Raw genomic sequence first — 65,206 nt, forward strand, 5'->3', positions numbered from 1 at the left:
GCGTCTCAGAGTTCTTTCGCAGCCTCGCGGAGGAAAGGGGAAAACCCTGTGGGAGTCCAGTGAGGTTTTGCGCCCTGACCGGTAGTGAGCCGACACCCTTCCAGCCTCTTCCCTCGGGGCGGGGGAAGGGAGGCAGGGCGGGAGGGTGTGAGCGGCGCCGCGGGGCGGGGCAGGGCGGGGCCGCCGGTGGCCCAATCCCCTTCTTTCCCCGCCCCTCCCCCGCCCCCAGGCCCCTTTCCACCAACGGAGCTCCGCGGTGGGCGGAGCCTGTCACGGCAGCCGTCCTGGGTGCGATTCCCCTCCCTCCGTTCTTCCTCCCTTTCTTTCTTTTTTTTTTTTTCCCCTTTCCTTTTTTTGTGAATGAAAAAAGGAGGTCGCGAGCGGTCCCCGGGACTGCAGCGCCAGGCGTCTTCGCGGCCGCGCCTTCGGAGCGGGTCGCGCGCGTAGCGGCGGCGGCCTCGCCCCTCTCCTCCTCAACTGCGCGTCGCCTCCAGCCTCCGCAGCCAGAGGACCCGCGGCGGCGGCGCGGCCCAGCCGCCCGAGGTCGGGCGGGCCGCGCGCAGCCCACTCCAGCGTGCCTCCATGACATTGGGCGCCCGGGGCGCGGGGAGATGCTGATCCGGAAGAGGCAATGGCTGCAGTGCCGCGCGTGCGGCCGCTCCCGGCCCGCTGTCCTGCCTGGGCTGCTCTGTCAGAGTTTCTGATCTAGCGCGACCCGGGCCCGGAGCCTGTAGCAGCAGCGGCGGCGGCGGCGGCAGCAGCGCGGCGGCGCCGGCATCGTCCTAACTTGCACGCGCGGAGTGACCCCAGACATTTCACTAAAATGAGCGTGCTTAGCAGGAAGAGATGTGTTCCTTACACTAGAAATTACCCCGTCACATGTAGTGGTGTAAGTAAATGATTAATTTCTATTACGGCCGGGTTGCAAGCTGCCTGGAAACGCGCCGCTGCGCCCTCCTGTGCCCTCCCCGGCCCTATCTGCGCCCCTTCTGAAGACTATCCCCCCCCCGGGCACCCCCTCTCCCCTTGGCTATAGCTTTGGCTGCTGGGGTCTCAGGGGGCGGGGGACTAACCTTTTCCGGGTTTTTCTAGAGAAAGGAAGATGACTTGATTGCCTTGGTGTGTCGTGGCCTTCCTCTTTCCCCATTTTTAAAAAATTTTTATTTCGTGTGTGTGTGTGCAGAGCAGCGTGTGAGGAATAAAGGTTCAGAGTGGTGGAAATGTTTCTGTTAAAAACCAGTGGAATTTGGATGTTTTGCTCGCCGTTCCGGAGACATTTCTTTCAACCCAACTCCATTGCAGTCTGTGCATCAGAGTTCTGGCAAACTATGGGAGAGATGCTTAACGTTGTTTGTTGATGTTTGAGAAGGTTTTTTTGAGTGTGTTTAGGTTTGCATTTTTTGTTATTTTTGTTATATCATTGTATATATTTTGTTAATATCATTCAAGATCCCTTTGAGCCTTGCTGTCCACTGGATCTGCAGGAGGGATTCATCTCCCCACCTTCCCCAATATTACAGTGTCAGCAACCCTGGTGAAAAGCCACCCTCTCTGGTCTTCTCTTCCCGATTCTCCCTTCCTCTCCATCCTCCTTGATTTTTACCTTCATTTTGAGAATATTCCTCCCTTTTGCATTTTGTAAGATGCAGGATGTGGGATATTGGTTGCTAGGAGACAGACCAGGCTCCCAGGGAGATTCTGTCGTTTCCTTGACAACCAGACTAGGGCAGCCACAGATGAACAAGCCTCCTATCAGCTGTGGGAGGGAAAGGGGGGCTTTTCTGGGCTCTGCAAAGAGTGTGTGTAGGGGTGTGGGGGTGGGACTGGGACCCGGTGAGGGTTGTAGCTAATCCGAGCACACCTGGCTTTTTGGCCTGGCTTGAGTACACAGAGCTGGGAGAGCAGTGGGCAGGAGGCTGATTGTGGAGAGGGGGACAGGGATCATGGGACAGGGTAGGGAAGGAGCACCTCTGTGACTCTGGGATCACTGAGGGAGAGGAATGAATTGGAGGTTGTGACACCCAGGGCAGGATGGCAAGGAAGCCATAGTCTGTGGAGGTTTGTCTAGGGGCTCAGAGGGACTGAGGATGAGGCAATTGTGCGGAAAAGTCTAGAGTCATTGAAGGAGAGAGTGCCAGAAGGGAAGGGGAAGTTGAGAAGCTCCTTGAGTGGGTTATATCATCATACATCAGCAATGATACAGTAAAGTAGCAATATTCTAAAGCAGAAATTCTATTACTGCGGGCTTTGGCACGCTATCTCCAGTACAGGATCCTCGTTTAAGACAGGCCTGATTTGACTAAAGAGTTTTGTCTGTTGGCTTAATTGGGCCAGTCTGTATCTTAAAGAGAGATAGAATTACATATATAGATATGTAATCTAGCATTATATAATACCAGATTACATAAGAAGACAAATATCTCCTTTCCACTTGGGCTCTCTTGGCACGAATTCACCAAGATTTGGGAAACTTTCTTCCAAAGCCCGCATACCCATTTTCCAGAAGGGCAGACTGATGCCCAGAGAAGCGAAGTGATTTGCCCTTTCCTAGATATGAAGTTTCCTAGATCTGAAGTCAGGCGGTTGGGACAGGGGTGAAGTGGGTGAGAATGATAAAAATAGGGGGGAAGTCCAAGGGTAAACAGGGGAAGGCTGCGGAGCGCTGGAGAGTGAATGGGAAGGGGCTGCCTAGCCAGGGAAGCACCCAGCAGGTCTGCTGTCTATACTCACGGCAGTGTTTGTTGCCTTCCTACTTGTTGGTTGGCTCACCCCTACTTAACCAGAGAGGTACATGAGGTGTGCAGGGGTATTTTAACCATAAACTCTCTGGTTTTGAATCAGCATTGCTCTACCGGTGTTCTGGCCTCCTCCTCATGGTCCAGATGCTCCTGGATTTACGAACTGATGCCCCTCCTCCATGCCTCCTCATCCCCCTTCTGCTTCCACACCCACAGGCCATTCGAATCTAAATTTGAAGAAAGAAGTTCTACTGGCGAGTGGGTTATAGTCTTTCTCCTCCAGCCATACATGTTCCTACTAGGGAGTCTGTTTTGTTCTTCAGTGTATAGAACTACAACCCAGGCGATTCCTTCCCAGTTGCCTGACTTGAGACCAGGACCCATCCAAGCGGGGTTCCCGGTCCTCAGCTCAGGAGAGAGCAGGGAGGAGGCAAGATGGTGCTTAGGACAATGGCTGGCCCACTGAGGAGGGTGAGGAGGGGTGGAGGAGGCAGGAGGAATCCTGCAGACGATTGCTCTGGAGACCGGGGAGGGGCTGCGTGGAGACCCCTTGTTTCGAGTTCAGATCCTGTAAAATTCCAAGGAGGAGGTGCTTGTCTCATTGAAAAGTCCTTGCTGCACTTTTTGCTTAGGTTGCTGAGATGTATCTACTCGCGCAAATCCCAGTTGCCATCGTTACTTGGATATTTCAGTTCTGCATTCCTGCATGCTGGCATCCAGTTACAGCCCGGCAGGAATGGAGCTGCTCGGTTGCTGCTGGTGGCCCGGCTCTCTGGCTGGATGGCTCAGCAGTGAGGGCGCCTGGACTGCCTCCAGGACACTTAGGAGCTCAGCCTTCCTTGGCCTAGGAAGGAGTCCTCAGGCTGCTCCAGCCCCCGGCTGACTTGGTGCACACAGGGAATGTGAGCAGGAGCAGGCCAGTGACCTAGGTGAAACCAAGTTCCGTAACAATGTCTGCCTTGCACCTACCCCTGCCTCCTCCCCTCAACCCTTTCGGGAGAGTAGATGCCACTGGGAGACTGCCACCGAAAGCCCCCTCACCCTCAAGCTGAGGGTCCCTTCCTGGTGACAGCTTTTTAAACACTGACATGACATTTCGACTACAGGAGGGCCTTCTTTTTGTTCATTTGAGGCCATCCCCCTCTGTGGGTGGACAAGGCACTGCCTCTCTGCTCAGCACAGAAGGAAACTGAGGCAAGCATTAGCCCAGAAATTCAGGCCCAAGTTTCTGACCCTCTGCTTCCCCCAGCAACCCCATTACCCATGCAGCCAATTGAGCAAGCAGCCTACCAGGAGTGTGCCAGGGGTCTGGGGGCTTCCAGCCTGAGAATCCTCCTCCCTGGGAAAGGAAGGCACAGAAGGGGGCATAGCTCACTCTCCCCGAGGCTGCATGTAGGATGCTTGGAGGGCATGTGTGAGTAGGGGCAGGAAGGCCCACTGGCCATGCATGGAGTGAATAGTCACAGACCCATGTTTATCTCCACTGCTGCTGAGTGAGCCCTGTAGGCAACATGACAGGCTCCGAGGAGGGGAGGGGAGGCCCATGGGCTGCTCGGGTGCCTCCAGAGGCATTGGGAGGAAGAATTCTAGCATCTCCCTGAAGGAGGCTGGGGGTTAGCCTTGAAGGGTAGCCATAGGCAAGCCAGGGCTTGAAAATCCACCACCAGGGAGAGAGGGAGGGAGGCAAAGGTGGAGGACAGGAGAGCTGCCACCCAGCTCTGACAAGTCCATTAAATTTTAAAGTGGTCCTGCCCTCTGGCCTGCTGGGAAGGGGTGGGGACCTGGCCAGTACTCTGCTTCTCTCAGCTATTTGCTTTTGTGCTGTCCAGGGGAGGAGAGCGTGGATGATGAGTGAGCTTCCCAGGAGGACCCTCCTCTTCCTGAGGGAGCGGGGACAGGCCCGGGGCAGGTTCTGCTGTGGGATCTCTCACAGGCCTCCCCCAGCCAGAAGCCCAGTGGGAGGATGATGGCAACAGGAGGCAGACGAGTGTTTCACGTGGTGCCACTGCGCCTCTGAGCCTGAACGGGCCCCCAGCTTCTCAGGCCCCGCAGAACGATTACCCAGAAAGCTACCCACTCCTTTCGCCCCCTCTCCATTCAAATGCTGGCAGAGGGGCCAGCCCCGGCTGAGGAGAGCGGCTGGCCCCGGCCGTCAGGGAGCTGGGGTGCGGAGTCATCTTGACCACTACACTCCTCTCCCTCAGGTCCCAATTAATGGATTCTGACATGGATTATGAAAGGCCAAACGTAGAGACCATCAAGTGTGTTGTGGTGGGAGACAACGCGGTGGGCAAGACCAGGCTCATCTGTGCCCGGGCCTGCAATGCCACCCTCACCCAGTACCAGCTGCTCGCCACCCATGTGCCCACGGTTTGGGCCATCGACCAGTATCGGGTGTGCCAGGAGGTAAGGCTGCAAGGCCGCTCGGCTGGGGGTCCGCCCCATGTACTTGGGCTTCTTCCCAAGCTGTAGCTCAGTGTCTCCAAATGTGGCCAGGCGTGTGCTGAGCTCACGGAGGCCCCTGGGGATGGGGCGGGAGCAGCTGAAGAGGAGGGAGCCCCAGGAGAGAGGGCTGAGGGGAGTCCACCCCAGGGGAGGGATCCCTAACCATTTGTGTTTTGCATGGCTGAGCTGGTGCCTGAGACCGAAGCTTTGCCTGGGGCATAGCATCTTTGTGCAATCACAGCCCCCAGTAATGGGGAGCACTGCGGGGAAGGGAGGGTGTTGGAAAGATGAGGAAGAAAGAAGCTGTCGGCTAAAACCAAAATCAGAGGCTTGTAATGTGCAGGTGAAGCTGGGAACAGGGCAGGCTCCCTGAGATCCCTTGCACCCCAGGACAGTCTGCCCTCTTAGAGGGTCTTCCCTTCCGGCCAGCTTAGAGCCCACTCTTGCCGTTGGCGTCTGCAGAGACGGCACCCGGAGAAAGTGCTGGGCACGGCACACAGAGGAAGCTGCCAGAACCCTAGCTAGCTCTGTCCCTTCACCCCCATGCCGTCTGGGAGCCTCAGAGGTGAGCCAGCGCCACCCTGAGCTGACGTGCAGAGGCCCCTAGAACTGTTGCCCTTGATTCCCACTCCTCTCCTCCCCACCCCCCACGCCCCACAGGTGCTGGAACGCTCCAGAGATGTGGTAGATGATGTCAGCGTCTCCCTCCGCCTCTGGGACACCTTTGGAGACCACCACAAAGATCGTCGCTTTGCTTATGGGAGGTAGGTAAGGCCTCCGGTTGCCTGCGGGGAGCCAGGTGGGTAGGTTTTCCCTGCTTTCCCAAGGAACAGCAATGCTGTGAAATTTCAGCTGGGAGGAGGGAGCAGAGAAAACAGCATGGCAGACCCTCACAGGGGAGGCAGCCCGGGGCAGTGGAAGGAGCCGGGTTTGGAGTCAGGAGGCCAGGTTGGACTCTCAGCCCTGCTACCTCTCAGCTCTGGGACTGTGCGCAATTAGGGGAACTGTTCTGAATTGACTTTCCTCAGCCATGGATTGTAAAATGGTAATTTCTAACCCATAAGATAGCCGTGAGGTCAAAATGAGGGTTTTCGGAAGCTCTAAAATGCTAAATTCGAGGCATATAAATTCAAGGTCCTATTATTATACATTCTGTGTAAGGTCATGTGAGCAGATGCCTATGACAGACATGGAATGTAGTGTTGTAGGGTGGGGTGGGTATGCATGTTCTCCCTTGTTCCAGGGGCGGGTAACCTACCACTAGCTTTCCCTGCCCATAACCTCGCTCTCCCACCCCCAGATCCGATGTGGTGGTTCTGTGCTTCTCCATTGCCAACCCTAATTCCCTCCACCATGTCAAGACCATGTGGTACCCAGAAATCAAGCACTTCTGCCCCCGAGCACCTGTCATCTTGGTGGGCTGCCAGCTGGACCTGCGCTATGCTGACCTGGAGGCTGTCAATAGGGCCAGGCGACCCTTGGCTAGGTAAGGGGTGCTGGTGCTAGGGAGGGGGAAGGAGGAAGACAGAGGGAGAGGGTGCATCTCCGTGGCTCCCTGTTCAGCCCTGAGGGAATCCACTGGGCCTCATCACACCTCACCCTCCATTTGAAGCAAGCCATGTGGGAGGCCAAAGAGTGTGCCCATTCATTCATTTGTTCATTTGTTCATTTGTTCATTTGTTCATCCATGCATCCATGCATCCATGCATCCATGCATCTCTTATACCCTGTGTGAGCAATCCTGGGCTAAGCACCATGGGAGGGAAGGAGAAAAGGAGGTAGTCTTTGCACAAATGGGGCTTATGATCACGCTGGGAGATGAACTCCATATATGGCCGTGTTAAAAACCAGCGTGGAACGTGGCATGCTAATTGCCAGAGAGGTGGTTAGTGCTGCCACTGCTTTGAGCTGGGGAGGGCGCGGGGCTGGCATAAATACGGAAGGCTTCCTGCAAGAAGAGGGAATTAGAAGTGGGCCTTGAAGGACTGGTAAAATTTGACTAGGCAGAGGAGAAAGGGCAGGAGTCGGACTGAAACAGACCCTGAGCAGTCCCCTACAGACCAGGCAGGCTCTGGAGAGCTGCCTCTCCCTGCCCCTCCCCTCTCCTCCTCTCCTGCCAACATGTTTGGTCTTCCTTCTTGAACCTACTAGGCCCATCAAGCCCAATGAGATCCTTCCCCCAGAGAAGGGCCGGGAGGTGGCCAAGGAGCTGGGCATCCCCTACTACGAGACCAGCGTGGTGGCCCAGTTTGGCATCAAGGACGTCTTTGACAACGCCATCCGCGCAGCGCTCATCTCCCGCCGCCACCTGCAGTTCTGGAAATCCCACCTCCGCAATGTGCAGCGGCCTCTGCTGCAGGCGCCCTTCTTGCCTCCCAAGCCGCCTCCCCCCATCATCGTGGTGCCCGACCCCCCCTCCAGCAGCGAGGAGTGCCCCGCCCACCTCCTGGAGGACCCGCTATGCGCGGATGTCATACTGGTGCTGCAGGAGCGGGTGCGCATCTTTGCCCACAAGATCTACCTCTCCACCTCCTCCTCCAAGTTCTACGACTTGTTCCTCATGGACCTGAGCGAGGGGGAGCTGGGGGGCCCCTCGGGGCCCGGGGGCCCCCGCCCAGAGGACCACCGGGGTCACCCTGATCACCACCACCACCATCACCACCACCACCACCATGGCCGGGACTTCCTGCTGCGGGCGGCCAGCTTTGACGTGTGTGAGAGCATGGAGGAGGGCGGGGGCTCTGGCCCTGCTGGGCTCCGTGCCTCCACTAGTGACGGGATCTTACGGGGCAATGGAACAGGGTATTTGCCCGGGAGGGGTCGAGTCCTGTCTTCCTGGAGCAGAGCTTTTGTGAGCATTCAGGAAGAAATGGCAGAAGATCCTCTGACCTACAAATCCCGGCTGATGGTGGTGGTAAAAATGGACAACTCCATCCAGCCAGGGCCCTTCCGGGCTGTTCTCAAGTACCTGTACACCGGGGAGCTGGACGAGAACGAGCGCGACCTCATGCACATCGCCCACATTGCCGAACTGCTTGAGGTCTTTGATCTGCGCATGATGGTGGCCAACATTCTCAACAATGAGGCGTTCATGAACCAAGAGATCACTAAGGCCTTCCATGTCCGCCGGACTAACCGGGTTAAGGAGTGCTTGGCAAAAGGCACCTTCTCAGGTATGGACTGTGCTTAGGAATTGACTGCCGGAGAGCAGGGGACTTCCCTCCAGTTAGCCTTCTGAAGAGTCTGCGTTGGTCCAATTAGCATTCTGAGTCATCTCAGCTGCCGATGTCCTGGAGACAGGGTGGCTCTGCTCCTGAAGCCTGGTCCCCAAGCCCAAGAGCTTGGTCAGGTAGCACTCTACATGAATGGCTTCAGGAGGAAGTGGGTTGTGTGGGCACAGTGTCGATCTTTGGGATGGGTTCTCCCACATCCTTTCACCACATCCTCATGTGATGCCTCTTCTCCTCCCGGACAGATGTGACCTTCATCCTGGATGATGGCACCATCAGCGCCCATAAGCCCCTGTTGATTTCCAGCTGTGACTGGATGGCCGCCATGTTTGGGGGGCCATTTGTGGAGAGTTCCACCAGGGAGGTAAGGCTAGGAGGGGAATAGGTGGGAAGGAGAGAGAGACCCACACCCTTCCCACCTGAGGCATCTGCCATTTACTGGTGCTTCCTTCAGTCAGTACTACCTTCTGTTACTGACTGTGTGCTTGCTCACCACTGAGTGACAGACTCGAGATAAGTTTAAGAGGTGGCTCCCATAGCCAAGGATCTTATGAAATTTCAAGACAGGGGATTATGGTGACATCTTCACTTTATGGTATAGAAAGCACTTTTGATCATTATCTCGTGTCTCACCTCACACACAGCTCCTGCACATGGCGTCGTGTTCTCACTTTACAAGGAAAGTGAGTCCCCAGGAAGTTAAGTGCCTGGTACAAAGTTAAATAAGTAGAAAGGAGAGGTTCGGACTTGAACTCAAGACTTCCGATTCCTTAGCTCTATACATTGTACCTTGCTTTCTCCCTAACACACGTGAGCCAAGGGGAAAAAATTCAGTGTGTGCTAACGCGACTCTATCACTGTTTTAAATGTAAGTCTTACTATTAGGTACGGTGAAGCCCACAGACCAGAAAATTGCCATTGGACAGAGAGACTTTTATACTCCCAGGTGTCAGTAGGAGGGGGCATGCATCATATAGGGGACCACACAGGGAAGCACCAGGGTCAGTCTTTAGGCAAAGGGAGTGAAGGGGACGCGAACAAGAGCCTTCACTGTAGTTTCTATGGGAAGGAACTGGTGAGGCAAGGGGAGCAGGCTTAGGATTGGGTTGTCTGAATAATTTCAGCAGGCTTTGGGGCTGTCCCAAGTCATCTGGCACCTGGGCTTGGGGTGACTAGGGCAGGGGATAGTGGTTGAGGGAATGAGCCTGATAAAGGAGGTGGCTGGGGTGTGGACACAGGACTGGTTGGTTTGCACGGGAAAGGCAGGCTGAGTACGTCCTTTACTGCCGCTAGCATTGGCTAGCCGTGGGAGGGGCAGCCCCGCTGGGTCAGCAAGGCCCCAGATGTCAAAGCAGCAGAGCTCAGACCAGAAAAAGAAATGCTTCATACAGTCACCTTTCCCTCTAATCAGCACTGCTCCGACTTGGCTGTTCCGTCACTGTTACGGCCACTTTCTCAGGCACCGAGACTGGAAACACAGAGTTGGACGGGACCTATCAGTGCATCCTTAGAAATAGTCTCTTCAGTCTGTTCTCTCCTTTCCCTTCGAGCAGCCGAGCAGAGTAGCTCAGGCTGGGGCCCTCAGTATTCTCTCTTTTCCGTGAACTCCTGTACCGTTAGTTGGCCACAGTCAGCCTCGCAGTTAACAAGGTACCAGTTTGTGCAACTGCTTGAGGTTCTGGGGGTCCACATGCCATTTTCTTGCCTGATCTGGGATTTCTTCCCTCCCCCCTCTCCCCAGCCCCGCTCTGCACGTCCTTTAGTAAGAGCTCACCCAACACTTGAGGGAAAAGACAGGACTGGGAACAACACAAGATAGCTTCCTGTGACGTAGAATGACAGTTTCTTAAGATTTCCGGGAAGGGAGTGCTTCCAGAAGGCTAAGTGGAGGGCTTGAACTGTGAGCTGGTCTCTGATCCTTGAAGCATGAGTGGGATTGGCTTCTGTGAGTGGAGCCCCAGGGGCTGGCCCGCCCCAGGCACTTCTCGGTGCCGCGTTAGAGCTCCAGATGACTCCCATGCAGCTTGGAGAGACTCGTGTCTGATGAGAAAGCAGTTTTTGTTGCAGCGCTGCTCGGAAGAGATCCCAGCGGCCCAAAGCAGCAGCTTCAGGCAGCCAGCAGGAAGCCAGCTGGTGTTGGCTTGGCTCCTTCGTACCCCACTTGCACTGCCCTCTGTAAGGCCAGGAAGGGCCAGGGTGTGTGGGTTCAGGTGGCAGGAAGGACTCCTTTGAGAGAGAGAGAGAGAGGGAGTGCACATTCGTGAATGTGGGGAGGAGCAGAGGGAGAGGGAGAGAGAGAGAGTCTCCGGCAGACTCTCCACTGAGCAAGCGTGGGGCTCGATCTCACGACCCTGAGATCATGACCTCAGCCAAACTCGAGAGTCTGAGTCTCAACCGATTGAGCCACCCAGGCGCCCTGAACGCAGGTCCTTTTAAAATGTCAGAGCGCTGCTCACTGGTGTGGTCAGCATGCAGGCTCAGTGCAGGGTTTTGCTCTGGGAGACAGGCCTTGGTGGGCCTTCGGAGCGGGTACAGGGGCAGCTCAGGAATGGCTGCCCATCCGGTGGAGCCAGCAAGGGGGCCAGGGCCTTTTGAGTGTCCCCGGCCTGAGCTCCTCCTTCCATAAGGCTGGGCCTCCCTGAGGCCTTCTGTCTCCCTTCCCCCGCAGGTGGCGTTCCCTTACACTAGCAAGAGCTGCATGAGGGCAGTGCTGGAGTACCTCTACACGGGCATGTTCACCTCCAGTCCCGACCTGGACGACATGAAGCTCATCATCCTGGCCAACCGCCTCTGCCTGCCGCACTTGGTTGCCCTCACAGGTACGCGGGGACCTCTCTGGGGGAGAAGCCAGGGAAACCATCCCCCCCCAGGTGCTGATTTCTCCTCTCACCTGCCTCCCCCAGGGGACAGGCTGCGAGCACCAAGGAAATGTGTTGACATAAAGTGAAATATGTCGATGCGCACTGGGGCTTGGGTGAGGCCATAGATGTAAAGAAGCACGTGTGAGAGACAGGATGGTGTCACGTGACAGGCTCTCTGCAAAGGGTTATGGGCCCCACGAAGCGGTATCCAGTAGATGACAGCGCTGGTGTTCCATCAGCTTCGCTTCGGCGGGGCACGCTTAAGTCAAGAGGAATAGAACGCCATTCCTCATTGCCCCCCTTTGGTTCCTCACCACCTGCTCTGTCTTCTTTCTTTCTTCTCATCCTTCTTCTGTTCCTCCTCCATCTTCACTTTCTGTCTCTTCCAGAAGCAGACAATAAACATTGACCTCCCATCCCCTAGATCCTTGAAAAGACCATGAGAGCTGGAGCTCAGCTTTGAGAATGGGCCTGGGGTGGAGCAGGGCCTGAGGCCACGGGGAAACTGCCCAGCAGGCGGTGGGGGGCGGTGGAGGGGCTGAGGGGCTGGAGAAGAGGAATGGTGCTATCCAGCTGAAGGGAGTGCTGCCACACGTTGGGATTGGTGTCTGCACTGTGTTGGTGTTGGTGTTGGCGCCTCTGCTGCTGTTGATATCGGGGTCCGTGTTCTTGGGTAGGTCAGGGGGCAGAGGGCAGAGCCTTAGATACAACTTGAGTTGAGATTCAGGGAAGGATCTAGCACCAGAGCTGCTGGGGCACTGGACCGATGGTCAAGACTGGGACTCACTTAGGAGGAAAACAGCAATACCGTGATGAGAAATTAGTTATAACATGGGGCTTGGTCATAGGAAGAAGGAAGAAATCGTTGATGAGAATTTGACTGTTAAGAGCTGAGCCTACAGAGAGAGTCCTAGTTGGAGACACAAAGGGCTTTAGGGTGGGGAGCAAGAGAGGCTTCTAAAGATCACAGCTGCGACAGTATGTCCACCGTAGCTGCCCGTGGAAAGTGGTGTGGTCTTCACAGAGCACAGACGACTTCCAAACTCTTGGACCTAGTAATTCACCTTTTGAAAGACTATCTCCAAAGATATGACCCAAAGCAAAATATGTATAAAGATGTTCCTGTAAGTTTGCTTCATCATGGCGGGCGATCGGAAACAAGTCAGCTGTTGCCAGTGTTACACTGTGCCGCTGTGTGGAGAGGCTTGTAGAAAATACCCATTGAATGACTTTTCTGGGAGACGGTCCATACAAATGACAAAGTATACAGATATGTGTCATGCACATGCTTGTCAAGGAGCAGTGGGAAATGCCGAGCATGGTATATTTGGTGATGCTCTAGGTTTTGGGAGATATGCTTTCTATGAAGTTATTAATTCAAGCTTAAAACTTTTTCATTGTTCAATAGAGCACAAATGCATGAAACATATGTTCGGCTTCATGAATTATTATAGAGTCAAAGGACCCGTGTCAGGAGCTAGCTCCTTGCCGGCCATAGCAGAAGCCCTCGGCCTGTCCCCGCCAGTCACAGGTCCATCCACGTCCTCAGGAGTAACACTTTGCCTATTACTCCTTTGTAGGGTATTTTTTTATTGGCCTCACTTCTTTCTCTTCATAGTTTTATCTTCCATGTGTGCATCCTTAAACACCAAAGCATGGTCTTATTTTTTAAATGCCTCTTAAATTTCTCCTAATCTAAAGGTTCCTTGTCCATTAAATTTTTTTTTCCCTTGCAGTTTATCTATTGGAAGAAACCCACTGATGTTCCAGAAAATCTAGATTTTTCACTGACTGGCCATTGGGTCTAGGGGCTAGATCGGATCCATATTCAATTTTCTTTTGCTAAAACAACTTTATAGGTTATTGCTGTTTTGTTTTGTTTTAAGATCTTATTTTTAAGTAATCTCTGTACCCAGTGTGGGGCTTGAGCTCACAACCCCGAGATCAAGGGTCACATACTCCACCAACTGAGCCAGCCAGGCGCCCCATTTCTGTTTTTCATCAAGAAGCTTTGTCTCTTTTTGTGATCTTTTTTGTGATGTTAGCAGCCACTGAGTATCATTGCCTGAATCCATTGATTCATGAGGTGTTGTGAAATGATAATATTCCAATTCAGTCATTCCTTCTTTGTCTGTTGGAATATGTTGAAAAAGAGAGCAGCTTCCCCTCACCTACTCTTTGCTTACCCAGTGGTGTGGTTCACATAGGAAGGGCAGATGAATGCTTGGTTGTATCCTTTTATTTACCGGTCTTCGAGATAAATTTGTTTCCCATCACCCTTTGTGGGTGTCTGATCAGTTCTTATTTTTAAGTGTTATTACAAACATACTCGATTGGTTTCAAATAATTACAGTTATCTTTATTGAAGCTGGAATACCACACTGCACCTTTTGCCAGCAGGCGTCTTTTCAGGTTGGCACCAGAATGAGCTTTCTGGTTGTGTGGAACGACAAGATGTTCCAGGTTCATTCTGTACATCTCCTGCTGCAGACCTCGAATCAACCATCTCTCTAAGAAGTCTGTTTCTTATAGTTGGACATGGTATTTCAAGACTATAATCTGAGCATTAGGGATGCACATGACTATACTGCATTGTCGTCTCTTGTTTCTAGGTCTTTTCTTAGATCTGGGAAATAGATTTTAAAGTTTGTTTATTTATTTGAGAAGGGGAGAGAGAGAGAGAGAGAGAGAGAGAGCGAGCATGAACAGGGGTAGGGGAGGAGCAGAGGGAGAGAGAATCTTAAGCAGGCTCCATGTCCAGTGTGGAGCCTGACACGGAGCTTGATCTCACAACCCTGAGATCACGACCTGAGCCAAAATCACAAGTCGGGTGCTTAACCAACCGAGTCACCCCGGCGCCCCCATGAAGATAAAATACCTCATGAGTTTATACTGATACAGTTAAACTTCAGGATTAAGAGTGTTTACTTCTTTAATATAAATGTTTTAACATAAAATATAAGGTCTGTTCACAATTTGTTATAAAATTTCAGTGAACACAAACAACTAGATTCAATCCATAGTTGTAATTCGTAGTTCTCAGCACAGCTGGGAGTTACCACCCTCTTTCATCCGTGTCAATGGCTGGTTCTGCTGGGGGCTTTCACCCTACATATACCAGACCACTGGGGGCAACAAATGTAGTTGGAACAGTTCTCCTGCTTGAGTCTAACTAACATCCCCTTTTACTGCCCCAGCCCCGCTCCAATGGGAAAGTCTTGCTGTAATCCCAATTTCCTCACCGGTGGAGCAGACTTCAATCACCTGTGGTCTTTCCTGGCCTGCTGGGACTTGCCAGTGGGCCCTCCTGTCTGTCTGCCCTGCAGTGGGTCCCTGCCGGGGGTAGAAGTGAGTGCATGTCCATTCATGTGGTTCTTCAGCTGATTCCTGACTGTGTGTGTCACAGAGCAGTACACAGTGACCGGGCTGATGGAAGCAACTCAGATGATGGTGGACATTGATGGGGACGTCCTCCTGTTCCTAGAACTGGCTCAGGTATGATGGCAGGGGAAGGACTCTCTCCACCGTTCTTGACTCTGGGCTCTGTCTGCCCATTGGCAGGGACTGAAGAAGGCTGGCAGGCGGTGGGTAGGAAGGGAGCCCGCTGTTAGACTTGGTTCCTGGATTGGGCAGGGCCTGCCTCATCGTCCATGCCAGAGGATTCACTCTGACATGCCGAGAGGAATGGGACTGGCGGGAAGGGACTGAGGCTTTGTACGACCATAGGGCAGGGGACAGAAGCCCAGTCTCGTACATACACGTGGTTGCAGCATGCCTGAGGTCACTGAGGACTCTTCATCTAAAATGGGCTGCCCACCTCCTTATTCCCAAGCAAACAAGCAAAGTCTCGCACACGGCCCTCCGAGTGCATCAATTCTGCCACTAGAAGCCAGCTCATGAAGTGGACGTTGCAGCTTTGAGGCATGTGGACACAGTTGGGGAAGTCGGCCCTCTAAGCCTGGTTGTGTACCCCTCCGTGCAGGCTGCTCTGGCCCCCGGTGGGCGGAGGAGGACATCTCCAGGGGGGATCTAAGGAGGACGGACATGGTAGGAAGGCACCACACGCATCTATGGATTCTGTGGGTGCTGGGGGCAGGACAGAGGTGACCTGATGTGACGGGGGTGGTGGTGGCGCCAAGGAGCAAATTAAGTGTTTCCTCACACTTCTGTGTGGGTTTGCCTCTCAAGAGGGGCTCGTTACAACTGCAGGGCTTTGCCCATCTGCACCAAAGCTTGGGCTCTGAGGACAGCTACGGGTGTCTGTGTGGACCCTCCCTGGGGCTCCAGCGTAGGTGCTCCTTTTTGTCCCCAGTTCCACTGCGCGTACCAGTTGGCCGACTGGTGTCTTCACCACATCTGCACCAACTACAACAATGTGTGCCGCAAGTTCCCCCGAGACATGAAGGCCATGTCCCCAGGTAAGCGTCTCCTGCAGGACCTGTGTGTGCTCCTCCCGCATGCCTACGGGGCCAGATCTCTGACTCGACCCCAGGGCGTCCAGAAGCTGCCAGAGACCCTTGGGTTGGACTTGAGCTGGGGCGGGGGGGGTGGCGGGTAGCTGGCAAAGGTGTATCCAGCCAAACAGAGGGGAGCCCAGGAAAAGATCAGGGCAGCTGGGGACCTCAGGCAATTCACTTTACCTCTCTGGGCTCCTATTTCTCACAAGTACAAAGAAGGCGTTGGACTTTTGGTATTTTTCAGACCTGGTATTTTTTGGGGGGGAGGTGTATTTTGGTATTTCGGACTTGGTATTTTTTTTTTTAAAAGATTTTATTTATTTATTTGACAGAGAGAGACACAGTGAGAGAGGGAGCACAAGCAGGGGGAGTGGGAGAGGGAGAAGCAGGCTTCCTGCAGAGCAGGGAGCCTGATGCGGGGCTCGATCCCAGGACCCTGAGATCATGACCTGAGCCGAAGGTAGACGCTTAACAACTGAGTATTTTTGAGACAGGGCTCCACAATAAGAACTCTATTTTGTTGTGAGCCAGTACACATATTAAAAAACTATGAATTATTTTTAATGCGGCTTATGACCCACCACACTGATTTCACAACCTAGAAATAGGCACAGCTTGGATCACCCAGGTCCAGATGTCCTCTGAGGTCCCTGCGGTTCCACCTCTGCTTAATTAATGTCTCCAGTCCTGGGGCCCAACAGGAAGTGCACGGGCTCCCGGGAGCGGTGTCGTGGCCCCCTGAGTTCCTGCCACTATGCATTCTTCAGGTCTTCACTGGGCGCCCCGCACTCTCCCTGCTGCCCGGTCCTCCCGCACCGACCCCACCCGCACGCTCTCCTTTACACCCTGCGGGCGTTTTCTTTCGCAAGCACAGCTCCAACCACATCACTGCCTTGGTCCAAACCTTCCACACCTTCCGCGCCTGCCACGCCTTCCGGAATCAGTCCGAACCCCTCGGCCTAGCCTTCCGTCCAGGCCGACCCGCCTTGTCCTCTTGCAGCCCTCCCTCCGCTTCCCTCAGAGGCCAGCTCTCGGCCGCCTGTGCTGCCACCCCAGCTGGGCCCAGCAGCTTGCTGCCCTTCTCCCTCCTCACGCTCCGTCGCAGCCTGGTGCGTTCCCAGCGCGCAGGAAGCCCATCTAGGTTGTCCCTCGGCCACGGAGCCCGGCGGAGCGGAAGTGCCTTGCCCCAGCCCTGGCGCTGGCTTTCTTGAGGAAGCTCTGCAGCGACACGGAGGGCTCTGAAGGCAGGGCTGACGCTCTGGCCCCTGGGACTGGGCGTGCCCCGGAGGGTCCCCAGGGTAGAAGTGTCAGGGAGGGAGCGGGGGGTGGGGAGGGTAGGCGGGTGGCCCCTGGACACCCCCCCCCCCCCCCACATCCCGGTGCCGGCCTTCTAACCAAGCCCTACTGCGCTGTGCTCCAGAAAACCAGGAGTATTTCGAGAAGCACCGCTGGCCGCCCGTCTGGTACCTGAAGGAGGAGGACCACTACCAGCGGGCACGGAAGGAGCGCCAGAAGGAGGACTACCTCCACCTGAAACGGCAGCCCAAGCGGCGGTGGCTGTTCTGGAACAGTCCCTCCTCGCCGTCCTCTTCTGCGGCCTCCTCGTCATCCCCCTCTTCGTCCTCGGCTGTGGTCTGAGATGCTGCCACCCTTTCTGGCCCTGCTGCCCTTCCCCCACTCCCCCCCCCCCCCCCGCCCCTCTGCTCTTCTGCATCGCCCCCTCCACCTTCCAGGGACAAGAGGACCCACGGAACCAGGACCCTAAGGGCAGCGCTGTTCTCAGCAGCCAACGTAGCTGGGGGGGGGGGCTTGTGGGTCAGTACGGGGACCCCCTGCAGGGGACTGCGGTTCCAGAGCAGGGCAGGGAGGCAGACGGCTGCTGGGAGGTGGGGGGGGGGAAGGCACCGAGAGCTTTGGCATCTGACTCTGGGCTAGAGAACGCTGGCGTCCATGGGAGACTCTCCCAGCCGTGAGGCTGTGTCGCTCGGTCTGTGGAGGCAGCCCCCTCCCCGGGAGTGGCTGTGCTCGGGGAGGGTCCTGTCTCTCTTGGCCACGTTTTTCCATCCACGGACCTGAGGGTGGCAGATGTTCTGTGGGCAGTTTCCACACAGCACCTACTCAGCTCCTCACCGGAGAAGTCAGGGTAGAAATGAAGCGTTCAGACCCAGCTCGAGGCTTCCACATCCTGGGGTGCGGCTGCCGAGGCCACGGGTGGGAAGGCTTGCACTCTGGCAAGCATCCCTCCCTCCCAGGGCGGTAGGTGGCCAGGCCTGATCGAGGATGGCAGAGCCTGGTCAGAGCTTTAGGCCTAGGAGCAGCGCCTCGTGGTGCCGTGAGAAACTTCTCCCTCCCTGTGCTTCACCACTCAGATCCAGAGATGGGAACCAAAGGAAACAGGTGGAACAGGGGAGAGGAGAAAGTGGGGGGGGGGGTGTCTGGGTGCAGCAACCCCATGCTCTCTGGGCTCCTCCCCCTGCCTCTGGTTAGCACGGCCTCTTAGCACGGTGGGGCAAAATTAGCAAACAAAACAAAACAAAACAAACAAACCCCCAAACAACAGCAAAAGCACCACCAACAAAAACATGTTGGCCTCTATCCCCTCAAAGAAAAGAAACAAGAACAGAAAAAGCCCCTGTGTCGCTTACAAAGTGGGGCCTCCGTGTTGATGAGACAAGAGCGTAGGCCGTGGAAGTGATTCCAGTGCCTGTGGGGAAAGGACTCGTCACCCACTGCGGCTGGGGATGCCCAGACCCTGCCGGCTGGCTCCGGGGACAGCACGAGTTCTGAGTTAGCGTGCTGGGATGGAGGCTTCGGGGGCAGGGGCAGGGGGGTCTCAGGGCTTGAACATGGTATTGGACCCCTGCCTTGGCCCATCATGAGAATCTGTTCTCCTCCTCTCAGGATGTGAATGTGGGGGGGGGGGCGGTCAAAGGTCAGGGGAAAGGGCACCGACTTGGAGAATAGGAATCCGGGTAATGAAGGATCACAGGACGTGACCTCACTTAGTGCTAGTTGTGGGGTGGGGAGGGTGAGGAAGGGAAGGAGGAAAAGGGGAAATGTGAGCAGGGACAAAGCAAAGTCAGTCCCGGGAAGAGGGAGACCAGACCGGAGGATTGTGGGGGCTAAGACAGCAGCTTGTAACCCCATGGGGAAAAGCTGGGCCACATTTTACCTCTCCCGGTTTTGTGATTCTGACCCATATTTCAGCCCCCACACCGTATGTCGTCTTAAAAGCCAGAGTCCCACTGATGACGAGTGGAAGCCTGGGGTGGGCTCCACCAGCAAGACCCTGGCTTCAGGTCTGGGGTCAAGCAAACCCAGAAACAGGAAAAGTCTGGAACAATTCTGTGGTACTGAGACCTAGAGATCTGATGGTAAGTCATTGTCAAGAGAAGGAGTGGGAGGTGGCAGGCCAGGCGGGTCTAGGGTGGCACCCCCTGTTGTCTAAGCCGCCTCCCCTTCTCTAGGGTGGCTGGCCGGCTGGCAGGCCAGACGTCTGCTCCTGCCTGCTCCGTTCTCATCCTTGGCATCAGGGCGAGGCTGAGGAGCCAGGGGGCAAGGGCAGGAGGCAGCTCGCAAGGAGAGTGCAGCTCTGCACCCAGCACCCTTCTCTGGGGAAGGGAACCAGAGGTGTGGCCATGGGGTCTCCCGGGAATTCCTGGTGAGAGGGAAAGCAGAAACCTAAAGTCCAGGGGGAGGGGGAATGGGGGGCTGAGCAGTATGGCCTGCCGATGAGGATGCGAAAAGGCCAAGGGGGTGCAGGGAGCCCATGGGAGAGGAGCCACAGGACCATCCTGGCAACCTGGCAACCATCCTGGCTCACCCCTCAGGGACCCACTGTCCCTTCCTAGCCACACTCTGGGGGCCCAGCAGGCCCAGGTGCAAACCAGAGACACCACCTGGGGAGGCTGTGGGGGAGCCAGGTCAGGGCTGGTGACCTCCCAGGAGAGAAGGAGGGAGGAGGAGCAGAATTCCAGTCCCACAAGAACCTGGCATTTGGAAATGCAGGGAGACAGGAAGGACAAGTCACAGGAACACACCCCCCTGTACTCATGTCGCTCAAAGCTGCTTCAGAGGAGAGTGGGAGGGTGGGGGAGAAAACACACACACACCTCTTTTTATATAAGGTTTCATATTTAATTTGGTCATGAATTCATAATACATGAGTATTTTGTACCTAATCGCCTTCTTTGTGTTGTTTGATAATGTCCAACCACCTCTCCAGAGGAGGCACCTTCCACTGGAGAGAAGCATGAAAGGACACCAGTCGCCCATGAAATGCTAAGTGCCTGTTGAGGGCCAAGTGCCATTTGGACTGGGTCAGCTCTGTGCTCTGATGCAGCTTACCTTAAATGAATAAGCATGACCAACTCTGATAAGGCACTCAAGTCCTCTGAGAAAGGGACTGCAGGTGCACTGAAGGCTGACTAGCAAAAATCCGTGGCTCCTTCTGAAGATACAAGCGCCCTGCATGGAACCCTGAGTCTTCCAGGAAAGGGAAGGGGTGGGGAACCTCTGGCAGGAAGTGGGAGAGGGAGGTAAACAGCAAGGCCATGAGGTTTGTGCCCCTACCGAACTCTGCTAGAACATCAATTCCCTGAATGTGCCTAAAGTGTTCAGGTGATTCCAGTTTGGGCCCAGCCCTACCAGTCTGGGCACACACAGACCTTTGAGGTGGGGAAGCCTGAGAACCCTGAGAATAAACTCTGTACCATTATCCTGCCAGGACTGGAACATGGGTGTGGTGGGAGGAGAGCTGAAGATGAAGATGGGGCCAAAGGTCCACACTCGTGACCTGCAATGCAATGGCACATGACATAGAACCTATCTGCCACCTCAGCTCTAACCCATCTCCCACCCCCACCCACGTCCATCGGTGAGAAAGAGGCCCACCCAAACACAGGGATGCACAAGGATACCCCTTCTTCTCACTCTCCCTACTTGGAAACATCAGCCTATAAGTAATGTAAATAATCATACACCCACAAAATAAGGGGAAAGGGTGGGCACTTTAGAAGTTTCTGGCCATCAGATCCTGGAAAGCTCAAGCTGCATTTGAGGGAGAACCGGAACCCACCCAGGCCATCCAGAGGTGGGCTTTTTCGTCTTTCCCCTTTGTGTTTGTACTCATTCTATGGTTGCCTGCTCCCATTCAGGCAACCCGTGCAATCAGACTAGTAAGTGCATTTCAAAAGGTTCTACATGCTCACAGAAATCAAAAATACAAATCAGAATACAAAAATATAAAAATAGGAAGATGCACATCTTATAGCATTAATAGATATAAGTAAATGCAAGCATGCCAACATGGCTGCGCCTTACTATATAACAAATACAAGTAAAAAGTGCAATTCTCTTAGAATGAAGTCCCATGAATTGGAAAGAATGACACCCTAAAACAACTCGCAGTACACATATGAACATACACAGGCACCTTAAACCTGATACTGCAGGTTTGCTTCCAGACCACCCCAATAAAGCAAATATCGCAATAAAGCGAGTCAAATGAGTCTTTTGGTTTCCCAGTGCATACAAAAGTCATATCTGCACCACGCTGTAGTCTATTAAATGTGCAATAGCATTATGTTTAATAACCATGTATTAAATTAAAAAATACTTTATTACTTTAAAAAATGCCAACCATCATCTGAGCTTTCAGCGAATTGTAATCTTCTTGCTGGTGGAGGCTCTTGCCTCGCTGTTGGTGGCTGCTGACTGATCAGGGTGGTGGTTGCTGAAGGTGGGAATGGCTGTGGCAACTTCTTAAAATAAGACAACAGTGACGTTGGCCGTGTTGATCGACTCTTCCGATTTCTCTGTATCACCGCGATGCTGTTCGATAGCATTTTACTCACAGTAGAACTTCTTGCAAAATCGGAGTCAGTCCTCTCCAACCTGCCGCTTCTCTATCAACTAAGTTTATGCAATGCTCTAAATCTGTTACCATCTCAACAATCTTCCCAGCGTCTTCCCCAGGAGTAGATTCCATCTCAAGTAACCCCTTTCTTTGCTCATCCATGAGCGGCAACTCCTCATCTGTTAGTTTGATCACGAGATGGCGGCCATTCAGTCCCAGCTTCAGGCTCCACTTCCTGTTCTAGTTCTCTCGCTCTCTCCCCCACACTTCCTCCTCTGAAGCCTTGAACCCGCCAGGGTCATCCATGAACGTTGTGACCGAATTCTTCCAAGCTCCTGTTCATGTTGATATTTTGACGTCTTCCCATGAATCACGTATGTTCTCCGTGGCACCTAGAATGGCGAATCTTTGCCAGAAGGTTTTTCAATTTGCTTTGCCCAAATCCATCGGAAGAATCGCTGTCTATGGCAGCCACCACCTTACAAAATGTATTTCCTAAATAAGAAGACTTGAGGATCAAATGCCTCCTTGCTCGCCGGGCTGCAGCATGGCTGCTGTGTCAGCAGGAAACAACCATCGTCTCGTTCTACTTCTCCATCACAGCTCGTGCGTGACCAGGTGCATGGTCAGTGAGCAGTCGTGGTTTGACAAGAATATTTTTTTTCGGAGCGCTAGGTCTCAACGGTGCACTCAAAATATTCAGGAAACCACGTTGTGATCCGAAGTGCTGTCACCCAGGCTTTGTTGTTCCGTTCACAGAGCACAGGCCGAGTGGCACGAACACAACTCTCCAGGGTCCTGGGATTTTCAGAATGGTCAATGAGCGCTGGCCTCGACTTCAAGTCACCAGCTGCCTCAGCCCCTGACAAGAGAGTCAGCCCACCCTTGGAAGCTTTGCAGCCGGGCACTGACGTCCCCCCGGCCGCTGAGGGTCCTAGCTGGCGTCTTCTGCCAATAGAGGCCGTTTCATCCGCATTGGAAACCTGTTGCTCCGCGTAGCCTCCTTCATCACTTATCCCGCTGGGTCTCCCGGAGAACTGGCTGCAGCGTCTACCCCAGCGCTGGCCGCCTCCCCTCGCACCCTGATGTTACAGGGGCGGCGTCTTCCCTTACACCTCACGGACCCACCTCTGCCAGCTTCCGACGTTCCCCGGGCAGCTTCCTCACCGCTCTCAGCCTTCGCCCGACCGAAGCGAGTCAGCGCCTTGCTCAGGGTCAGGCTTTGGCTTAACGGACCGTCGTGGCTCGTTTGCTCCTCTAGGCCAACCCATCAGACCTTCGGCGCGGCCGCAATAAGGCTGTTCTGCTTTCTTACTGTTCGCGCGTTCACCGGAAGGCACTTTGAATTTCCTCCAACAACTTTTCCTTTGCGTTCTCGACCTGGCTGACTGTTGTGTGGCCTGCTTTTGGCCCATCTCAGCTTTCCTCACTGAGCTTAATCATTTCTAGCTTTTGATTTAAAGTGAGAGATGCGTGACTCTTCCTCACTTGAACACTTGGAGACCATTTTGGGGTTATTAATTGGCTAGTGGACCAGTCAGAAGATACACACCATTTATCAATTAAACTCACAATCTTGTATGGTGCAAAAAATTACAATAATAATATCGAACATCACTGATCACAGAACAACATAATGAACACGTTTGAAATATTGCAAGAATTACCAGAGTGTGCCACAGAGATACGAAGTCAGCAAATGCTGTTGGAAAAATGGCAACAACAGACTTGCTCAACTCAGGGTAGCCACAAACCTTCAATTTGTAAAAAATGCAATATCTTTGAAGTGCAATAAAGTGAAACACAATAAAATGAGGTATTCCTGTAACTATAATCAACATAGAATCTTTCCACAATTTGCTTATCACACCCAGCATTTCCTAAAAAATATTCCAAGCATGTTGAAAAAGTTCTAGAACATTCCAAGAGCTGTATGTTTTTGAATTAGAATTCCTTCAAGTATTCGTCAAGTATCTGCTCTTTCTTCCAGGCTGGTGTCCACTCATGCTTCCCCTTAAAGAAGAAAAGTAAACAAGGGAAGCTCAGATTCCTAGAGATTATTTCCATTCAGGATACAGGAGAGCCTGTCCCATCTTCTTAGATGCACTTTCCAGAGCCCACCAGGTTATCCTGAATTTTCTCCTTTGCATTTCTTTCCCGTCGCATTTCCAAGGCATCCAGTGGGGTGTTGACTGAGGCACCCCGTCCCGTCTTTTTGAGCCAAGACACCAGTATTTCATACAAGGCATCCTGCATGCCCAAAGCACAAGCTCTGGCCACAGGGATCTCACTGTCCGTGAGGCCCATCTGCCGCATAAGTAGGTTCCAGGAATTAAAGAACACAATGTTTGGAAAGTAATCAAAGAATGGCCTCAGCGTGGATTGGGGGGAAGCCACAGTGAGTTGGGAGCCACTGCAGAAAGGGCAGAAGGTGCTCAATCAGGCCTTGACCTAAGAGTGGAACCTGATGAGCTCCCCCTGCTGGTGAACCTGCTGTTCTGCATCCCTTATCTGTTTCCCATCCCCAGAAAGTCAGTTGGAACCGCCTGGGCCTCGCTTGAGCCAGGAGCACTTAGGGAGTCAAGGTCAGCAGAAAATCCTGCCCTAAGGCAGGGCTGATAGCCCATCTGGGAGGATAGACTGGTTATGGGGAGAACGCATTATGAGGTAGGAGACAGAGGGCGGGACAGACTGTGGGAACAACATGTCCTCAAAGGAGGAAAACTGCTCTAATCATGAGATGGATGTCCCAGGGCTGCCCGTACCTGCACCTGTGCACAGAGCGGGGGCATGGAGGTAGCAAGGTCTTGCTTTCCTCCCAGCTCAGTCTCACTGACCCACACTGTGGCAAAGCCAGATGGGGACAATCAGACTCCGAGTGAGAATTTAACCTGTAAGGCAGAGCAAATCATCATCAAATCCTGGGGCCATATGGATTAAATGAGATGTGTGTGAAATGCACCGCACACCACCATCTACAGATATATCAGGTGAGCACTGAATAAAAGTACATATATTTTCTGGTTGTTGCCTTGAAAAAAAAAAGCAGGTGATAACTTTTTTTGAGAGAGTGAGAGAGGGTGTGTATGCATGGGTGAGCAGCAAGGGTGGGGAGGAGGAAGAGGGGACAGAGGGAGAGAGAAAGAGAATCCTAAGCAGGCTCCACGCCCAGCATAGAGCCCAAGGGGGGTGGGAGGGGGGCTCGATCTCACGACCCTAAAATCGTGACCTGAGCCAAAATCAAGAATCTGACATTTAACCGACTGAGTCATCCAGGGGCCCCCCTCTCCACTGTTAATTCTAATAATATACGGTACAAACCCAGCCTATATAAAATATCATTTTAACATGCAATCAAGAAACAAAAAGTTATCAATGGGATAGTTTATATCCCTTTTTTGTACTAAGATTTGAAATAGTATGTAGTTTACAATTACAGCTCTCAAATTTGGTCTAGCCAGTGGGCGCCCTGCTGGCCAGCACAGCTCCTTAGGTGCCCTCAGTGCGAGTTAACGTGGCCCTGAGCAGCAAGGGAGGAGGGAGGAGGAGGCAGGATAATGGAGGAAGGAAGGACAGGGAACGGTTAGGAGATAGAGGGGCGCAGTGGGGAGAGAAGAGGCAGGAGAGGAGGACTTAGTTTCCAGATGGTGCAGTGACAATCAGCATAAACCCCCATCCTTCAAGTGTTCGTCAAGTATCTGCTCTTTCTTCCAGGTTTTATGGGACTCAAATGAAGAATACATATACAGGAGAGAACTTTGGAAAATCTAAAGTATGGGTTTATGCACAAATGTGAGGGTGCAATGATCAGTAACAATGTACCACATTGACAGTCTAAATAAGGGAATGAAGGTATCTGATAATCTCCATGGAGGGTGAAAAGGTATTTGGCTTAAAATTAAACAAAATTCTGATTTATAAAAAATACCTCAAAGGGGCGCCTGGGTAGCTTAGTCGGTTGAGCATCTGACTCTTGAATTCGGCTCAGGTCATGATCTCAGTGTCAGGAGATTGAGCCCAGAGTGGGGTTCTGTGCTCAGTGGGGACTCTGCTTGAGATTTTCTCTCTCCCTCTCCCTCTGCCCCTCCCCCTGCTCTTGCTTTCAAACAAATAAATAAAATCTTAAAAAAAAATACCTCAAAACAGGAAGGTGTATCTATAATAAGATTTTCTATATGAAAACAAGAGTCATCATTCCTAAGCATGAAATAGTAGAGGCCTTCCCGGTGAAATCAAATCAAGACCAGAACACCTGCCTTTTCTAAGCACCCTGAGCACCATTCTTTCAGTTCTGGATGAAGCAGCATGCTTGATACAGAAGTGAGGCAGAACCAGTGCAAAGGGGCAGAAGTCATCATCACTGTAGATAAGAGTATAGATTTAAAACACCCTAAGAGGGTCACCTGGGTGGCTCAGTCATTAAGCATCTGCCTTCAGCTCAGGTCATGATCCCAGGGTCCTGGGATGGAGTCCTGCATTGGGCTCCCTGCTTAGCAGGGAGTCCGCTTCTCTCTCTCCCCCTCTGCCCCTCCCCCCTGCTCATTCTCTCTCAAATAAATAATAAATAAGTATCTTTAAAATAAAACACCCTAAGGCTTAAGCTATAATACTTAAAAGTGAATATATGGCTTGATGAATGTTAAAAACATAGCAGAAACAACATGGATCATTTCGAGAATAGATCACATATTAGGCCACAACACCAGCCTCAGCAAATTCAAAAAGATTGAAGTCATACCATGTGTCTTTTCTGACCACATCACTATGAAACTAAAAGTCATCCACAAGAAAAAAAAAATCTAGAAAGACCACAAACACATGGAGGTTAAATAACATGATATTAGATAGTGGATGACTCAAACAGGAAATAAAAGAGGAAATAAAAAATTGAATGAAAAAGCAACAGTCTAAAACCTCTGGGATGCAGCAAAAGTGGCTCTAAGAGGGAAATATAGAGCAACACATGCTTACCTCAAGAAGCAAGAAAAATCTAGGAAGGGAAGGAAAAATAAAATAAGATAAAAACAGAGAGGCAAGCCATAAGAGACTCTTAACTATAGAGAACAAACAGAGGTTTGCTGGAGGGAGGTGGACTGGGGATGAGCTAAATGGTTGATAGGAATTAAGGAGTGCACTTGTGATGAGCACTGAGTGTTGTATGTAAATGAATTCTACCCCAAAACTAATTCTACACTATATTTTTTTATTATGTTCAGTTAGCCACTGTACTAAACTATATGTTAACTAACTGAGTTTACATAAAAATTTGGAAGGAAAAGAAGCAAGAAAAATCTCAAATAAATAAACTAAACTTACACCTAAAGAAACTATGAGAGAACCACAAACAAAACCTAAAACGAGTATAAGGAAGGAAATAATAAAGATTAGAGCAGAAATAAATCATATAGAAACAATAAACAATAGAACAAATCAATGCAAACAGGACCTGGCTCTTCAGAGAAAATCAATAAATTTGGCAAACTTCTAGCCAGATTTATCAAGAAAAAAAAGAGAAAGGACTCATTAATAAAGTCATAAATGACAGAGGAGGAATAACAACCAACACCACAGAAATACAAAGAATTATAAGAAAATATTATAAAAAACTATATGCCAACTAATTGGACAACCTGGAAAAAATGGATAAATTCCTAGAAACACATAAACTACCAAGACTGAAACAGGAAGAAATAGAAAACTTGAACAGACAACAAAATAGCAAAGAAATTGAATCAGTAATCAAAAAATTCCCAACAAACAAAAGTCCAGGCTTCACAGGCAAATTCTAACAAACGTTGAAAGAAGAGTTAATACCTATTCTTCTCAAACTGTTCCAAAACATAGAAAGGGAAGCAAAACTTTCAAATTCATTCTATGAGGTCAGCATTACCCTGATACCATAACCAGATAAAGACACTACCAAAAAAAAAAAAGAGAACTACAGGTCAATATCTCTGATGAACATAGATGCAAAAATCTTCAACAAAATACTAGCAAACTGAATCCAACAATACATTTTAAAAAATCATTTACCATGGTCAAGTGGGATTTATTCCTGGGTTGCAAAGGTGGTTGAATATATCACATCAATAAGAGAAAGGATAAGAACCATATGATCATTTCAAGAGATGCAGAAAAAGCATTTGACAAGTACAACATCCATTCATGATAAAAACCCTCAAAGGGGCTCTTGGGTGGCTCAGTCATTAAGCATCTGCCTTCAGCTCAGGCCATGGTCCTGGGGTCCTGGGATTGAGTCCCACATCAGGCTCCCTGCTTGGTGGGAAGGCTCCTTCTCCCTCTCTCACTCCCCCTGCCTGTGTTTCTGCTCTGGCTATCTCTCTCTCCGTCAAATAAACAAAACAAAACAAAACAAAACAAAAAAATCCTCAACAACGTAGATTTAGAGGGAACATACCTCATCATAATAAAGGCCATATATGAAAACTCAGTCAACATCATCCTCAATGGGGAAAAACTAAGAGATTTTCCTTTACAGTCAGGAACAAGACAAGGATGTCTACTCTCACCACTTCTATTCAACATAGTACTGGAAGTCCTAGCCACAGCAATCAGAAAACAAAAAGAAACAAAATACATCCCAATCAGTAAGGAAGAAGTAAAACCCTGACTATTTGCAGATGACATGATACTATATAGAGAAAACCCGAAAGACTCCACCAGAGGTGCCCAGGTGGCTCAGCTGGTTAAGCGTCGGACTTGGTTTCAGCTCAGGTCATGATCTCAGGGTCTTGGGATCGAGCCTCAGGTTGGGCTACATGCTCAGTGTGGAGTCTGCTTGTCTGTCTCCCTCTGCTCCTCCTTTCTCTCTCTCTCTCTCTCTCTCTCTCTGAAAGAAATAAATAAAATCTTTTAGAAGAAAAGAATCCACCAAAACATTGCTAGAAGTGATAAACAAATTCAGAAAAGTCTCAGGATACAAAATCAATGTACAGAAATCTGTTGTATTTCTATACACCAATAATGAAGCAGCCAAAAAAGAAATCAAGGGATTGATTCCCTGTACAATTGCACCAAAAATAACAAGGTACCTAGCAGTAAACCTAAAAAAGAGGTAGAAGATCTGCACTCTGAAAACTATAAAACACTGATGAAAGAAACTGAAAATGACACAAAGAAATGGAAAGACATTCCATGCTCATGGATTGGAAAAACAAATTTTGTTAAAATGTCCATACTACTCAAGGCAACCTACACAACTATTGCACTCCCTATCAAAATACCAACAGCATTTTTACAGAAGTAGAACAAAAAAATCCTAAAATTTGTATGGAAACACAAAAGACCCCGAATAGCCAAAGCAATCTTGAAAACAAAAAGCAAAGCTGGAGGCATCTCAATTACAGACTACAAGTTATATTACAAAGCCGTAGTGATCAAAAGAGTAAGGTACTAGCATAAAGATAGATACATAGTTGAATACAACCAAAAAGAAAACCCAGAAATAAACCCACAATTATATGGTCAATTAATCTTGAGAAAACAGTAAAGAATATTCAGCGGGCATAAGAGTATCTTTGGGATGCCTGGGTGGCTCAGTCAGTTAAGTGTCTGCCTTTGGCTCAAGTCATGATTTCAGGGTCCCGCATGGGGCTCCCTGTTCAGCGGAGAGCCTGCTTCTCCCTCTCCTTCTGCAGCTTCCCCGACTTGTGCTCTCTCGCTCTCCCTCTGTCGAATAAATAAGTAAAATCTTAAAAAAAAAAGTCTCTTCCACAAAAGGTGTTGAAGAGAAAACTGGAAAGCAGTTGAAGGAAAACTGGACAGCAACAAGCAGAAGAATGAAACTGGACCACTTTCTTACACCATACACAGAAATTAATTCAAAATGGATTAAAGACCTCAATGTGAGACCTGAAACCATAAAAATCCTAGAAGAGAACACACGCAGTAACTTCGGATACTGGCCATAGTAACTTCTTACTAGACATGTCTCCTGAAGCAAGGGAAACAAAAACAAAAATAAACTAGTGGGACTACCTCAAAATAAAAAATTTCTGCACAGCAAAGGAAACAATCAACAAAACTAAAAGGCAGTCTACAGAATGGGATAAGATGTTTGCCAATGACATATCTGGTAAAGGGTTAGTATCCAAAATATACAAAGAACTCATATAACTCAACACCCCAAAAACAAATAATCCAATTAAAAATGGGCAGAAGACATGAACAGACATGTCTCCAAAGAAGACATCCAGATGACCAACAGACACATGAAAAGATGCTCAACATCACTCATCATCAGGGAAATACAAATCAAAACCACAATGTGATAACACCTCACACCTGTCAGAATGGCTAAAATCAACAACACAGGAAACAACAAGTGTTGACGAGGATGTGGAGAAAAAGGAACCCTTGTGCACTGCTGGTGGGAATGCAAACTGGGCCAGCCACTGTGGACAGGGAGGGGCCTGGCAACAGGGAGGGGGCCATCCCAACTCTGGGGAACCCTTAGGGAGTGGGTAGAGAAGGGGGGAAGTGAAGTAAAAATAAACACATCAAATCTCTGTTGGGTTCTGCTCTGACCAAAGGTGTATGAACCCCCTGACTCTCTCCTCCTGACTCCTGTCACTCATTCGACATGCTGACCGCCTCTCTGCCCCAGCTAGGGGCCCTGAAGACCTGAAGAACTGGCCGGCCGTCCTGGACATGGTCAGGGACATAAGGTGACCATCAGCCCAAGCCAGGGGCTGATGTGAGCCCAGCCCTTGAGAGGCACAGAGGAGGTGGAACATGGACAGTGATCACAGAGCACAAGATGAGAGCCAGATCCGAAAGACCAAAAGGATTTAGGAGATGGAGGGCCTGTCTGGAGAAGCCAAGCAGGAAGCACGGAGTGCAGGAGGTGGCAGAGAGTGTCAGCGCCTACTCCTTCCCCCCACCTCACCTTGGAGGATGGCCCTCCTGTGAGGATACGTGGTTAGCCCCAGCGCAGAACACAGTACCCCCTGCTCCATTCGGGGTCGCCAGCCATGGAGTGCCTTAGGAGGGAGAGAGAGAGGTGGGCAGCCTCCGGCCAGTGGTCACTGGCTCTCCAGGAACCAGAGCCTCCCCACTGGCCTGGGTACCTGCCTCTTGCTTGACACACTTGAGGTCACTCCTGATGGTGCAGGTACCGGCCCGGATCATCCCATCGGGCACCTAGATACAGACACAGGGAGGACATGGAGGAGACCTGTGAGGAAGAGCTGGCGAGATGAGGAGAAAGAGGGAGCAAACTCCCACACAGTGTCCCTGACAAGAGTGGAGGAAGCATAGGCTTCTCATATCTGTAGAGCCGGGTCCCCTCTTTCCCCCTTGTTGGGTGGGGAAGGCTCTGAGCCTGTGCACTTCAATCCCTAGGGCCCTGCTAGGTGTTCAGAGTTGCACGGTCAGGAGCTGGGCCTTCTCTCAAGACCTGTACTGAGCTTCCTTGGGCTGCAGGGGAAACCCCTGTGAGAGGGAAATCTCTCCAGCCCAAGCACCAGAAGCCCATTTGTCCCCAAGGTGAGCCTCCTCCTCCTGCCAGGCTTCAGTAACAAGGAACTTCTTGTCCTCCACCTGTTCTTACAATCACAGCCAGCACTGGGGTGTCAGAGAAGAGCAGCTACAGTTGGCCCCTCAATCCAAAAAGTAGGGAAAAGAGGCATCTTAGAGAGGGAGCAGGGGTCTGGGATGAGGAAGCTTTAGGAGCTACAGACGAGGTCCTATTAGGACTTTGTAGGCTGTGGCTACTTTTGTCCTCATTGGCCTTTTCTGAATAATGAAGTGTTAAAAATGCATTTTATGACTGAATGGAAAAAGATTAAAATAACCCAGGTCATACTCTATTCCATTTTTCTCTTCAGATTTCAAAAGGAATCATTTCTGTGGGCCCCTAAAAGTATCAAGTGCCTTAAGAAGTGGTCTACTCTGCCCAGTGGAAAACTCAACATGGCCAGGAGGAAAAGGCACTGAGGTGTGGGAAGGGGGCACTGAGGTGTGGGAAGGGGCCTCTGCAGGGAGCAGAGTGGGGACATGTAGATGGATGAGGAGGGGCCTCTGTGGGCTCCAAAGATCCCATGGGCACAGGGAAGTGCTGACAGGACGGCAGGGCTGCATGAAAGCAGGACAGAGAAAGGGGTAGAAGGAAACTTGCGTCTTCTGTGGGTTGAAGAGCCCCCTAGGCTCCCATGTCTCACTTAGGGAGGCACTCTGGCAGACTCAGGCCAATCTTTTCTGAGGACAGGCCCAGGTTTGCTCCCTGTCTCTGGTCCTGGTGCATGGAAATATCTCCTCCTTATCCGGAAACAAAGGATAAAGATTTGGTGATGGGTTTCTCTCACGAGCTCAATCCTTCTTCACCACTCAAACCCCCTTCCACTAGCTTAACTCAGTGGACCAAGTAATTTGGGGGGCCACTTTCTGCAGCAACATACATGGGGCCCACAAAGGACGGCCACCATTCACCTGTCACTAACAGATGTACGAAAAGGATGATTATTCATTATTGATTACATCAGGATCGGGAGGAAATATCCATTAGATCACAGGATCAGTAGCAAGAGGTGGGGTGTGATCTGGGGGACCCCGGATGGAGAGGAGCCCTTGGGTGGCTTCCAGAGAGACACAGGGTCCTGGGCCGTGAAGGCCCTTATGTGCATGGCTTGTAATCTCTTCATTCCTGCTGCACAGTTTCCTGGGAAGGGGGTAGGAAGCTGGTGAATGAATGCCCACAGGATGCCCCGAGGCCAACAGTGGTGGCCAGATGCTCCGCTTTCAGCCGCCTTCAGCCACCAATGGAACCTACACAGAATCTAAATCTAAATCTAATCCTCTACCCAACCTTGGTCTTTTCAATCGTGCAACTAACACGTCCATTAGACCTCAGCACTGCCAACAGAAATACACTACAAGCCACACATGAAATTAGAATTCAAAGTGACCACCTTAAAAGAGTACAAAGAAAGAGCTCAAATTAATTTGAATAATATGTTTTTTAACCTAAGATAACCAACATATCATTTCCACATGGAATCAATATAAAACATTGAGATATTTTGAATACTTCACTCAAAAACTAAAACCCATGCTCCCCCCAACAGTGTCCAGGGTGTGTGATCTGCCCCCACTTGTCCCTCTGACTTCCTCACACCCCCACTCAGCCCAGTGCCCCCTGGCTTTGCTCAGAGAGGCCCAGTCCCTGCTTCGCCCCCCCACCCCGTGGCAATAGAGAGGAGTATGGGGGGACCCTCGTGACCTCTATCTGGCTCCCTGCACCAGAAGTGACTCTCTGCATCAAAGTCACCATTCCCAGGGGACCTCAGCATCCTGTCTGTCCCACTGTCACCTAATTATCCTTGAGGCTCTTCATTAGATGTCTGGGACTAACGGATACATTCATCTGTCTGTCTGGATGCTCCAGGAGGCAGGGGCCCCTTGCCATCCACTGACACAGTGCCTGGCACACAGAAGACATCCAATAAACACGTGTGAAAGAAGGGATCTGGAACTACAGGCAGCAGGAGACTGGAAGACGTGCAGACACAGGTGGAGTAAGGCTTGGAGATCAGTCTTCGAATGTACCTGCTGGACACGACCCCTCCCAGGTGCTGGGCTCTCAGCCCTGTGGACCGGCTAAATGCTGCTGAACTCTGTCTTGCACAGCGGCCCGTCCTGGCTGTGGAAGTTGGGGACAAAGAAAGGACAGGTGTGAATGGCAGCCAGATTCTCCTCCCTCACCAGACTGCTTCTCACATTCTCTCCAGCCCAGCCAAAAAAAGCAAACAGACCGGGACCTTTCCTCCAACTCTACACTGTCTTGCTTTTGCATTCATGTTTGTCCCTTGGCCTTTGGTGCTAGCAAGTGACTTACACTAGAAAAATTTCCCAGTATTCTTTTCTCTGTAATACAATAAAGCATACTTATTCCACAAAATATGGGCAAGGAAAGTTTTTATAAGAATATAAAAGCACATGTGATGTCCTCAATTAAAGACAGCATTCAACCTCAGCCGCAGCAACTTCTTCCTGGAAACATCGCCAAAGGCAAGGAAAGCAAGGGCAAAAATGAACTATTGGGACTTCATCAAGATAAAAAGCTTTTGCACAGCAAAAGAAACAGTGCACAAAACCAAAAGACAACCGACAGAATGGGAGAAAATATTTACAAATGACATATCAGATAAAGGGCTAGTCTCCAAAATCTATAAAGAACTTATCAAACTCAACACCCAAAGAACAAATAATCCAATCAAGAAATGGGCAGAAGACATGAACAGACGTTTTTCCAAAGAAGACATCCAAATGGCCAACAGACACATGAAAAAGTGCTCAACCTCGCTCGGCATCAGGGAAATCCAAATTAAAACCTCAATGAGATACCACCTCACACCAGTCAGAATGGCTAAAATTAACAAGTCAGGAAACGACAGATGTTGGCGGGGATGTGGAGAAAGGGGAACCCTCCTACACTGTTGGTGGGGATGCAAGCTGGTGCAACCCCTCTGGAAAACAGTATGGAGCTTCCTCAAACAGTTGAAAATAGAGCTACCATACGATCCAGCAATTGCACTACTGGGTATTTACCACAAAGATACAAATGTAGGGATCCGAAGGGGTACGTGCACCCCAATGTTTATAGCAGCAATGTCCACAATAGCCAAACTGTGGAAAGAGCCAAGATGTCCATCAACAGATAAATGGATAAAGAAGAAGTGGTATATATACACAATGGAATATTATGCAGCCATCAAAAGGAATGAGATCTTGCCATTTACAACAACGTGGATGGAACTGGAGGGTGTTATGCTGAGTGAAATAAGTCAATCAGAGAAAGACATGTATCATATGACCTCACTGATATGAGGAATTCTTAATCTCAGGAAACAAACAGGGTTTTTGGAGTGGTGGGGGGTGGGAGGGATGGGGTGGCTGGGTGATAGACATTGGGGAGGGTATGTGCTATGGTGAGCGCTGTGAATTGTGCAAGACTGTTGAATCACAGATCTGTACTTCTGAAACAAATAATGCAACATATGTTAAGAAAAAAGAAAAAGAAGAAGATAGCAGGAGGGGAAGAATGAAGGGGAGTAAGTCAGAGGGGGAGACGAACCATGAGAGACGATGGACTCTGAAAAACAAACTGAGGGTTCTAGAGGGGAGGGGGGTAGGGGGATGGGTTAGCCTGGTGATGGGTATTAAGGAGGGCACGTTCTGCATGGAGCACTGGGTGTTATGCACAAACAATGAATCATGGAACACTACATCAAAAACTAATGATGTAATATATGGTGATTAACATAATAAAAAAATTGTAAAAAAAGACAGCATTCATTATTTTGTTGTTTTATTTGGCCATGTGTGTGAACTCATTTTCTCTCTCTCTCTCTCACACACACATTTTTTAACAAATGAAGTTTATATTATAAGCACACTTTTTTAAAAATCAGGATATGGGGTGGGGGCACCTGGCTGGCTCAGTCAGTAAAGCATGAGACTCTTGATCTCAGGGTTGTGAGTTCCAGCCCCACATTAGGCATGGAGCCTACTTAAAAAATAAAATAAAAAGATAAATGAAAACCAATTTTTGGAAAGCTATAACTGGAAATCTAATTTTTTCAATAAAATGCTCATCTCTGGGAAAACTAACCAAATAAATAAATAAATAAATAAATAAATAAATAAATAAATAAATAAATATCAGGATACAGGATCACATGTTAATTATTGAACTTCTAATTTTAACCTGAACAATTCACTCCAAAAGGAGCCTGCCAATGTCTCACAAAATACCAAAAGGAGGAAGTAGCAATACAGAGATTGGGCCAGGGCCTCTCTGCTCAAAATGACATCATGAAGACAGCCAAAGAAATGTGATAGGATTAGCTAGTAGTACTATGTCACTGTTAACGTTCTCATTTTGAAGGTCGTGCTGTGGTTATAGGAGAGAGTGTCCTCATTTGTGGAAAACATACACTAAAGCATTCAGGCATCGATCATGTCAGCAGCTCCTTTTCAAATGTTTCAGAAAAAAGGGTTTTTGAAGAGTTTTTGCAACTTTTCTTTAACCTGCGATTGCTTTAAATCAGAAAGTTAAATTAAGAAGAAAGAAAGAAAGAGAGGGAAGGAGGGAGAGAAGAAAGAAGGAAGGAAGGAAGGAAGGAAGGAAGGAAGGAAGGAAGGAAGGAAGGAAGGAAGGGTGGTGTACACCAACTCCACAGGGACAGAAGCTCCTGCACTCTGGACTTTTCTGGACCTCACCCAGTGTACTTCATTCACTTGCAACCTTTATAATAAATCAATAAACATGTTTCCCTGAGTTCTGTGAGCTGTTATAACAAATTATTGAACCTGAGGAGAGGGTAATGGGAACCCCCAATTTATGGCTAAGTCAGACAAAAGTGTGGGTCTTATGGGAGCCCACTACTTGTGATTGACATCTGAAGTGGGGGTGGTCATGTGGGACTGAGCCCTCAAGGGTGGAGTCTGTGCCAACTCCTAGGAATCAGGGTCAGAGTATCCTATTTCACTGATTTTTATGCTTCCTTGTTACTTCATTTGGTTTAATTTTCTTTTCTTTTCTTTTCCATTTTTTTGGGAGAGTGTGTGTGCACTCAGCAGGGCTGGGGGGTAGGAGGGGCAGAGGGAGAGAGAGACAGAAAATCTTAAGTAAGCTCCACGCCCAGCATGGAATCTGAGGTAAGGCTCAATCTCACGACCCTAAGATCATGACCTGAGCCGAATTCAAGAGTTGGTCGTTTAACTGACTGTGCCATCCAGGTGCCCCAAATTTATATTTATTTCTATGGCTGATTAATGAGCTTCAGGTCACAGATTTTATATATTTCTTCTTTTCTTCTTAACAGCTCTAGTGAGATATAATTCACACAGTTAATAATTATGATTCTTTATATAAATTACTCATTTAAAGTATACATTTCAATTGTTATAATACATTTAGAGATTCGCAGAACCATCACTAGAATCAATTTTGGAACATTCTTTAACCTGCAAAAGAAACCAGTAGCAGTCACTCTCCATTTCTTCTAACCCTCTATTGTTTTAATAAAAGCATTGAAAGCCATACATTTTCATCTTAATCACTGTTTTTCACAGCATCTGACAAGTTTGGTGTGCTATATTTTCATTGGCATTTATTGTGGAAAGCTTTTAAAATTCCTTTTCCATGGATTATTTAAAAATGCGTTGTTTGATATTCAAGTTTTGGGGGTCTTCTTAGATATTGTTGTTGATTTCCAATTTAGTTCCATTGAGTTAGAAGTTGCTGCCTATATGATTTCACTTACTTAGATTTCATTTAGATCTGTTTTATAGCCCAGAATGTGGTCTATCCTGGTCAATGTACCATGTTCCCTAGCAACAAATGAATCTCAAGTAGATGCTGCAAATGTGCTCTATGAATGCTAATTAAATCAAGGTGGGGGTCGTTTTTGTTTTTTTAAATTTTTTTATTTAAATTCAATTAATTAACATATACTGTATGATATGTTCCAGAGGTGGAGGTCAGTGATTCATCAGTCTTATATAATATCCAGTGCTCATCACATTACGTGCCCTCCCCAATGTCCATCACCAAGCCACCCCATCCCCCCACCCCCTCCCCTCCAGCAACCCTCAGTTTGTTTCCTATGATCAAGAGTCTCTTATGGTTTGTCTTCCTCTCTGATTTCATCTTGTTTTATTTTTTCCTCTCTTCCCCTATGATCCTCTGTTTTGTTTCTTAAATTCCATATATAAGTGAGATCATATGATAATTGTCTTTCTTCTATCCACATCGTTGCAAATGGCAAGATTTCATTTTTTGATGGCTGAGTAGTATTCCATTGTATATATATATCACATCTTCTTTATCCATTCATCTGTCGATGGACATCCAGGCTCTTCCATAGTTTAAATCAAAGTGGGTTATAGTGTTCAGATCTCTTATGACTTTAATGAGTTTTCATCTAATCATTCCATCAATTGTTTATAAAGGGGTATTATAACCTCCCTTTCCTGTAGATTTTTGCTTCGTATAGTTTCAGACTGTATAAGTCACATACACATATATGATTATCATGACTCCCTGATAAATTAATCCTCTTAATATTACAAAAATTTACTCTTACAAAGCTACAGAAATCAATACAGTATGCTATTGGCATAAAAACAGACATGGCATAAAAGCATGTTTCAATGGAACAGAATAGAAAAACCAGAGATAAATCTATACATATATGATCAATTAATTTAATACAAAGGAGCTGAGAATATACAGTGGAGAAAGGACAGTATCTTTAATAAATAATATTGGGAAAACCAGACAGCCACATGCAAAAGAATGACATTCGATCACTATTCCTTAAACCATACACAAAAATTAACTCAAAGTTGATTAAAGACCTTGACCATAATACCTGAAATCATAAAACTCCTAAAGAAAACATAGATGGTAAGATTCTTGACATAGGTCTTGGTAATTATTTTTTGAATCTGACACCAAAAACAGAAGCAACAAAAGCAAAAATAAACAAGTGGGACTACATCAAACCAAAAAGCTTCTTTGCAGCACAGGAAACTGTCAACAAAATGAAAAGGCAACCTACCAAATGGGAAAGATACCTACAAATTATATATATAAAGAACATACACAACTCAATAGCAAAAATATAAACAATCCAATTAAAAAGTAGACAGAGCATCTGAATCACGATTTTTCCAAAGAAGACATACAGAGGCCAACAGGTACATGAAAAGATGCTCAACATCACTCATCAGGGAAATGCACATCAAAACCACAGTGAGATGCCACCTCACACCTGTTAGAATGGCTATTATAAAAACAACAAGAAATAACAAGTATTGGCCAGGAAGTGGGGAAAAGAAAACCCTTGTGTACTGCTGGTAGGACTGTGAAGTGGTGCAGCCTCTATGGAAGACAGTCTGGAAATTCTTTTAAAATTAAGAATAAAAGTACCATATAATCCAGAAATTCCACTTCTGGGTATTTATCCAAAAAAAAAAAAAAAGGAAAATATTAACTTGGAAAGACATATTGCCCCCCCACCCCACCCCCATTTGCTGCAGCATTATTCACAATAGTGAAGACACAGAGACAACTTAAGTACTTAACAATGGATGAATGAATACAAAATTGTGATAGGTATGTTATCTTGTGTACATATGTATACATAAATCTTGCCACTTGTGGCAACATGGCTGGATCTTGAGGGCATTATGATAAGGGAACTAAGTCAGACAGAAAGACAAATACCATATGCTCTCACTTATTTGTGAAATCTTAAAAAACAAAACAAACTTACAGACATAGCAAACAGATTTGTGGTTCCCAGAGGTGGGAAGGGGGATGGATGAAATGGGTGAAGGTGGTCAAAAGGACAAACTTCCAGTTATAAAACAAGAAAGTCCTGGGATATAATGTACAGCATGCTGACTGTGGTTAATAACACTTATCTTGCATATTTGAAAGTTGCTAAGAGAGTAGACCTTAAAAGTTCTCATCACAAGAAAAAAATTTTGTAACTATGTGTGGTGATGGATACTAACGAGATTTCCTGTGGTGATCACTTCACAATATATCCAAATATAAAATCATTATGTTGTACACCTGAACCTAATATAATGTCATGTGTCAGTTATATCTCAATTAAAAACAAAAACAAAAAAACCCACCCAGCACACATTGGGCAACCACACATGGGCCTGTTTCTGCTCCAGAGCCATGAGTCCCCCGGACCCGGCACTCTCCTGCTTTGTAAAAACCATTTCACACTTTCTCTTCTCCTCCAGCACTTCTGGCTTTCACTCTTGGCCAATGACCTTGCTTCTTAATCTCAGGGGGAAAGTAGATACTCTCTGTGGAGAACTACCTTGTGCTCCATCCAGGGAATCCCCCTGCCCTGGCCTGCTTCAGGGCTCACACCCTCTGCCTCCCCTCCCATTAGGACAAATAAAGTTCCCTCTTTTTTTACATGATATTCTTTGGAAGTCAACTTATCTGACATTAAGGTGGCCACAGCAGATTTCTTATCCCTGCTATTCTCATGGTATATCTTCTTCCATCCTTTTACTTTCAATATCTGTGTCGTGCTTTTCTAGTGCATCTCTAATTGACAGGATGTAGTTGGTCTCACTCTCTCATCCCTCTAGCCTTTTCTACTTTTGAATTGCAGTGTTATATTTATATTATATATAAATTTATTATAAATATATATATTTATATATATAAATTAATATGGTTGAAATAGCTTGATAAGTTACCATTTGCTTTGTTTGTCTAGTCTTTTTCCCCCTGTTCTTCCTTCCCTGCATACTTTGATGTTAATTACTTTTTAGAATTCCATTTTATATGTGTATTGGCTTTTTGTCTATTCATATTTCCATCATCTCTAGTTTTTTAAAGATTTATTTATTTATTTGAGAGAGAGAGAACACAAGCAGGAGGAGCAGAGGGAGAGGGAGAGAGAATCTCAAGCAGACTGCACTGAGCGTGGACACCAACTCGGGGCTCAATCTCACAACCCTAAGATCACAACTTAAGCTGAAACCAAGAGTCAGACACCTAACCGACTGTGCCACCCACGTGCCCCCATCTTTTTTTTTTTCTTTCTAATTTTAAGTAGGCTCTATGCTCGATGTGGGGCTTGTATTCACAGCCCTGAATTAAGAGTGGCATGCTCCACCGACTGAGCCAGCCAGGCGCCCCTATACATATTTCCATCAGCAATATGCAATTGGTACAGGCAGTAAAATACACAATCTTTGTGTCTATTGAAAAGGTTTCAGTCTATTGAAAGGTTCTTAAAAAGAGATTTATTGAAGAATTGATATGCAACAAGCTGCACATAATTAAATCACACAATTTAATAGATTTTGACACATGTCTGCATCTGTGAAAGTGCCAACACAATCAGCCTAATGGCTGGGTCATCACCCCCAAAGTTTCCTCTTGTCCCTTGCTAATGCTCCCCCCTTGCCCGGACCCTTTTGGCCCTGGGGAACTATTGATCTACTTTCTGTCCCAGTGGATTAATTTGAAGTTTCTAGATTTTCACATAAATGGAAACAGAGAGTATGTATCCCTTTCTCTCAGTTTTCTTTCACTCTGAATTACTATTTTGAAATTCACCCATGTTGTTCTGCGCATCCGTACTTCATTCCTTTTCATTGCTGAGTTGTATTGCTGAATGAATAGTGTAATATTAGTATAAAAAGTAAGAGACTTATAACAAGATAGATCAATTCATCACCACTCCCTGTTCTTTTTGCAATAGCTATCCTAGGAGTTGCCTATATACATGTTATAAACCACACAAACAATATAACAATATTTGATTTTGTGCACTTTTAAGAAATTAAGACAACATAATAATCCTTTTCATTTGGCTCCACATTTCCTATTTCTGGTGATCTTTCTTCCTTCCTTAACATGCAGGTTCCCACTGGTTGTCATCTGTTGGACCTGGAAGCTTCATTCAGTCTGCTGGCAATGAAATGCTGCTACTGTCTCCAAAATCACATTCATATGCCTAATTCTTTTTTTTTTAAGATTTTATATTTATTTGACAGAGATAGAGCACAAGCTGGGGAAGTGGCAGGCAGAGGCAGAGGGAGAAGCAGGCTCCCCACAGAGCAGGGGGAGCCCGATGTGGTACTCGATTCCACGACCCCGGGATCATGACCTGAGCTGAAGGCAGTCGCTTAACCAACTGAGCCACCCAGGCACCCTCATATGCCTAATTCTTAAGCCCTTTTCTACCCATTTACTCTTTGATTTTGTTGACGACCTCTGTCAGATCTCAGGTTACAAAACCTAGAATTCACCTTGAGTCCCTTCCCTCCTCTTACCAAACCCAACTCATCCTCTGCCAGTGTCGTCATTGTTTCCTTCACATCTGTGTCTGCTGCCACGTTCCTCCTCAGACTGATACAACCTAACCACTTACCCTAACCACGAGGACCTGTGCCAGACGCTGCTCAGGTCACGTTTGAGTTCATACATCTAGTCTACCACCCAAAGAGCAAACAATTTTCTCTTTATAAACAAATATCTTTACAAGTGCTAGTTTGATCAGGAATCACCCACTGAAAAGTTGACACCTAGCTCCTGGAGCCCATGGACTTGGGCAGTTCCTCAGGATGCTATTCACTGACTTCTGTTCTGTCCTCACCTGCCTGTCCTATTTCCCACCACCGACATTAAACATACTCTAGAACAGGACAAGATCATATCAGCATCAGTACAGGGAATTAAAACCCAAGTCATCCACTCATCCAGGGAAGGCACGTCTGGAGCCTGGTCAGCCATATGGGGCAAGGAGCATCAGGGACATGACATGTCCCTTCCTTTCTTTAGGACAGGTGTGGGTCACAGGGAGCTGAGGCAGAGTCACAGATCACCTCATGGTTGAAAGAAGGGAAAAGAGCTTGGAGGGGCTGTGCAGGCAGAGGTGACAATGCCATGGGTGGCAGGGACACTGGTGGACATAGAGGGGAAAGTCCACACAGACAGGATTGGATAAGAGAGGTCAAAGTCATAGGCGGGGCAGAGGATGAGACATTCTAGTTTGTAGTCATCTCTGCCTGAGGAGACTGAGGACATGGCCAGAGATCCAGACTGTGCAAACCTGCAGACTTGGACTCAAGGGTGAGTGTGTATGCCTGTGTGTGTGTGTGTAAAAGAAAGAGACAGAAAAACAAAGGAACCCATGAAGAGAACAGAATTGGTGCATGTTAAGTGCTGTTTGTAAGTACATGCTGTGACGTATAAACATTAGCCATGAGGTTGACTTTAATTAAAACCACATCCTCCAGGCCAGCAATATCATAACCTGGGGCCTTGTAACAACTATGTCAGAGTCCAAAGACAGGTGAATAACATTCCTGACACCATCACAGCCTCTCTGGAGGTGGGATAATTTGAGGGTAATGAGACTCCAGGTCATTTTCCTTTAGTTATTTGGGTCCCTTGCCTCATTTCCTCCACTAGACGGTGAGCTCCCAGGAGCAGGATAAACATGGTTCATCTGTTCCCCTCCCCAAGAGCCCAGACTTTCCCTGAGTAAAGGGCTCAACAACTATTTGGTGGGTTAATAAGAACAACCTCCCTTAGGACACAAAGAAGGTGAGCCTAGGGATGGCTTCATCACAGTGCCTAAGGACAGTTTCCAAGCTGCAGCACAAGAAGGAGACCCAAAGGGAGCCCTGTGACTTCTCTTGAGGAGACACAGGCAGGAGTTCCAAGAAGCTGAATGCAGGGCAGTGAGCTGGAAAAGAAGCTACACAGAGAGTGCTCTGGAGATGTGCAGAGGAGCCCATCCAGTGCATGGGTGCATGTTGATCTGTGCATGCATGACAGGGACCCACCCCAGGCTGAGGAGAGACCGTCAGAAATCAGTAGGCTGGGGCGCCTGGGTGGCTCAGATGGTTATTAAGTCTGAATCTTGATCTCAGCTCAGTTCTTGATCTCAGGGTCATGAGTTCAAGCCCTGCATTGGGTTCCATGCTGGATGTGGAGCCTACTTAAAAAAGAAAAAAGGGGACGCCTAGGTGGCTCAGTCAGTTAAGCATCTGCCTTCGGCTCAGGTCATGATCCCAGTGCCCTGGGATCGAGTCCCGCATCAGGCTCCTTGCTCGGCGGGGAGCCTGCTTCTCCCTCTGCCTGCACCTCCCCCTGCTTGTACCCTTGCTCACTCTCTCTCGCTCACTCTCTCTCACCCACGCTCTCTCTCTCTAACAAATAAATAAATAAAATCTTAAAAAAAAAAATAAAAGAAAAAAAAATTCAGCGGACTGGACAAGGATTGAGGCTCACCCAGGGCTGGGAATTGTTTTTGCTCCCATTCATGAGAATGGATGAACTGCATAATAGGGTTACTGGCTGGTTATTAGAAGTTTATTATTAGAGTCTTAGTATTATACTTTTGCATTTACTTGTGAATTTTTTTCCTTTCATAATTTTCTTACTCCTGATTATGAACTTTTCTTTCTACTGAAATAAGTCCTTTTAGCATTTCTTGTAAGGCTGGTTTAGTGGTGATGAACTCCTTCAACTTTTGTTTGTCTGGGAAACTCTTATCTCTCCTTCCATTCTGAATTATAATCTTGCTGGGTAGAGTATTCTTAATTGTAGGTTTTCTTCCTTGAGTACTTTGAATATGTCATGCCACTTTCTTCTGCCTGCAAAGTTTCTGCTGAAAAATCAGCTCATAGCCTTATAGGGTTTCCCTTGTATGTAACTGTTTTCTGAGAGCTGCTTTTAAAATTCTCTCTTTATCATTACTTTTGCCATTTTAATTTTGTGTCTTGGTGTGGACCCCCTTGGGTTAATTTTGTTGGGGGCTCTCTGCACTTCCTGGATCTGGATGTCCACACTTACGCATTTGTGATGTGAGTGTAAAATTGGAACAAACTTCTTTTGGAGAAGAACTTATTAATATAAAAACAAAATCCTAAATCATTTATCATATTGATACAAGCATAATTACTACCATGATGTTGGAATTAGAAAAAACAAAACCAGTATACAATCTAAGTGTAGGAGGGAAATGTAAAATAAACTGTGGTTCTCTCATTCAATAAAATACTATATCATTATTTTAAAAACTAAGATAAATCTGAATGTACTGACATAAAACAGCTAATGTAATTTGTTATTAGCTCTATAATTTTAAAAAGTGCATCTTAAATGCACAGAAAAATCCAAGACTTATGGAAAGCTGATGGGGGCATTTGGAATGCCAGAAGGTTTAGGTTTACATTCCCCAAACCATCAAATCCAGATTTTTGACCTTGTCGACACAGGTCATCCTTACATTTATCCTGGAGACATACAAGCCTGACTAAAATAAGCCATTCATCAAGCAGTATAAACATAGGCCCTACCTAATCTAGACTGATATTTTATTTTATTTATTCTTTTAAAATTCTTAACTAGCATTTTTTAAAGATTTTATTTATTTATTTGAGAGAGAGAGAGAGAGAGCACGAGTGGGGGCAGGAAGTGGTAGAAGGAGAGGGAGAAGCAGATTCCCCAGTGAGCAGGGAGCCCAATGCAGGGCTATATCCCAGGACCCTGAGATCGTGCCCTGGGCCAACAGCAGACGCTTAACTGACTGAGCCACCCAGGTGCCCCTAAACTGATATTTTAAAAATAAATTCTGAAATGTTACTTAATGTTTCTTAATTTATTGCTAATTTATTCAATGAAAACATTTACAATTTTGTGATTCCTACAACCTCGATTTGGGTGTTTTTGTCTTTGTAACATATAAGTGGGAGAGGGTAATTGGCTGGAGTTTCCATTAACCTAGAAAGTAATTCCAAGTAAGCATATATTTCTGTAAGTGTCTTCAGGATGCACACCCTTACCAGTTTCAATCTCAAAATCAAAATCAAAACAGGAGCTTCACACCAGCCTCCTAAACTAAAGATAGATCTGGGGTCCTGCTCTGTGATTATTGGTGGTTTGCCTTGTAAGCCCTGTATGTTTCTATGGATGGAAGTGACTGGAAAAAGTTTGGTAAATTGCTCACAGTGGCTACTCAGGAGTACTGAATCGAAGGGAGGCGGGAAAGTTGCTTTTCTGTAAAAATCAATGGGAAAAATAGACACAGTGGGCATATTTTAGAATTTAAACTGTTAACCTTAACAGTAAAACCCCTAGTTATTTTACCAGCAAAAGCTGGGTTTATTTGAGAGTAGCATAGAACTGCAATCCAGAACAAGCAAGTCAGGGCAAAACCATATGCAACTTCCACCAGAGGAAAGCAGGAAGTTGGGGAAGCTCTTATAAACAAACAGTCAACTTGATTTCACTCAGGTCATGATCTCAGGGTGGTGGGATCAAGCCCAGTTTTGGCTTAGGTCATGATCTCAGTGTCGTGAGATCAAGCCCCGTGTCAGGCTCCATGCTCAACATGGAGTCTGCTTGAGATTCTTTCCCCTCCTCCATCTCCCTCCCCCTCTGCTCGTTCCCCCACTTGTGTGCTCTCTCTCTATATAATAAATTAATTAAATAAATAAATAAATAAATAAATAAGTCTTTAAAAGAAAAGGAAGAGAAAGGCCACATCAAGGCTTGCTAGTGTCAACCTAAAATTGTCAGGAAGCAATAATTTAAGTAAAAGCGTTTATTTAGGATCAAAGAATTGTCATTTGGGGCACAGAGATTTGAATAACAACCCAAATAGTGTCCTACTAGGGAGCAAAAGTCAGGGGTTTCTAAAGACAAAAAGAAAAAGCTTGTATAATATAGTTTATAAGAATTTTGATTGATGTTGAAAGAGGACTTCTAGTACCAACTTTCTAATTGATTAAGTTCTTCTTTCCAGCTTATCTTTCTTCCCCCCCAGCTTACCTGATAACTCAGGCAAAAGACCTCATGAGCTAAGCATTCAAGCCATAAAGCCTCCATTTGACTGACTCCAAGACAATGACGGACCTGACCTTTTCCACCCAGCTGAACATACCCACCAACCTTTGTCCCATGTTATCCTTACATAAATCTAGAAGTATTTTCAGCACTTTGTAGACTGTTTTGAAGACACTAGTCCACTGTCTTCCTGGAGTTGGCCTCACTGAACAAATTCCTTTCTTGTTTCACCACCTCTGGTCTCTCTGCCTTTGGATTTTATGAGCAGGGAGTGGCTGAACCTAGTGTTTGGGACACCTGAGCCGATGCTCTTGCACCCTTGGACCAAAGCTACCGTGTTGGTGGCAGAAAGTTAATCTTGGCTAAATGTAATTGGTTGCTAAGGCTATCACTAAGCAAAAGCCTTTTATTGTAACAGGTTGTAGGTGTTCTTGCAGAATCCTTGGAATTTTTGCAATTTGCTCCAATTCAAAAACTCATGGTTCTACCTAGTAAAGAGGAGGAAGACCTACATCTCCTGAATGGCCTTCTGACTCCATTTAAAAATCCTTTGACAGAAGGGACTCCATTTTATTTCATCTTTCACACAGGGCAGTCTTCCTTGATTCTGGAATTCATTTCTGGGGCAGCCAGACCTGCTTGGGACCAGGGTGGGGGGCACTTCTCCCTCTGGGTCTTGGTGGGTGATTGCCTAGAAGGCTCTTCCCTGGCTCTGCCCACTGGTGGTCCTGCTCCAACTCACCCCTGCCTCTGGTGGCCCCAGCAAGCACTACCACTGTTGTTTCCCACTCCTGGCCACAAGGCCCACCTTCCTGAGCCAGGAACACAGCCACGGACTCACCAGCAGCAGGACACCAAAAACCAGGAAGACAAAGATCCTGGGCCCCAAAACAGAGGCCTGGACCCCCTAGGTGGCATGGGGTCTGTGGCTTGCCTTTCCCCTGGCACCAGAGGCTGCCAGTGTGCTCTCTCCCCACTTTAGGGAGTGCTTCTTGTCCCAGCTACCTGGCCATTAGGCACCTGGCAGTCAAAGGCTGCCTCTGTCCCCACACATTGCTCTCTCTGGGTTCTGTGTGAATGCCAGGAGTCTCACCTACTTCCACACCTGCTGGTATTACACAATCAGTGCGGAGCTAACTGGGGACACTGTGCCTTCTGCTCAAGCAGGGAAATTAGGCTCAGGGTCAGATTCAAGGCCCTTCCTGATCTAGATCCCTTTCTAGGGCCCATACCCCACTTCTTCATAAACCCTAAACTGTCTCCCTTCATCTGACTACCATTTTCTGCCCACACTCAGCCTCTGCTCCTCATCCACCAGGTACATGAATGTCACTCATCCACAGTCACTTTGCTGTTCTGTCCCAGTGTGAGGCTTCTCAGTCAGAGGCTTGATCTTAACATCTCAGTAGCAGCTGCAGGAAGCAGGTGGGTTGTTGGAATGGACACAGAGGCCATGGCAGTGGCTCTGAATTCAGATGGTCAGTAGGCTTCCACATCTTCACCCATTACCACTTTGCACATTCGGATAATTCCAAGTACATCATCTGTTTTTCTGTCTCAGGTTTTCATGCTCTCATCTCAACCCTACAGCTCCTGCTTCGACAAGCCAGAGGAAACCACTTCAGCCTTTCTTCTGGATTTTCCTTCCCTGTTAGATTCTTTAAAGCTCTTAGGAAGCAGAACTGCTGGTGACTAATTGACATCTGAAACTCAGTGGGCCAAGAAGGGGAGTCCTGTTGTGGGTCAGACTCTTCTAGCTATCCCCACACACTCAGTGCTCTGCTGGCTCAAGTTGACGGGGGTGGTGAGGTCCAGTATTCCAAAGTCTAGATCCTGCTTTTGTAGTTCCTGCAGAGGGATTTAAGGGCTGGATGGTGGGTGGGAGAGAATGGAACCCAAGGGAGCTTCCAGCTCCACCCCTTACATCAGTTTTTGTGTGCAAGGGTAGTAGGAGTTCAAGTTCATTTCTCTTAATACATCGATCCAGTTGTTCTAGCATCATTTATTGAAAAAACTTTCTTTCCTCATTGAATAGTCTTACCTCCTTTGTTGAAATTCAATTGACCATCTATATGGTCCATTTCTGGACTCTGTATTCTATTCCACTGATCCATTATGTGTGTCAATACAGCATTGTCTTGATTACTGTCAAGTATGTTTCTTAATCTCTTGAGATAATTACATGGATTTTTCTCCTTTATTAAAATGATAAATTAAATTGGTGGACTTTATATCAATAGATGAGTTGATAAAGAAGATGTGCTATATATATACAATGAAATATTTTCCTGCCATAAAAAGAATGAAGTCTTGCTGTTTGCAATGACATGGATGGATCTAGAGAGTATAATGCTAAGTGAAATTAGTCAGTCAGAGAAAGACAAATACCATATGATTTCACTCATGTGAAATTTAAGAAATAAAACAAATGAGCAAAGGAAAAGAGAGAGAGAAAGAGCCCAAGAAACAGACTCTTAACTATAGAGAACAAACGGTTACCAGAGGGGATGTAAGTGGGGGGATGGGTGAAATAGGGGATGGGGATTAAGGAGTGCACTTAATGTGATGAACACTGGGTGATATATGGAATTGTTGAAATACTATATTGTACACTTGAAACTAACAACACTGTATGTTAACTATACTGGAAATAAAATAAAATAAAATAAAATAACAAATTCATGGACTTAACAAAGTTAAACCTACCTTGAATTCCTGTGCCTAAAAGTTCACTTGCCATGATGTAGTATCTTTTTTACATATTGTTAGATTTGATTTGCTGATACTTTCTCAAGGATTTCTTTGTGTGTGTGTATCTATTGTGAGGGATATTGGTCTATAATTTTCTCTTTCTGTAATGTCTTTGTAAGGCTTAGGTATCAGGGTTATGTTGGCCTTATAAAATAAGCTCAATTTTCTTAGAGTTCTATGAGATTGGTAGTCTTTCTTTTTTTTTTTAAGATTTTATTTATTTATTTGACAGAGAGAGACAAAGTGAGAGAGGGAACACAAGCAGGGGGAGTGGGAGAGGGAGAAGTTGGCTTCCCACTGAGCAGGGAGCCTGATATGGGACTTGATCCCAGGACCCTGGGATCATGACCTGAGCTGAAGGCAGATGCTTAACGACTGAGCCACCCAGGTGCCCCAGATTGGTATTATTTCTTTTTTTTCCTCCTTCTTTAAATGTTTGATAGCATTCACCAATGCCACCACCTGGACCTAGAAGTTATTTGTTGTTGTTTTTGCTTGGAGTTGTGTGTGTGTGTGTGTCTGAGAGAGAGAGAGAGTGAGAGAGTTTTGATAATTAATTTAAATACTTTAATAGATGTGGTGCTATTCAGATCTTCTATTTCTTTTTGTGTCTATTTTGACAAGTGAAGTTTTTTTTTCTTTAAGATTTTATTTATTTATTTAAGAGAGAGTGAGCAGAGTAGGGGGAGCAACAGAGAGGGAGAAACAGACTCCCACTTAGCAGGAAGCCTGACACAGGGCTCAATCCCAAGATGCTGGCCGGTTCTTAACTGACTGAGTCACCAAGTTACCCCGAACAAGTCAAGTTTTTTCAGGAATTTGTCTCTTATCTAAGTTGTCAAATATATTGACATAAAGTTACTCTCAATGTTCCCTTATTATCCTTAATGATCATAGTGATATCCTCTCTTTTATTCTAATTTTGGTAATTTGTGTTTTCTCTTTTTCTTGATGAATTTTGCTAAAGATTTATATAAATTTTATTAATCTTTTCAAATAGCTATGCTACCTATGTTAATTTCCTCTGTTTTTTTTAATTTATTTTGTTTTCTACTTTATAGATTTCTTCTCTTTACTATTACTTTTCTTCTACTTATTTTAGGTTTATTTTGCTCTTCTTTTTCTAGCTTGTTAAGTAGCAAACTAGATCATTGATTTTATTTTATTTTTTTAAGATTTTATTTATTTATTTGACAGAGAGAGACACAGCGAGAGCAGGAACACAAGCAGGGGGAGTGGGAGAGGGAGAAGCAAGCTTCCCACTGAGCAGGGAGTCTGATGCGGGACTCTATCCCAGGACTCTATCCCCCTGGGATCATGACCTGAGCTGAAGACAGATGCTTAACGACTGAGCCACCCAGGCGCCCATAGATCATTGATTTTAATCTTTTCTTCTTTACTAATATAAACATTCACACTCTCTTAAGACTTGCTCTAGCTTCCTCCCATAAATTATAATATATTGAATTATCATTCAGTTGGAAATACTTTCTAATTTCCATGTAGTTTCTTCTCCAACCCATGGATTATTTAGAAGTATGCTCTTTAAATTCCAAATATGCTAATATTTTATTTATATCTTAGTGTTATTGATTTCTAATTCAATTCCATTGCAACCAGAGAACATACTCTGGTACAATTTCAATTCTTTTAAATTTATTGAGACTTGCTCTATACTTTAAATGTGGTTTACCTTAGTGAACATACTATGTGCATTCAAAAAGAATAAACATTCAACAGTTGTTGGGCATAGTGCTTCATAAATGTTAATTAGGTCAAGGTGGTTGACGAATTCCTCAGATCTATAACTCTGCTGATTTTTTTTCCTGATCAGTTGTTCTATGAATTGTGCAAGAGATGTTAAAAATCTCTAACTGTGATTGTAGATTTTTCTATTTCTCCCACTATTCTATCAATCTCTGTTTCAAGTCTTTAAAGCTCTGTTATTAAGCACATGCATATTGAGTGTTATATTATTCTGTTGAATTGACCATTTTATCATTATATATCCCTCTTTTATCTTTAGTAATATGACCTATACTGAAACTACTCTGTTAGACATTAAAAGAGCTACACCAAGCTTTCTTATGCTTATTGGTTGCATTGCATATCTTTTCCCATCTTTTAGTTTATCTAGGACTTTGTATTTAAAGTGCATATATTGGGGCACCCGGGTCGCTTAGTTGGTTAAGTGTCTGCCTTTGGCTCAGGTCATGATCCCAAGGTCCTGGGGATGAGCCCCTCATTGGGCTCCATGCTCGGTGGAGAGCCTGCTTCTCCCTCTGCCTCCTGCTCCCCCTGCTTGTGCTCTCTCTCTGTGTCAAATAAATAAACAAAATCTTTTTTTTTTAAAGATTTTATTTATTTATTTGAGAGAGAGAGAATGAGAGATAGAGAGCACGAGAGGGAAGAGGGTCAGAGGGAGAAGCAGACTCCCTGCTGAGCAGGGAGCCCGATGCGGGACTCGATCCCAGGACTCCAGGATCATGACCTGAGCCAAAAGCAGTTGCTTAACCAACTGAGCCACCCAGGCGCCCTAAACAAAATCTTTTTAAAAAATAAATGAAGTGTGTATGTTTTACACAGCTTATAATTTCAACTTGCTTTTTTTCCCCAGAGAATCTCAGCCTTATAATTAGAATGTTTATTCTAGTTACATTTATTGTTGTGGCATATTTGGAAAATACAATCTGCCACAATTTCTCTTCATTTTGCCTTTTTCTTAAAGGATATTTTCATTGGACATGCATGAATAATGGGGCAATAGTGTTTTTCACCACTGTGAAGATTTTAGGCTTCAATTTTTTTTTTTAGTCAGTTTTCATTCACTGTTCTTTTGAGTGCAAAAAAAATTTTTTTCATGCACAAAATTTTCTCTTTGTCATTGACTATGATGTGCACAGGTGGTATTTTCTTTATATTTATCTTTCTTTGGGCTTTTCTGAGTTTTTTGAGTATGTAAGTTGATGTTTTTCACTACATTTGATAAAATTGCAGCCAATTTTTTCTCATTTGTTCAACCATTTCTTATGACTCTCCAACTTCACATATATTGCATGCTATTACCCCACAGGTCACTGAGACTCTGTTCCCTATTATCTTTCAATCTTTTTGGCTCTGTTTTTCAGATTGAATGGTTTCTACTGATCTCTCTTCAAGTTCAGTCATTCTTTCTTCTGCATATTCAAACTGTTACTAACATTCAAGTGAATTTTTCATTTCAGATAATGGAATTTTCAGTTCTAAGACTTCCTTTTGGTTGTTTTATAGTTATCATTTCTGTGCTGAGCTATCCTATTTTCTAATCATTTTGACAATCTTTCCTACAGACCTAATGTATACTTTAAAATCTCTCCCTAAAAGAGATTCTATTATGAATCAGAGTTAAGAACCACTGGACAGGCATGAACTCAACCTAAAAGGAAGAGATATGTAATGGGCACTATCAGTAGCAGACAATGTTAAAATGTTTATTAGGATCTGCATATAATAATTTTATAAATATTTATTGGGCATTGATTATGTATGAGGCATAATACATACAAAGATGAAAATATGCACTACCTGCTCCAAGGGATTTGCAATCTAGTAGGGAGACAGTAAAACAACTATAAGAAAATGTGGTATTAATGTGACACATTAAAAATGCTCATATCACCAAGGACTTTTATTTTCTTTGGAGGAAAAAACAGTAGGATAATCAGGAAAAAAAAAAGTAGGAAAGGAGAAGGAAAGAAAAATGAACAGAGAAATGTGTTGTACTTTATTTATAAAGAAGTCTTAAGGGAAACCCAAAGACAGCAGAGGATAGAAAGATAAGGACAAGAGGAAATTTTAGCCTCTGACACTAAAAGCTATAGCAAATAGTAAACACATTCTAACTCCTAGCCAGATAAAAATAAAACCTCATATTAAAGACCTATTTAGCTCAGTTCCTTTTACCAGTACATCATGTCCAGTTTTCAACAACAACAAAAAGGGATGGCATACTAAAAGACAAAAACAAAAAACAAAAAACCAAGAGTTTGAAGAGATAGAACCAGCACCAGAATGAGAGACCAATATGACAGAGATGTTGGAATTACTACAACAGGAATTTAAAACAATTATGAATAATATTCTAGTGATCCTAGAAGAAAAGTGGACAAACTGCAAGAACAGATGGGAAATGTAAGCAGGGAGATGGAGACTTTAAGAAAAAAGTCAAAAGGAAATAGTAGAAATAAAAAATATTGTAACAGAAATGAAGAATGCCTTTCAGGGGCTCATGAATAGATTGGACATGACAAAGGGAAAAAATCAGTAAGCTTGAAGAAATGTCAATAGAAACTTTTAAAACCAAAGCATAAAGGGAGCGGGGGGAGAATGAAAAGGGAAGAACAGAGTACTCAAGAACTGTGGGAGAATTAAAAACAGAGTATGGAAATACCAGAAGTAGAAGAAAAAGAGAAGGAACAGAAGAAATATTTGAAGCAATAATAACTGCAAATTTCCCCAAATTAATGATAGACAACAAATCACATATCTAGGAAACTCAGAGAATACCAAGCAGGATTAAAAAAAAAAAAATCTATGCATAGGCATATCATACTCAAGGTGCAGAATATGACAGGAAAACTATTAAAAGAAGCCTTAGGGGGAAAGAGCCTAACCTATAAAGGAGGAAGGATAAGAATTATAATGAGTTTTTCTTCAGTAACCATGCAAACAAAAGAAAGTGGGATATAATATTCACAGTGCGAAAGGAAAAAACCCACCAACCTAGAATTCTATATCCAGCAAAAGTATCTTTCAAAAGAAAAGAGAAATAAGACCTTTTCAGATAAACAAAAATTGAGAGAACTTGTTGCCAGTAGTCCTGGCTTGCAAGATATGTTTTTAAAAATTCTTCAAAAAGAAAGAAAATGATTTAGGTTAGAAATTCAGATCTGTATACAGAAAGGAAGAGCATTAGAGAAGGAATAAATGAAGGCAAATTAAAATGCTTTATTTTACTTATTCTTATTTGATCAAAAAGATAGCTTGTTCAAAATAACAATAGCAACAAAGTATTCAGTGATGATAACTTTTTGATGGGTGAAATAAAGGAAGGCAATGTTATAAGGGGTGGAAGGGAGGAAATGGTATTATACTGCTATAACATTCTTGCACTACCTGTGAAGTGACAGAGTGTTATTTGAAAAAGGACATGGGACTAGTTTTAAGTGAGTATTATAAAATCAAGTGCAACTACTAAAGAAAGTAAAAAAAATAAGTAAAACATACGCTAACAGAGAATAAAAAATGGAATCACATAAAATGCTCAGTTGAACTCATAGAAGCCAGAAGAAGAGTGGAAGTAAAAAACAGGAAACAAAGAACAAAGGCAATGAATAGAGAACAGTAACAAATATGGTCATATTAATCCAGCTATATGAACAACAATTTAAAACATCAGTGATCTGAATACACGAGCTAAAAGACAGAGACTGTTATTGTGGGTAAACACAAACAACACCAACTATATGATGTCTTCAGAAGAGAGAATAAGAGAGAGGCAATTTAGACACAGTTAGGAAAAGTAGGGGCATAGAGAAAAATACACCATGCCAACACTAACACTAAAAAGATGGAATACCTGTATTAATTTCAGACAAAACAGACTCCAGGGTAAGGAAAATTATGAGTGTTACAAAGGGCAATATATGATTTTTTTTAAAAAAGGTCAATTCTCCAAGAAGAAATAATAATCTTTAATGTATATGCACCTAACAATAGTGTCATAATATATGTGAGGCAAAAACTAATAGAAATGCTAAGGGAAAGAGATCAATCTACTATTATAGTTGAATTCTTCATCAGCCCTCTCTCAGTAATGGATAGAATCATCAGGCAAAAATCAGTAAGGATGTAGTTGAACTCAACAACATCAATAAACTGCATCTAACTGATATCTATAGACTACTTGATCCAACAACAGCAGAACACACATTTTTATCAAGCTCACATAGAACATTCACCATGATAGACCATGTTCTGGGCAATAAAAACCCCTTAGCAAATTTTAAAGAATAAAAATCATATATATCTGCTTTCAGACAACAATAAAATTTAACTAGAAATCTACAACAGAAAGATAGATGGAAAATCCCAAAATACTTGGACATTAAATAATAACTTCTAAATAACACGTGGTTGATAAAAAGAATGAATAATAGGGGTGCCTGGGTGGCTCACATGGTTAAGTGTCTGCCTTGGGCTCAGGTCATGATCTCTGAATCCTGGGATCGAGCCCTGCTTCAAGCTCCCGACTCAGCGGGGAATCTGCTTCTCCTTCTCCCTCTGCCTCTCCCCCTGCTTATGCTCTCTCTCTCTCTCTCTGTATCTCTCTGTCTCAAATGAGTAAGTAAAATCTTAAAAAAAAAAAAGAATGAATAAGAGAAATTAAATATTTTAAACTAATTGGAAATGAAATAAAATTTATTAAAATTTGTGAGATGCAGCAAAAGCAGTGCATAGAGGGAAATTTATAGCAATGAATGTAGATATTAAAAAGAAGAAAGATCTAAAATCAATAGTCTAAGATTCCACCTTAGGAAATGAGAAAAAGAAGACCAAATTAAATTCAAAGTAAGAAGAAAAGAACAAATAAAAATCAGAGCAGAAATCAATACAACTGAAAATAGGACATCAATAAAGAATATCAACAAAACCAAAGCTGGTTCTTTGAAAAATCAATAAAAATGACAAACTTCTAGGCAGACTAACCTAAGAAAAAGAGGGGGACTTGAGAGGGGAGGGAAGGGAGAGGGAAAGAAGACACAAATTACAAATATCAAAAAAGAAAGAGGGGCCATAACTACGAATCTCAGAGACATTAACAAAATAAAGGAATGTTTTGAACAACTCTATGCCCATAAGTTTGATAACCTAGATAAAATGGACCAACTTCTTGAAAGACGAAATCTACCAAAACTCATAAAAGGAAGAACATAAAATCAAAATAAGCCTATGTCTATTAAAGAACGTGGATCAATAACTAATAATCTTCAAAAACAGAGAGCAACAGGCCTAGAGGGGTTCATTGGTGAATTCTATCAAACATTTAAGGAAAAATGTATACCAGTCCTCTACAATCTCTTACAGAAATAGAAGCAGACAGGGCACCTGGATGGCTCAGTTGGTTAAGCATCTGCCTTCGGCTCAGGTCATGACCCTGGGACTCCAGGAGCCTATTTAAAATAAAATAAAATAATAAAATAAAATCACAATGCCATTTATACTAGCACCCCCCAATGAAATACTTAGGTACACATCTTAAAAAAAAAAAGTATGATCTACATGAGTGAACCTATAAAATTCTGATGAAAAAATATAAAAACCAAATAGTGGAGAGGTATTCTATGTACATGGATAGATAGACTCAATATTATCAAGACATCAGTTCTTCCCAATTTGGAAAACATAGACACAGATCTAAAGGAAATCAGGAAAACAATATGTGAACAAAATAAAAATATCAGCAAATAAATAGAAATCATAAAAAGACCAATAAGAAGGATGGAGCACTTGAACAACACTATTAAGCCCATTGGACCTAACAGATATATATAAAACACTCTACCACATACGGAATACTCAAAGACACAAGGAACATTCTCCAAGAACGACTATATGTTAGGCCACAGAACAAGTCTTGATAAATTTTAAAGGTTGAAATCATACAAAATATCTTTTTTATCACTTGGAAGGACACCAGACATCAATAGCAGAAGGAAAATTGTAAAATCCACAAATAAATGAAAATTAAACACAATTTTAAAACAATTAATGGGTCAAAGAAGAAATCACAAGGAATATTAGAAAACACCTTGAGACAAATGAAATAAAAAACACAACATGTCAAAACTCATCAGATGCAGTGAAAATAGTGCTAAGAGGGAAATTTATAGAGGTAAATGCTTATAGTAAAAAATTTAAAAGGTCTAAAACCAACAACCTAACTTTACCTTAAGGAATTACAAAAGGAAGAACAAATTAAGCCCCCAAAATGGAGAAACAGTAAAAAAATAGAGAAACAGTAAAAAAAAAAAAAAAATCAATGAAACCCAAAATTGATTCTTTGAAAAGATCAACAAGTGGACAAGTTTGTCAAGTGGACAAACTTTTAGCTAGACTGACTAAAAAGAGAGAGAGAGAATTCTACAAAAATTAGAATGAAAGTGGGGACATTAGTACTGATTATACAGACATAAAAATAATTATAAGTGTACCATGAAAAATTGTACACCAACTAATTGGATATATGATGAAATGGACAAATTACTAGCAACACAAAACCTACCAACATTAATTTATAAAGAAATAGAAAAATTGAATAAACTTATAATTAGTAAGGAGATTGAATCAGTAACCAAACTCTCCAACAAAGACCTGGACCACATGGTTTTACTACTTAATTCTACTACTCAAGAAAATCTACAGAATCAGTGTGATCATTATCAAAATCCCAACCGTGTTTAAATAGAAAAACCCAATCTAAAATGGATGAAATTTCAAGGGACCCCAAATAACCAAAATAATCTTGAAAAAGAAGAAAAAAGTTGGAAGACCCACAGTTCCTGATTTCAAAACTTACCACAAAACTACAGTAATCAGAACAGTGTGGTACTGGCAGAAAAAGACATATAGAACAATGGAATAGTAAATCGAGCCCCTCCCCTCAAAACCCTCATATATATGGCAAAATAATTTCAACATAAGTCCTACGGTCATTCAATGGGGAAAGACAGACTTTTCAATAAACTGGAAAACCGGATATCCATGTGCAAAAGAATGAAGCTGGACCCTTACTTTACACCATATACAAAAATAAACTCAAAATTGATTAAAGGCCTAAACATAAAACTAAAACCATAAGACCCTTAGAAGAAAACAGGGGAAAAACTTCATGACATTGGATTTGACAATAATTTCTTGGATATGATAGCAAAAACACAGAAAACAAAATAAAAAATAGATAAATTGGACTTCGTCATAATTAAAAAGCTTTTGCAGCAAAGAACACTAGCAGCAGAATGAAAACGCAACTCACTGAATAGGAAAATACAGATTTGCAAATCATGTATCTGATAAGGGGTTAATATTCAGAATGTATTTTAAAAAAATAAAACCTCCTACAACTCAACAACAAACCAAAACCCCAATTTTAAAAAAGGACAAAGAACTTTTTTTAAAAAAATTATTTACTTATTTATTCTTTTTAAAGAGACTCCATGCCCAACATGGGGTTCGAACCCACAACCCAGAGATCAAGAGTTCCACGCTCTACTGACTGAGCCAATCAGGTGCCCTCCAAAATGGGTAAAGAACTTGATTAGACATTCTTCCAAAAGAGATACACAAATGGCCAATAAGCACATGAAAAGATGCCTAACATCACTTATCGTTAAGAAAATGCAAATCAAGGAGTGCCTGGGGTGATGCAGTTGGTTGAGCATCTGATTCTTAATTTTGGCTCAGGTCCTGATCTCAGGATCATGACATGGAGCCCCAGGTTGGGCTCTGAGCTCAGCATGGAATCTGCTTGGGTCTCCCTCTCGCTCTTCCTCTGCCCCTCACGCCCTGCCTCCCTCTCTCTCTCTTTCTCTAAAATAAATAAATCTTTAAAAAAAAGAAAATGCAAATCAAAACCACAACAATATACCATTTCATCTCTATTAGGATTGTTATTTATTTAAACAAACAAACGAAACGAAATGAAATAACAATGTTGGCAAATGTGGAGAAATGGGGACACCACTTGTGCTGGTGAGAATATAAAATCATTGTAGTCACTACAGAAAATCATGTGACGGTTTCTGAAAAAAATTTAAAATAGAATTATCATATGAAACAGCAATTTCACTTCTGGGTATACACCGAAAAGAATTAAAAGCAGGGACTTGAACAGATATTAGTATTCCCATGTTCACAGTAGTGTCACTCACGTAAGCAAAAAAGTGGAAGTGTTTCACATGTCCATGAACAAATGAATGTATTAACAAAATTTTACACAATGGGATGTTATTTAGCCTTAAAAGGGAATGAATTCTGACACATGCTACAACATGGAAGAAACTTGAAGACATTATGCTAAATTAATAAACCCCTCCCAGAAAGACAAATACTGTAGGATCCCACTTATATGAGATACCTAGAATAGTCAGATTCATAGAGACAGAAAGTAGAACATTGGTCATCCAGGAGTGGGAGGGAAAAATGGGTAATTACTGCTTAATGAATATAAAGCTTCAGAATGCGAGGGTGGAAAAAGTTCTGAAGATCAATGATGGTGTTGGTTGCACAACAATGTAAGTGTACTTAATGCCACTGAAATGTACATTTAAAAATGGTTAAAATGGTAAACTTTATTTGTGTATGTTTTACCACAATTTTTTTAAAAAGATGAGTTCATCATGGAATAAGGTAGGCTTCTAATCCAATATGACCACTGTCCTTATAAGAAGTCATCCTTACGAAGACACAGAATATAGGGAGAATGCCAAGTATTGAAAGCCTAGGAATACCTGGGGCCACCAGAAGCGGGAAGGGGCAAGGAAGGATGATCTCCTAGAGGCTTCAGAGGGAGCCTGGCCTGGCCAACACCTCAATCTCAGACTTCTAGCCCCACAAACTCTGAAAGAATTAAATTCCATTGTCTTAAGAAAAAAAAAATGGGGGCACCTAAGTGGCTCAGTTAGTTAAGCAGTTGCCTTCAGCTCAGGTCATGACCCCAGGGTCCTGGGATCCAGCCCCGCATCGGACTCCCTGCTCAGTGGACAGTCTGCTTCTCCCTGTGCCTCTGCTTCCTCCACCCCCTGCTCATGTGCTCTCTCTTTCTCAGACTCTCTCTCTCTCAAATAAATAAAATCTTTAAAAAATGTATCACAAGAGTCAATAAATACTGTATATAAATATGTAAAGCTTCATATCTTGCCGGCAAAATTATGGACTGGATGTTGTGTCCCTCCCAAATTCAGATGTTGAAGCTCTAATCCACAATGTGATGGTATTAGGAGGTGGGGCCTTCGAGAGGTGATTAGGTTTAGATAAGGTCATGAGGGTGAAGCCCCCATAGTGTGATCAGTGTCCTTATACACCTTTTCTCCATTTGCACACACCAAGGAAAGGCCATGTGAGCACAGACTGAGAAGGCAGCTGTCTACGAGCTAGGAAGAGGGCCCTCCCCAAGAACCAAATCTGTCAGCACTTTGATCTTGGAATTCCTTGCCTCCAGCAGAGTTAAGAAATAAATGTTTGCTGTTGAAGCCACACAGCCCCCCAGTGATATTTTGTCATAGCAGCCAGAGTAGACTAAGACAGCGTCCACTTTAGAAAAAGCCACATGGTGAATCAAGCAAATTGCTGGCAGTGCCCCATGTGTAGTTGCTTACGCTTTCTCAGACACTGCCAAAACTAAAAAATAGAATACAAACAAAAATAAACAGTGCAGCTACATACTATATACTGTGTCTAAAAGGTAAACCCAAATTAAAGTATGAAAAAAGCTGCAGGATTGTGAGGAGTCACACCTGGACCTGGACCTGTTCCTTAGAGGACTGAGGTAGAAACTATGATTTAGACTGAGACACAAGGACCCAACTTTTCAAAATATGGAAAAATATTCCCAGTCATAAAACATATGGTGATAACTAGGACCAGTTTTTATGTTGGAGAATACTTCTTTCTCCTCTCCCCCTACCCCATTCCATTCCTTGCTTCTTAAAGGTTAATTTTTCTCACTTCTCAAGGGATTGATGTGGTCCAAATGGAGAGAACTCATCGGCAATTTCAGGTTTGAGGCATAAAAATCCACCAGTGTTCATGTGTTGGATGGGTGTCTGTTGCTGCGTGATTGTTTTTGGTACTGTGGCATAAGATGGTTCAAAAAGTATGACTTTTTCAGAGATATTTACTTTTCCTGTTTATATTCTACTAGTCTGTACCCTACTTGAGGAGGTGATTTTAATGTTTGTAATTCCACATAGCAGTGTATCATACTGAATGTTTTTAGCCAAGATAACTATTGCAAGAATCTCCCTGTTCATTTTCCTAAGCATTGAATTACAGGAAATAAATGATTTCTTCTAGAACAGAGCAGTTTTAGGTTCACAACAAAACTGAGTGAAGGTACAGAGTTCCCATATACCCTCTGACCCCCTACACACATAGTTTCCCCCACTATCAACATCCTACACCAGAGTGGTACAATTTGTTGCAATCAAAGACTGTACATCAACACATCATTATCAACCAAAGTTTATAGTTTACATTAAGGTTCACTCTTGGTGTTGTACATTCTATGGGTTCTGGCACATATGTAATGACATGTATTCATGATGATACTATCATACAGAATAATTTCACTGCCCTAATATTCCTGTGTTCCTATTCATTCCTCCCTCCCTCCCAACTCTTGGCAACCACTGATCTTTTTACTGTCTCCATAGCATTGCCTTTTCCAAAATGTCACATAGTTGGACTCATACATTATGTAGCCTTTTCAGATTGGCTTCTTTCACTTAGTAATATGCCATTTAAATTTCCTCCATGTTGTGGTGCCTGGCTGGGTCAGTTAGTAGAGCAGGCAACTCTTGATCTCAGGGCTGTGAGTTCAAGCCCTATGTTGGTTGTAGAGTTTACTTAAAAAAATTTTTTCCTCCATGTTTTTTCATGGCTTGATAGCTCATTTTTTTTATATTGATGAATAACATACCATTGTCTGGGGTGTACCACAATTTATCTACTCACCTACTGAAGGACATTTTGGTTGCTTCCAAGCTTTGGCAATTATGAACAAAGCTGCTATAAACAACCAGGTGCAGGTTTTTAATAGGGACATACATTTTCAACTCATTTGGGTAAATGCCAAAAAGTGCAATTGCTGGATTGTGTGGCAAGAGAATATTTAGTTTTGTGTGAAACTGTCAAACTGTCTTCCAAAATGTCTGTACTATTTTTGTATTCCCATCACCAATGAATGACAGTTCCTGTGGCTCCACAACCTCACCAGCATTTGGAGTTGCTAGGGTTTTGGATGTTCACCATTCTAACAGATGTGTAGTGAAATCTCATTGTTATTTTAATGTGAAATTCACTAGTGACATATGGTATTGAACATCTCTTCAAACATTCTTTGTTCCTCTATAGGCAAGATTTTTTTTTCTTTATCTTTGTCTTTCTACAGTTCGGATATGATATGCCTAGGTGTCATCTTACTTTGGCATTTATCCTGCTTAGTTCTCTGAGATTCTGGGATCTTTGGTTTGGTATCTGACATTAATTTTGGGAAACTCAGTCATTATTATTTCAAATATTTCTATTACTTTCTCCTTTTCTTCCCCTTCTGATATTCCCACCGCATGTATATTACACCTCTTGTAGTTGTCGCATAGTTCTTGGATATTCTGTTCCATTTTTAAAAGTCTTTTTTTTTTCTCTTTGCTTTTCAGTTTTTGAAGTGTCTAATGACATATCCTGATACTTGTGTATTCTTCCCTCAGTCATATCTAGTGTAAACTAATGAGCTCATCAAAGACATTCTTCATTTATGTTAACAGTGTTTTTGGTTTCTAACATTTCTTTTTTATTCTTCTTATAATTTCCATCTCTCTGCTTATATTACCTACCTGTTTCTGCATATTGTCTGTTTTTCTCTTCTAGAATTCTTACTTACTTTAAATTGCTGGTCTGATAATTCCAACATCACTGCCATATCTGACTGAATCTGATACTTGTTTTGTCTCTTTAAACTATGTTTTTTGTTCTGGGATTTTGTTTTGTTTTGTTGCCTTTTAGTATGCCTTATAACTTTCTGTTGAAAGCAAGACATGATGTACTAGGTAAAAGAAAGTGTGGCAAATAGTCCTTAGCAATGTGGGTGGTAAGGTGTGGGGGAAGAAACTATTCTATAGACCTATGGTTAGATCTCAGTCTTATAGTGAACCTGTGCCCTAGGTCATAAACTTCACAAGTGCTTCTCAGTAGCCCCCTCCCCAACCCTTAGTGGGACAGGATGGCTAAAGGGAGTGGAAGTTGGGTATTTTCCTTCCCCATGTTGGTTAGATGCTAATAAATACCCCAATAGATTAGGTTCTGAGAAAATACCTTCTCTAACCTGTGGCTGGGTTTTGGAATACTGACAGTTTGGAGAGATCCAAAAAATGTGTAGGCAGGAAGGGGCCAGAGCAGAGGGCATACTCTAATCAGGGGTAGGGGCTCTACCCAATTTTCCTAGCTTAGATCAGGGCCATGCTTATCCTGGGTCTGGTGCTACATCTAATGCTTTGCTGAGGTAAAACCATTCCACTGCCTCTAATTTTAATTTTCAGCTGTTGTGAACCTGTAATCCTCAGTTTTGGGTACTATCCTGGGGTCTATAAGAATCAGGACCCTAAAAAAATCAGGAAAGAATGTAGAATTTTTCATGACATAAGGCAACAAATATTATAGCCTAAAACCTAGAGGTTTGTAAAATTAATTAATTTTGCCCACTGTTGGACAAAGAGCTTAAATCCCAGGAACAACAGAAGCTCAGCATTATTAATATTAGCTTGACCATTTTGTTTTCCACCATGATGGACATGGACAAAGCAGGAGACTTTCTTTGCCAGTGGACTGTGTAGCATATACTGCCAGTCTCTTTGGTTCACCACTACTTCTGATATCCAGGTGTAAGTACTGGAGAAGTGTGCCTCAGGACAGGTGTTGATCAAAGAGTTCATACCAAAATGCCCTCTTTTCCCTTTAAAGAAGAATAATCTTTCCCTGGAGGGAATTCAGAAGAAATTAGTAGCAAAAAGAAAAGAAGAAAAGAAGAAGAGGAAGAGGAAGAAGAAGAAAAAGAAGAAGGAGGAGGAGGAGGAAGGGGGAAAGAGGAAGAGGAGGAAGAAGAGGAGGAGAAAAGGAGAGGGAGGGGAGGGGGAGGAGGAGGAGAAAAAGAAGAGGGGAAAGAAAGAAATTAGAAGCTGTAGAAGAAAGATGCAAGTCCCATGAAGCTGAAATCTTGAAGCAGTTTGCTGAGAGGGGAGAGGATGAGAAAGAAGTGCTTCAGAAGGCATTAGGAGAATGAAACTTCAAATATCCTAGTCTGGTTCCCAACGAAATTTTTGCTTGTAAGTCTCTGCTCCGCTAAGTTGTGATTCTCTTTTTCTGCCTGTCCATCTCTCCTAACTTTGTAGTAGCAGTTTGCCCTTTGATCTCAATTCTCTGATGGATCTAAGAAGAGTTGTTGATTTTTAGTTCGTTCAGCTGTTTACTTGTTGTTAGGATACAGTGATGATTTCCAAGGTACCTATATGCTGGCTGAAAATACAGAGCCATTTAGAAGGGAAGAGTGGGAAGGGGAGGAACGTGGTGGAGTAGGAGGAACCTAGGTTTGCCTAATTCTATGACACAACTAGATAATTATCAAATCATCCTAAATACCCCAGAAATTGACCTGAAAACTGGCAGAACAAACTCCACAACTAAAGGTAGAGAAGAGGTCACATCAAAGAAGGTAGGAAGCATCTCCACAATTAGGGAGACAAATGATTATGGCTGCCATAGTGGGGAGGTAGCCACAGTCTTGGAGAAGGGTGAGAGATGGACTACCACACACAGAAGTGCACAAATTACCATAGCAGTTGGCTTGGAAAGTGAGAATTCTTGAATTTCTTGAAATTTTATGAATTCTTGAAACCAGTGGGGCTTAAAGCCTGGAATTTTATTTTATTTATTTTTTTAAGATTTTATTTATTTTTGAGAGAGAGAGAGAGAATGAGAAATAGAAAGCACGAGAGGGAAGAGGGTCAGAAGGAGAAGCAGACTCCCTGCTGAGTAGGGAGCCCAATGTGGGACTTGATCCCGGGACTCCAGGATCATGACCTGAGCCGAAGGCAGTCGCTTAACCAACTGAACCACCCAGGCGCCCCTAAAGCCTGGAATTTTAAAGGTCAAACAGGCTTGGCTCTGATAGAGTCCAGAGGGCATTGGGACTTCTCTTGGAGAAGAAGGCAGGGCAAAGAGCCTGCAGACATAGAGTGCAGAAACAGCAAACTGAAGACCACCTGGGGCATACAATGGGGAGGTTATTTGCTCATCCTAGAGCAAGTCCCAGAGAGGCAGCATTCACAGAGAAAGACTTCCAGGAGCAAAGGAACTGGCAGGTACTATTTCCCCTCACCTGCCCCTTAGCATAAGCTCAGGGCCACCTGTGGGAACCAGTGCAGAGCAGACACTCACTACCTAACTTGCCTACACCAAGCTCCACCTCCCTGTGTTCAGGGGAATGCCCTTCCCAGTTATGCTCGCCTCAGTCCCAGCAGGTCCCTTGGTCTGAAGATTGACCCAAACCCCTGCCACAACACATCTCCCAACCCAGAAGTTTTGCAGGGCCTCAGTTCTGGCAGCAGTGGCAACAGGTCTCATTTCACAAGCAGACCAGAGCACACTTAGTTAAAACTCACCACATTCAGGCCAGAAACCAAACAC

The 65,206-nt window shown here is 45.2% G+C and overlaps 2 protein-coding genes across 2 annotated transcripts; one reads left to right on the top strand and one right to left on the bottom strand.

Moving 5' to 3' along the window:
* Positions 1-346: 346 nt before the first annotated feature.
* On the top strand, positions 347-17,399 carry RHOBTB2 (Rho related BTB domain containing 2). The gene is made up of 10 exons (XM_088020995.1): positions 347-889; positions 4,943-5,144; positions 5,844-5,947; positions 6,484-6,669; positions 7,335-8,356; positions 8,659-8,777; positions 11,082-11,232; positions 14,681-14,769; positions 15,587-15,692; positions 17,152-17,399. Exons 2-10 carry the CDS (start codon positions 4,953-4,955, stop codon positions 17,367-17,369), a joined length of 2,187 nt encoding a protein of 728 aa, XP_087877121.1. The 5' UTR covers positions 347-889; positions 4,943-4,952; the 3' UTR covers positions 17,370-17,399.
* Positions 17,400-23,655: 6,256 nt separating this feature from the next.
* TNFRSF10A (TNF receptor superfamily member 10a) lies at positions 23,656-41,469 on the bottom strand. The gene is given in 3 exon segments (XM_088021318.1): positions 23,656-24,001; positions 30,497-30,750; positions 41,437-41,469. Coding segments are annotated over 3 exon segments (633 nt in total).
* Between the last annotated feature and the right edge of the window lie 23,737 nt (positions 41,470-65,206).

This window comes from Eumetopias jubatus, unplaced genomic scaffold, assembly GCF_037043125.1.
Source record: "Eumetopias jubatus isolate StellerSeaLion01/CBP00866 unplaced genomic scaffold, mEumJub1_p1.0 scaffold_2, whole genome shotgun sequence".
In the NCBI taxonomy this organism is placed as follows: domain Eukaryota; kingdom Metazoa; phylum Chordata; class Mammalia; order Carnivora; family Otariidae; genus Eumetopias; species Eumetopias jubatus.

Coding starts and splice junctions, on each gene's coding strand:
- RHOBTB2 (XM_088020995.1), top strand. CDS start 4,953: ATGGATTCTGACATGGATTATGAAAGGCCAAACGTAGAGACCATCAAG. Junction 6,670..7,334: donor GCCAGGCGACCCTTGGCTAG/GTAAGGGGTGCT, acceptor TGAACCTACTAG/GCCCATCAAGCCCAATGAGA. Junction 14,770..15,586: donor TGTTCCTAGAACTGGCTCAG/GTATGATGGCAG, acceptor TTTTGTCCCCAG/TTCCACTGCGCGTACCAGTT.